This window comes from Triticum aestivum, chromosome 2A (genome assembly GCF_018294505.1).
Source record: "Triticum aestivum cultivar Chinese Spring chromosome 2A, IWGSC CS RefSeq v2.1, whole genome shotgun sequence".
Lineage (NCBI taxonomy): Eukaryota > Viridiplantae > Streptophyta > Magnoliopsida > Poales > Poaceae > Triticum > Triticum aestivum.
The window spans coordinates 298,262,645-298,334,733 of NC_057797.1; the positions used below are offsets into that span (position 1 = coordinate 298,262,645).

At 47.4% G+C, this 72,089-nt stretch overlaps 1 protein-coding gene across 1 annotated transcript; it reads right to left on the reverse strand.

Moving 5' to 3' along the window:
• Nucleotides 1-27,689: 27,689 nt before the first annotated feature.
• LOC123188567 (ADP-ribosylation factor 1) lies at nucleotides 27,690-57,716 on the reverse strand. The gene is made up of 7 exons (XM_044600726.1): nucleotides 57,589-57,716; nucleotides 57,320-57,492; nucleotides 29,589-29,659; nucleotides 29,356-29,475; nucleotides 28,857-28,975; nucleotides 28,135-28,216; nucleotides 27,690-28,034 (listed from the first exon to the last, which is right to left on the reverse strand). The coding sequence occupies exons 2-7, from the start codon at nucleotides 57,465-57,467 to the stop codon at nucleotides 28,029-28,031; spliced, it is 546 nt and encodes a 181-aa protein (XP_044456661.1). The 5' UTR covers nucleotides 57,468-57,492; nucleotides 57,589-57,716; the 3' UTR covers nucleotides 27,690-28,028.
• Nucleotides 57,717-72,089: the final 14,373 nt, after the last annotated feature.

Consider the following 72,089-nt stretch of genomic DNA (forward strand, 5'->3'; position numbering starts at 1 on the left):
TCGTTCAAGGGCAACACAACTAGCAAATATCTGTGGGCACTTCGCATTCGTCTCAATATCTGAACCCAAGAAAGTTGATGAAGCCTTCGTGGAACCTGAATGGATTCAAGCTATGCAAGAAGAGCTTCAACAGTTTGAGCTGAATAATGTATGGGAACTGGTCAAGCGTCCTGATCCTCGTAAACACAATATCATAGGCACTAAATGGATATATCGCAACAAGCAAGATGAGCATGGACAAGTTGTCAGAAACAAGGCTCGTCTCATTGCTCAAGGATACACTCAAGTTGAAGGAATTGACTTCGATGAAACATTTGCTCCCGTGGCTAGGCTTGAAGCTATACGCATACTGCTGGCCTATGCAAATCATCATAACATTCTTCTGTATCAAATGGATTGAAGATCCAAAACATCCTGACATGGTCTACAAGCTCAACAAGGCACTGTATGGCCTCAAACAAGCCCCTCGTGCTTGGTATGACACACTCAAGGACTTCCTGAAGAGCAAAGGCTTCAAACCTGGTTCCCTAAATCCCAGGCTCTTCACGAAGACATATGATGGTGACCTATTTGTGTGCCAAATATATGTGGATGACATTATCTTCGGCTGCACTAATCAGAAATATAGTGATGAGTTTGGATACATGATGCAAGAGCAATATCAGATGTCCATGATGGGAGAGCTGAAGTTCTTCCTTGGTCTTCAAATACGATAGCAACGCAACGACATCTTCATATCTCAAGAGAAATACCTCAAGGATTGCCTGAAGAAGTTTGGAATGCAAGACTGCAAAGGTTACACGACGCCAATGCCTACTGAAAGGATCAATATGGTTGACTAGAGGGGGGGGGGTGAATAGGCAACTACCAAATTTTAGCTTTTCTTTACCAAATTAAACTTTGCATCAAAGTAGGTTGTCTAGATGTGCAACTAGGTGAACAACCTATATGATGCAATACCAACAAGCATACAAGCAAGCAAGAGAAGTAACACTACAAGGCTTGCACAAGTAAAGGTAAGAGATAACCAAGAGTGGATCCGGTGAAGACGAGGATGTGTTACCGAAGTTCCTTCCTTTTGAGGGGAAGTACGTCTCCTTTAGAGCGGTGTGGAGGCACAATGCTCCCCAAGAAGCCACTAGGGCCACCGTATTCTCCTCACGCCCTCACACAATGCGAGATGCCGTGATTCCACTATTGGTGCCCTTGAAGGCGGCGACCGAACCTTTACAAACAAGGTTGGGGCAATCTCCACAACTTAATCCGAGGCTCCCAACACAACCACGAAGCTTCACCACAATGGACTATGGCTCCGCGGTGACCTCAACCGTCTAGGGTGCTCAAACACCCAAGAGTAACAAGATCCGCTAGGGATGAGTGGGGGAATCGAAAATCCCTTGGTGGAAGTTTAGATCGGGGCCTTCTCAACCACTCCCGAGCAAATCAACAAGTTTGATTGGCTAGAGAGATAGATCGGGTGAAAATGGAGCTTGAGCAATAAATGGAGCTTGGGGAAGGAAGAGGTAGGTCAAAGAGAAGAAGGGGACTCCCTTTTATAGTGGGGGCAACAATCCAACCGTTGCCCCCACCAACCAGCCCCGCACAGGGCGGTACTACCGCTGAGAGGAGGCGGTACTACCGCCAGGACAGCGGTACTGCTGCGCCAGCCAGCGGCACTGCCGCGCTGAGGAGACTAGTAGGAAAGGACCCAACCGCGGTACTACCGCGGTGGTAGGGGCGGTACTACCGCTTCTACAACCGCGACTAGTGCCGCAAAACCCGACACGAGAAAAAGACCTCTCGAATCGAGGCGGTAGGTGCCATACTGCCCAGTGGTACTACGGCAGCGGGGTCATGGGCGGTACTACCGCTGTGGAGCGGTACTGCCGCTTGTGACCCTTCGGCCGTACTACCGCTGGTAGTGCGGTACTACCGCTGGGGCGCAAGAGAGAGAGAGAATCTCTCCAAAGATGCTGAGGACGAGGCGGAGGTGCCAGGCACCCCAGCGGTACTACTGCTGTGGAGCCACGGGCGGTACTATCGCTGTGGAGCGGTACTGCCGCTTGTGGCTCCTCAGCGGTACTACTGCTGGGTTGCGCGGTACTACCGCTTGGACCCAGACAGGACAAGGAAGAGAGGAGAGAACTCTACAATGGAATGGAAAAGCTCGGAGGGTGAGAAGCTGATGTGTACGTGATGATTCCACCCATGCAATACCCCAGCGGACCCCCTCTTGATAGTACGGTGCCCTCTACGCAACTAGTGCACCGAGAAAGAGACGAAAGAGCTACACCGTCTTGAAATACACTCCGAGGGGAAGAAAGCGTCTCGTGCGAGGGGAGAATCTATGAATTATTCAAAGCACAAGATTAGTCCGCAAACATGTTGTCATCAATCACCAAAACTACCTTGAGAGAGATATGCCGTAACAATCTCCCCCTTTTTGGTGGATTGATGACAACTAGGGATTTGCGCAAGGAAAAGAAATAAAACGAATAAAACTAAGAACTACAAAATATAGACGGGCTCCCCCAGAATGTGTGCACCTAGATATGGCAAGACACACACATTCGGATCAACACTCCCCCTATATTTTATAGTCCAACAATACTAAGCACAAGATATATGAGAGAAGAGAATAAACAGGACAAGCATGCATCTCATAATAAACTACAGTACTCTGAATAGACATAAGTAAAAAGGTAGCGATAGGGAGCATATGTCTCACACCATATGTCTAGAACTTAGGTCACACCAAACCAAACCAAATAAAGACACCGAGAGAACACATAAGAAACCACAAGACAACTCAAAGCACGGCAACAACACAAATCCCTACACTCTCTCCCCCTTTGGCAGCGAGACACCAAAAAGGGCAAAGAGTGACGCTACGACTCCAGGTGATGGGAAGAAGAAGATCTCGAACATCACATCTCTGCATCTTCATCTTGGGTCGAAAACTGCTCGGCATCGGAGTCGGTCCAAGGGCAGTGCTGATGAATCCACTCCTCCTCTTAAGTGATTTGTCCCTCAGAACCACTGGCAACTGTCGCTCCCAACTGACGCATGAGCTCCTTGTGGCGCATCCTGGCATGCTTCTCCGCCACATGAGTCATGTACTGACCATGAGACTCCATGCAGAAAAGCTTCTTCAACTTGTTTTTAAGCTTCTTCGCCCATGAGGGTTCAGCACTAGAGGGGCCAATATCCTCCTCGTGATCATCAGTGGCTGCCCCACCCTTGGTATCCATGGCAGCAGCAGTAGCAGACGGATCTCCCATGGCACCAGCAGCAGACGGACCCCCTGTGGCAGCAACAGCATACGGGGTGGACCAATTGTCCTTCTTCCTCAGGCGCTTGATCTCATGAGAAACCAAGTCTCCAGTTTCTAGCAACACTCTGGGATAAGTCTGTGCCCAGGCCCTTTCAATGAGCCTCATGATGAAAGGGCCATATATAGGGCACTTGCGCTCAGACACGGCAGAGAGAAGTTCAGACCACATGACATGAGAAATATCCATGCTCTGTCCAGTGCTTGCTTCCTTCTCATGCTGACAGAAAAGGAGCATGTCCACGAGGTAAGAGTGGACCATATCCAGATTCCCGATCCGAGGGAAGAGAGTCTCACGGAAGATGCGATGAAGAATGTCCAGATATGGAGACAGCTCATAGGTCTTCTTCTCAGTTACCAGGTGAACTTTCAAAGTGCAGTAGGGCCAAAGGGCTTGCTTGTGGGTGGACGTAGCATTGCGGTGAGGGCGGAAACCGACAGGAGTCTCAAGCCCGGTATCCACCACATCAAGTAACTCCATGAAAGCCTTCCATTTGACGGAAAGCATCTTGCCATTGGTCATCCATGTCAGAGTCCTGTCGCCATTCGTCCCAAGATGGACAGTGGCATAGAATTGAGCCACCAAATCCGCATCAAAATCCTTGTTGAATTGCATGATCCTGAGAATGTTCAGCTGAGTGCACATCTGAAGGGCTTCGCCAAAATACTCCGGGTCCTTCTCCATAGCATCAGTGTCAATGGAGCAAACATCAACAAACAGATTCTTCTTGGCCTTGATCACATCAAAGTAGATGGAAAACTGAAAACGGTTCCAGAACGGGCGGTTGACCAAAGTGGGTTCTTGGTCCACCGCATAGGGGTTGCGGCGACGCTTCTCCGAAAACTCCTTGTTGGTCATCTCAGTCACAGTCTTCCCTTTTGGCTTGTTGGCGTATCGCTTCGATTGCTGAGGAGGTGGAGGAACACTTGCAGATGCACTTGCTGGAGGCGGTTGGGTGCTCGAGGGACCACCGGCTGGCTCTGAGGTGCGGTAGCATTTTGATGAAGCACGCCCGGGGTTGATACGGTGACCTTGCTGCTCGGACTGGTCATCACCTGGAACCAAACACAAGAACACGCAAAACAACCAGAAAGAACGAGCATAAGCCAACAAACACAACAAAAAGATCAAGGTAAGGCAGGAATATGATGGAATCTGGCATGCAGTGGTAGTACCGTGGCATGCCCGCTGTAGTACCGCCCCAAGGAGAGCGGTAGTACCGCTCGAGGTCAAGCGGTAGTACCACTACTGCTCGAGGTGGAGAAACAGCAGTTTCCTACAGCACGAGACGGAGAAACAGCGGTTTCCTACTATCGTGGTCAGATCCGGCACTACCGGCCTGCCAAATTCAAAAATATTCCTACCAAACTCTAATCGAGATAGTCTAGTTGCCTTCTCCAACCAACTCAAGCCTAGATTTAGCCAAAAATCTAGAGATGCAACCACCATTGACCCTAAGAAACAAGATCTGAAAACGAGACAAAAGGAAAGAAGGAACGGGGGCAATACCGGCATCCATGGCAAGAGAACGGGGTGGGGATCGACTCCAGCAAAGGAAATGGAGAGGGACGCCCCGGAGACGGTGATCCGCCGGAGCCCTCCCGCGGCGAGTGGAGGCTGGGGAGAGGAAGAGGAAAGAGGAAAGAGGGGGCGAAGTGAATGGGTAAGGGGAGAAGAAACCTCCCCCTGCCCCTGACTTATCCCCCTGGTCCCGTCCCTCAGCGGTAGTACCGTGCTAGGGGGCGGTAGTACCGCTCATGAGCGGTAGTACCGTGCTAGGGGGTGGTAGTACCGCTCATGAGCGGTAGTATTGCGCACCACCAGCGGTAGTACCGCCCAGCACGCCATGGCAACCAAACCAACACGGCTTTTGCTCGAAGGAACGACAAAAACGGCAAGAAAAAGAGCATGCCAGCAAGACGAACAAGACACACCTCTTCAAAAGAGGGCGGTGGCCAAGGCCACCTATGTTTGAGTCAAAAGGTATGGCGCCGCGAAGATTTTAACCTTGGGCCCATGACCAAAACTCGTCTTTGAAGCACAAGTACCATCAACAATGGCTAAAGTGAAAGACTTGATCAATTTATGCATAATGAGGGGAGGGAGAGTTCATTGAGAGAACAACACTCCCCCTATGTCCATGCCTACACCTAAACTAGACAACAAAATGAGCATGGTGGGGTGTGCAAGGGTTCAAGCCACATTGCTCGAATCAATGATATTTAGCTCATGCCTTAACTCGCGAAATCTTGCTTCATCCAAGGGCTTTGTGAAAATATCTGCAAGGTTGTCATGAGTATTGACATAGTTGAGCTCGATCTCTCCTCGTCTAATGTGATCCCGGATGAAGTGATACCGAATCTCAATATGCTTCGTCTTGAAGTGTTGCACCGGGTTGAGAGAGATCTGGATGGCACTTTCATTGTCACACCAAAGAGGCACTTTGTCACAAGTGACACCGTAATCCTTTAAAGTTTGCCTCATCCATAGGAGTTGAGCACAACAACTGCCGGCGGCAACATACTCCGCCTCAGTGGACGAGAGAGACACACAACTTTGCTTTTTGGAAGACCAACTTACCAAAGAGCAACCAAGGAATTGGCACCCTCCAGAAGTGGACTTCCTATCCACTTTGTCTCCCACCCAATCGGAATCCGAGTACCCTACAAGCTTGAAGTTTGATCCTCTTGGGTACCACAAGCCAAAGTTTGGGGTATGAGCCAAATATCAAAAGATTCGCTTGACCGCCACATAGTGACTCTCCTTAGGTGCGGCTTGAAACCGTGCACAAATTCCCACACTCAACATGATGTCCGATCTAGATGCACAAAGGTAAAGCAAGGATCCAATCATGGAACGATATACCTTTTGATCCACCACTTTACCATTGGGATCTAAGTCAAGTTGGCACTTGGTGGGCATTGGAGTGTAAGCCGGCTTGACGTCACCCAGCTTGAATCTCTTGAGCATGTCTTGAGTGTATTTGGATTGATTGATGAAGGTTCCTTCTCTTCTTTTCTTCACTTCAAACCCTAGAAAGAACTTCAACTCTCCCATGGAGGACATCTTGAACTTTGAGGTCATGAGAGCGGCAAATTCCTCATTGAAAGCTTTGTTAGGAGAACCAAAGATAATATCATCAACATATAATTGGCACACAAACAACTCCCCTTTGACCTTCTTAGTAAAAAGAGTGGGGTCGATTAGCCCAACTTCAAAACCACGGTCTTGTAACAACTCGGTAAGGTGGTCATACCACGCACGTGGGGCTTGTTTAAGGCCATAGAGTGCCTTATCGAGTTGATACACATGGTCAAGAAAGTAGGGATCCTCGAACCCGGGGGGTTGCTTGACGTAAACCAATTCATTAATAGGACCATTAAGAAAAGCACTCTTCACATCCATTTGTTGTAACTTAAAGTTATGATGAGAAGCATATGCAATCAACATGCGAATGGATTCAAGACGAGCAACGGGAGCAAAGGTTTCACCGTAGTCGATACCCTCGACTTGGGAGTAGCCTTGTGCTACCAAACGAGCCTTGTTGCGAATGATAATCCCATGGGCATCTTGCTTGTTCTTGAATATCCACTTGGTTCCTATGACATTGTGATTCCCGGTTGGTCTTGGCACTAATCTCCACACTTTGTTGCGCTCGAAGTTGTTGAGTTCTTCATGCATGGCGTTGAGCCAATCCGGATCTTCTAGCGCTTCATAGACCTTGTGGGGTTCCACACAAGAGACAAACGCGTGATGCTCACAATAATTTGCTAATTGTCTACGAGTGCTTACCCCCTTTCTTAAGCTTCCAAGCACATTCGTCATGATATGATCCTTGGTGGAGAGCTTGGAAGCAACCTTGGCGGCACGACACTCTAATTCCTCCTCGGAGGTGAGACGAGGAGTGGTCACTTGATCATCTTGAGCGTCGTCTTGGGCTTGTTCTTGTTCTTGAACTTGCTCGGAGGAGAGAACTTGACCTTGGGCATCACTTGGAGTGTCAACACCGTCTTGAGCGTGATCTTGCCCTTGGTCATGTTCTTGAGGATGAGGGCCTTCATGTTGTTCTTCGGAAGCGTGTGGGCCTTGGGTTGGTGATGGCTCCATTTGAGTGGAGCATTGTCCTTCTCCTTTGGCCACAAGGGGTTCCTCAATGGGTAGGATAAAGCCAACACCCATTCTTCTTATGGCTTGGGGAGGAATTTCATCACCTACATCACAAGTGCCACTTTGCTCCACTTGGGAGCCGTTATTCTCATCAAACTCCACGTTACACGTCTCCTCAATAAGTCCCGTGGATTTATTGAGGACACAGTAAGCATGAGAGTTTGTAGCATAGCCAACAAATATGCCTTCATAAGCTCTAGCCTCAAATTTAGACAACCGAACACCTTTCTTGAGAATGAAACACTTACACTCGAATACCCGGAAGTACTTGAGGTTGGGCTTGTTACCGGTGAGTATCTCGTATGGAGTCTTGTTCAAGCCCTTGCGGAAGTAGAGCCGATTGGATGCATGACACGCGGTGTTGATGGCTTCGGCCCAAAAGTTGTACAGAGACTTGAACTCCGCCATCATGGTCCTTGCCGGATCCATCAACGTCCGGTTCTTCCTCTCCACAACACCGTTTTGTTGAGGGGTGTAGGGTGCGGAATATTGATGCTTGATTCCCTCATCACTAAGAAATTCATCCAAGGTGTAGTTCTTGAACTTGGTGCCATTGTCACTTCTTATTGTCAAGATCTTTGCATTGTGTTGACGTTGAGCTTCATTTGCAAAGTCAATGACGGTTTGTTGGGTCTCGCTCTTCCTCTTGAAGAAATACACCCACGTGTACCTTGAGTAGTCGTCCACAATCACCAAGCAATACTTCCTACCTCCAAGACTATCGAAGGATGGAGGCCCAAAGAGATCCATGTGAAGGAGCTCCAAGGGCTTCTTTGAATAAATGATAGTCGTGGGAGGGTGAGCCTTCTCATGTAGCTTTCCTTCGATACAGGCACTGCAAGCACGATCTTTAGCAAAACTAACATTCGTTAGTCCATGGACATGGTCCCCCTTGAGGAGACTTTGCAAAGATCTCATATTGACATGGGCTAAACGGCGATGCCAAAGCCATCCCACATCAACTTTAGCCATTAGGCATGTCGCGGTCTTAGTGGGTCGCTCCGAAAAGTTAATCACATATAGACCGTTCTCGACATGCCCAACAAAAGCTACTTTAAGAGTCTTGCTCCACAAGAGGGCCACGGTATCGATATCAAAGAAAGTGGCAAAGCCCATGATTGCAAGTTGATGAAGGGAAAGTAAATTGTATGCAAGGGACTCAACAAGCATGACCTTCTCGACCGTGAGATCATGAGAGATGACCACCTTGCCAAGTCCCAATACCTTAGAAGATGAGGTGTCACCCCACTCGACATTGGTGGGCATAGATGGAACTTTGTGCACGTCCACCACCAAGTCCTTGCTTCCGGTCATATGATTTGTAGCTCCGCTATCGAGCAACCATGATCCACCACCGGAAGCAAACACCTACAAGAGATCAATGTTTGGTTTTAGGTACCCATTTTGTGATGGGTCCTTTGATGTTAGTAACAAGGGTCTTTGGAACCCAAATAGACCATTCAATGTACTCATGAAGAGAACCAACAAATTTGGCATAAACATGCCCATCACTAGCACGACATAACACATAAGAAGGATTAAAATCGCCGGCTTTGTTGGGAGGAGTGACATTGCCCTTCTTGACATTGTTCTTCTTCTTCTCCTCAGAGGCACTCTCTCCCTCCCACACAAAGGTTTGCATGAGAGGAGGAGGTCGTTTGGTCTTGTCATTCTTCTTCTTGTTCTTGGAGTCGGGCACATACCCAACCCCTTCCTTGGCCACAACTCCCGTTTGGTTGATCAAGAGATCGTTGAGGTTCTTCTTGGCTTGTATGCAAGTTGCAAGACCTCTCTCAAGTTGCCCCTTTAGCTTAGCGTTCTCCTCAACGAGATGCACATGCTCACAACACGGGTTAGTAGCATTTGCATTATCAATTAACATCATGCAAGGGAAAGTGGCTTTTTCCTTGGTTAGCTCTACTTGAAGTTGATCATGAGACTCTTTGAGGCTAGCATGAGTACCCTTCAAGACCTTGTGAGCCTTGTCAAGTAGATCAAACTCCTCTTTGAGTCTAGCAAGATCAACCTCAAGTTCGGCCTTCTCGGAGTTTAGCACATGAGAAACTATGAGGACATGATCATAATCTTTCTTTAACTTAGCATGATCAACGTTGTGTGACTCCTCAAGAGACAAACGAAGACCACGCTCTTCCTCAAGAGCATTGGAAAGATCCGAAATCTCATCTGCATAGTCATGACTATGCCCTTCCATCTTAGTGATGGTGTCTTCGTGAGCCTCGATCATGTCATTGGCTTCACCAAGTTGTTCCAAGAGAGCAACAAAGTGCTTCTTGGATTTTCCCTTGAGTTTGCCCATAAAGGCCTAAAACTCGTTAGCCTCCACATTAGCTCCCTCAAGTTCATTAATGCTATCCGTCGGAGAAGGATGATTAATGATGGTAGTTTTGATGTTGGAGGTTACCTTGTTGGTGGCTTTAGCCATGAGGCACTTGGCGGTGATGCTCTCATTGGGTGAGTCAAAGAGAGACACCCATGAAGTCATTGCAATGGCAACGAAGGCCATGGCAACCGACTCATCATCTCCATCATCGTCATCATCCTCATTGTACTCTTCTTGTACAACCAATGCCTTGGGAGGAGTCTTCTTGGTGAAGTTGTTCTTGTTGGGGAACGACTTGGCCTTGTCCTTTCGGATGAGCTTGCCACCATTGTCTTCCCTCTTCTCATACGGGCATTCCGCAACAAAATGACTCACGTTGCCGCAATTGTAGCAAGTCCTTACACGTTGCTTGCCCCTCGTGCCACTCGAGTTGTTTTTGCTAAAGTTTGGCCTCGAGTTTTTCTTACTCCAAAATTGCCTTGAAGCAAGTGCCATGTATTCATGATAAGCATACTTCGTATCTTTGGGGTTGCTCTCCTCTTCTTCCTCTTCTTATTCTTCAATGGTGAGCTTGGCCTTCAATGCAAGGTTAGGCTTCTTTGCCCGTTGAGAACGGAGCACCGCATTGTCGGCGGTCTTGTCCAAAATGTTCATGGCCACAAACTCATCCAACACTTCGCTAGAGGTCAAAGTGTGGAAGTCCGGTCTTTGACGAATGACGGAGGACATGGCCTTGTGATAGGGCATCATTGCCTTGAGGAATTTGCGCTTGATCCAATTGTCATCCGTGTCCTTGCTCCCGTGTTCTCGTAGTGAGACCGCGAGTTTGGTTACTCTCCGATAAAGCTCACGAGGTTCTTCATCTTCTTTCATTGCAAACTCATCGGCCTCATCTTGTACCACTTCATAGTTGGAGCGTTGAATGCTTGCGCTTCCCTAGTAGAGAGAGACGACACAATGCCAAGCATCTTTGGCCAAGGCGAAGGGACGAAGATGAGGTAGGTCTTCGGGTGGAATTGCATCTTGAATGATGAAGGGAGCACTCTCATTGAATTGATTGTCCGCGGCTTCTCGAGGAGTGAAGTTGCTTGGATCATGTGGATAGTAACCTTCTTCAATGATTCTCCAAAGGTTAGTGTTCACATGATTTAAATGATGTTTAAAGCGATAGACCCAAGAATCAAAATCCTCATTTTTCACAATCTTAGGGGAGGATCGGCATGATTCAAATGAGTGGAAGGAACCGGTCCACCATAACCAAGTGGTGGTTCCACATGGGCAAAGATGTCGGTGCCATTCTTACCACTAGAAGAAGGAGCCTTTTCACTACTAGCTTCCGCCTTGTCGGGGATAGCATCCGTCACCTTGTTGGCGGGATCACCCACTTTCAACGGTGCGGTGGATCGTTTAAGCCCCTCAAGAAATTTAGTAAACATGCTTTCAACTTCGGTCGTCATGGAGGTTTTCAATGTCTCCAAGGCCACATTGAACTCCTCACGTGAGACCGAGATTCCCCCATCATCCGTAGACGAGATAGGATTCACACCGGAGTGTTCCTCCACACCGTCTACGGTATCAACCATACTCTTTGGACGGTAAAGTCCTTAATAAAGAGACGAGGCTCTGATACCAATTGAAAGGATCGCTATGGTTTACTAGAGGGGGGGTGAATAGGCAACTACCAATTTTTAGCTTTTCTTTACCAAATTAAACTTTGCATCAAAGTAGGTTGTCTAGATGTGCAACTAGGTGAACAACCTATATGATGCAATACCAACAAGCATACAAGCAAGCAAGAGAAGTAACACTACAAGGCTTGCACAAGTAAAGGTAAGAGATAACCAAGAGTGGATCCGGTGAAGACGAGGATGTGTTACCGAAGTTCCTTCCTTTTGAGGGGAAGTACGTCTCCTTTAGAGCGGTGTGGAGGCACAATGCTCCCCAAGAAGCCACTAGGGCCACCGTATTCTCCTCACGCCCTCACACAATGCGAGATGCCGTGATTCCACTATTGGTGCCCTTGAAGGCGGCGACCGAACCTTTACAAACAAGGTTGGGGCAATCTCCACAACTTAATCCGAGGCTCCCAACACAACCACGAAGCTTCACCACAATGGACTATGGCTCCGCGGTGACCTCAACCGTCTAGGGTGCTCAAACACCCAAGAGTAACAAGATCCGCTAGGGATGAGTGGGGGAATCGAAAATCCCTTGGTGGAAGTTTAGATCGGGGCCTTCTCAACCACTCCCGAGCAAATCAACAAGTTTGATTGGCTAGAGAGATAGATCGGGCGAAAATGGAGCTTGAGCAATAAATGGAGCTTGGGGGAGGAAGAGGTAGGTCAAAGAGAAGAAGGGGACTCCCTTTTATAGTGGGGGCAACAATCCAACCGTTGCCCCCCACCAACCAGCCCCGCACAGGGCGGTACTACCGCTGAGAGGGGGCGGTACTACCGCCAGGATAGCGGTACTGCCGCGCCAGCCAGCGGCACTGCCGCGCAGAGGAGACTAGTAGGAAAGGACCCAACCGCGGTACTACCGCGGTGGTAGGGGCGGTACTACCGCCTCTACAACCGCGACTAGTGCCGCAAAACCCGACACGAGAAAAAGACCTCTCGAATCGAGGTGGTAGGAGCCAGACTGCCCAGCGGTACTACGGCAGCGGGGTCACGGGCGGTACTACCGCTGTGGAGCAGTACTGCCGCTTGTGACCCTTCGACCGTACTACCGCTGGCAGTGCGGTACTACCGCTGAGGCGCAAGAGAGAGAGAGAATCTCTCCAAAGATGCTGAGGACGAGGCGGAGGTGCCAGGCACCCCAGCGGTACTACTGTGGTGGAGCCACGGGCGGTACTACCGCTGTGGAGCGGTACTGCCGCTTGTGGCTCCTTAGCGGTACTACCGCTGGGTTGTGCGGTACTACCGCTTGGACCCAGACAGGACAAGGAAGAGAGGAGAGAACTCTACAATGGAATGGAAAAGCTCGGAGGGTGAGAAGCTGATGTGTACGTGATGATTCCACCCATGCAATACCCCAGCGGACCCCCTCTTGATAGTACGGTGCCCTCTACGCAACTAGTCCACCGAGAAAGAGACGAAAGAGCTACACCGTCTTGAAATACACTCCGAGGGGAAGAAAGCGTCTCGTGCGAGGGGAGAATCTATGAATTATTCAAAGCACAAGATTAGTCCGCAAACATGTTGTCATCAATCACCAAAACTACCTTGAGAGAGATATGCCGTAACACCTACCAAGAGTCATCTAGATTCTGACGCCAATGATAAAGAGTTCGATCAAAAGGTATACCGCTCCATGATTTGTTCCTTGCTTTACTTATGTGCATCTAGGCCAGATATCATGCTTAGTGTTTGCATATGTGCCCGATTCCAAGCGGCACCAAAGGAATCGCATCACTTAGCTGTGAAGCGAATTCTTTGATATTTGGCTCACACCCCAACGCTAGGATTATGGTATCCAAAGGGCTCAGAGTTTGATCTAGTTGGATTCTCGGATGCTGATTATGCTGGTGACAAGGTGGATCGCAAGTCTACATCAGGCACATGTAACTTTCTGGGACGATCACTTGTATGTTGGTCTTCAAAGAAGCAGAACTGTGTATCTCTCTCCACTGCTGAATCTGAATACATTGCTGCTGGATCTTGCTGCGCTCAGCTTCTATGGATGAAGCAAACACTCAAAGACTATGGCATTCATCTGAAGCAAGTGCCACTCTACTGCGACAATGAAAGCGCCATCAAGATCGCCAACAACCCAGTTCAGCACTCGAAGACAAAGCATATTCAGATTCGTCATCACTTTCTCAGAGATCATGTCATGAAGGAAGATATTGATATCATTCACGTCAGCACTGAAGAGCAACTGGCAGATATCTTCACAAAGCCATTGGATGAGAAAAGGTTTTGCAAGTTGCGGTGTGAGCTAAATATCTTGGAATCCTCAAATGGCATGTGATCATGCACACATCCTAACACTTATGCAAGTTGGTGACTTAGATGTGCAAACACACGAAGTAACGTATATCTTCAACTAATGAAGACTTACACTCTAAGTGTGAATGCATTAACGCGGAATTTGACTTCGGAGCGCCACGATAATTGTGCGTTGTGTCTGGGTCTAATACTTCCTATACGGTGGGTAACGCCACCACCAAACTTGTGTTTGGAATAATTTCTGTTGGCGTTACATTTGCAAAGTCTTCGCATTTGGTTTGTCTTCATTGTTAACATGGCTTCATGTTTATCTTCAATGTACTAATTTGGTTTTTGTCCTCTACAACATTCACTTATAGCTATGTCTTCTAGTTGAATCTTTTGAACTAAGTGAATGTGATCGGACCCTGACCTTTCTATGCTCCCGTCTTAAGTCTATCAATCCAAATCATATGCATTCTATTGAAACTGTCGAATGTCTTCGTTGCGTCTTTGTCAGCAGAAGATACAGAGACAAATATTAAATCTGTTTTAAATGTTCAATCCTTTTTACCTGAAACCCAGAGAAGCGGGAACGACCACCCGACAATCCAGGCGTGTGTGGGAATGTGGAACAACCTCCTATGTGTTGCATGATCGCCACGTGTCCTTCAGATGTGAACCGCCAGGGGCACCTGTGTAATAATATTGTGCCGTCCCTGTCCCTATAAATACACGTCTCACCCCAGTCATTATCTCTTCTTCCACTCTCGCACAAACCCTAGCGCCACCGCTAGCCCTCGACGACACCGGCGATGAAGCGCTTAGCTACCGCGACCTCACCGACGCCGTCATCACGCTGGCCGCGGACATCTTCTTCTCCGTCGTCACCGTAGGTGTCCTCCGTCGCCAAGTTAGGGCACGGAAGATCGAACTGCTCAGCCTCCTCTCCCACTCCATCTAGCAGTTCCTCGTGTGGTAAATAAAACCTCTTTTTACAGTCTTTTTGATCCGATAGATTCATCCTTTCCAACCACAAGTGGTTTCTGTTGCTACAAAATTGGATCTATCATGTTCTGCATCTCATAGCATGCCTAGTATGTTCACTTATGTTTCACAAAGTAGTTAGATTCCTCACTTGTACTTATTCGTGGATTCGTGCAAATCTGGAACCAACTCACTACATATGAGTGAATGTCTTCACACTATGAGGTCAATGTCTTCTAAACTGATTTATCTTCAAAATCTTCTAAGAATGCATATGACCTCTTCCCCTTCCCTCGCATCTCTAATACTGTCACAGGTACATGTCCGTGGGAGAACCCCTTGGTTCTCATAGTTTGCGTTCATTTGCAAAGTTCTTACAGCGTCACACAAATTCTCCTGAAACCAGTTCCTGTCTGACTAGTAGATGGAAGACTTCGACAGTGTTGAAGCCTTTCAGTCTAAACTTCATGACAACTCAAAAATCAGTCAGGAAGGGCGGCAGACAACGCCGTGGAAACACTACTAAGGACCTGCGACCGGATCTCTATGAGTTATACAAGTCAGATCCAGAAGAAACCTATAGAGAACGCAAGAACCGAATCCAATGGATTCGAAGACATTGGGCAGAGGAATGGTTCAAGTACAGATTCGTCACCAAGGAGTATGCTGAGAAGAATGCCTTAAAGGGCCCCTGGGGAGACATAATTTACAAAGGTCTTCAGCCCAAGTCGAAGTCCGAAGCTATTGCTCAAGGCTTCTACCCCTGCATGATTCGTGGACCTCAGCCTGCTAATGCCGACCCATCCTCTCTGTTATGGTGTCGTGAAGATAATCTGTTCAAGCGCAACTATCAGGCTGCAAAGAACTCGGCCAAGGAAAACAAGAAGTCTTTGGGATTAGACTTCAACCCAGGCCCCTCTGCACCACGAGCTGACGGCACACGCGAATCTGAACCCAATCTTGTTGGGACCTTCTACAACTTAGAAGGTCTCATCACTCACATTCAGGTTCAAGGGGCAGTCGTGGACCACTCTGCGGATGACACTGATTCTGACAAAGCACCTGCACCACCGAAGCCTATGAAGCAAAAGAAACCAAAGGCTTCAAAGCCCTCTTCTGCACCAAAGGTCTCACAGGCGAAGCCTCTGGCCACTGCACCTCCTGAAGTCAGTGTGCAATCTGAAGATCTCTCACGCATCTCCAAGTCTGACAAGATGAAAAAGCCCATGCAACCCACTGGTCAAGCACTGACTCCTGCTGCTGTTTTGAGAAACGAGAATGACGCCATTGATATGTCCAGCGACGATGATCTTGGCGATGACGCTCTAGAGCAATTGATAAAGAGCAAGCAAGAGGCGGAAATGTTCAATGATCTTCCTCTCTTTGATGTGGAGATTCTGTACAAGTTTATTGATGAGTGGTTTGACAGCCCAGACCTCAGTTTTGATGATCTTCAGCTCCCAATTGTCCTCAATGTCTGCTTCCACGGAGCCATTGCTCCTGAGCTAGCTCTTGCACAGAAGATTGTTGAGCTGAAGCACAAGATTGATTATGAAAAGGCTCAGTTCAAGAAGCACATGGCCAAGCTCAATGTTGAAGCCATTCAAAATTTCAAGGTCATGATGCATGAGCTCAAGGAGGCATTCCACAAGAAACGAGAAGAAGCAAAAGGTTCTCATGAGCACATGAAGAATCTTGCTGCCAAATGTGTTCAAGGCTACAATGAAGCTGAAAAGCGCAAGGATTTGGGGCGACCAGGCATCGACCCCAGAATGGCTGCCAAGAAGAAGAAGAAACCAGCTGTGGTCGAACCAGAAGCATCAAGGCAGGAAGAACCTCGCATTGTCTTCCCGGCCAGTATGACAGGCTCGAAGCCTAAGGTCCCCATAGTGGCTTCGAAGTTCAAGAAAACTAGAGCAGCTAAAGCCGAAGCCAGAAAGCGCAAGACCAAAGCCACCACTAATGATGCTGTCGGGGAACGCAGTAATTCCAAAAAAAATCCTACGCACACGCAAGATCATGGTGATGCATAGCAACGAGAGGGGAGAGTGTTTTCTACGTACCCTCGTAGACCGGCAATGGAAGTGTTGACACAACATAGAGGAAGTAGTCGTACGTCTTCCCGATCCGACCGATCCAAGTACCGAATGTACGGCACCTCCGAGTTCTGCACACGTTCAACTCGGTGACGTCCCTCGAGTTCTGATCCAGCAAAACGGTGAGGGAGAGTTTTGTCAGCACGATGGTGTGATGACGGTGATGATGTTCTACCGACGCAGGGCTTCACCTAAGCACCGCTACGATATGACCGAGGTGGAATATGGTGGAAGGGGGCACCGCACACGGCTAAGGAACGATCACGAGGATCAACTTGTGTGTCATGGGGTGCCCCCTTGCCTCAGTATATAAAGGAGGGAGAGGGGGAGGTGTGGCCGGCCCTATGGGTGCGCCTGGAGGAGTCCTACTCCAACCGGGAGTAGGACTCCCCCCTCTTGCCTCGTTGGAAAAGGAAGGAGGAAGGGAGAAAGAGGAAAGGGGGGCGCCGATTTGGGTTCGAGCTTATCAGGTTGAAGCTTTTTCACATAAGCATCGCAGCCCCAAACTTTCAGAAACGACAACTTTGGTTTCTTGCCAAACCACAGTTCATAAGGCGTCGTCTCAACGGATTTCAATGGTGTCCTATTTAACGTGAATGCAGCCGTCTCTAAAGCATAACCCCAAAACGATGTTCCGGGGGCATTCCGGGTGGCGTGAGTTGCGAAACTATTCCGCATTGTTTCAAAATGTAGACCAAACTCGTAACTCAAATATTCACCTCCACGATTAGATCGTAGAAACTTTATTTTCTTGTTACGATGATTTTCAACTTCACTCTGAAATTCTTTGAACTTTTCAAATGTTTCAGACTTATGTTTCATTAAGTAGATATACCCATATCTGCTTAAATCATCTGTGAAGGTGAGAAAATAATGATATCTGCCACGAGCCTCAACATTCATTGGACCACATACATCTATATGTATGATTTCCAACAAATCCGTTGCTCTCTCCATAGTACCGGAGAACGGCGTTTTGGTCATCTTACCCATGAGGCACGGTTCGCAAGTACCAAGTGATTCATAATCAAGTAGTTCCAAAAGTCCATCAGTATGGAGTTTCTTCATGCGCTTTACACCAATATGACCTAAACGGCAGTGCCACAAATAAGTTGCACTATCATTATCAACTCTGCATCTTTTGATTTCAACATTATGAATATGTGTATCACTACTATCGAGATTCATCAAAAATAGACCACTCTTCAAGGGTGCATGACCATAAAAGATATTACTCATATAAATAGAACAACCATTATTCTATGATTTAAATGAATAACCGTCTCGCATTAAACAAGATCCAGATATAATGTTCATGCTCAACGCTGGCACCAAATAACAATTATTTAGGTCTAATACTAATCCCGAAGGTAGATGTAGAGGTAGCGTGCCGACCGCGATCACATCGACTTTGGAACCATTTCCCACACGCATCGTCACCTTGTCCTTAGCCAATCTTCGCTTAATCCGTAGCCCCTGTTTCGAGTTGCAAATGTTAGCAACAGAACCAGTATCAAATACCCAGGTACTACTGCGAGCATTAGTAAGGTACACATCAATAACATATATATCACATATACCATTGTTCACTTTGCCATCCTTCTTATCCGCCAAATACTTGGGGCAGTTCCGCTTCCAGTGACCAGTTTGCTTGCAGTAGAAGCACTCAGTCTCAGGCTTAGGTCCAGACTTGGGTTTCTTCTCCTGAGCAGCAACTTGTTTGCTGTTCTTCTTGAAGTTCCCTTTCTTCTTCCCTTTGCCCTTTTTCTTGAAACTGGTGGTCTTATTGACCATCAACACTTGATGCTCCTTCTTGATTTCTACCTCCGCGGCTTTTAGCATCGCGAAGAGTTCAAGAATAGTTTTATTCATCCCTTGCATATTATAGTTCATCACAAAGCTTTTGTAGCTTGGTGGCAGTGATTGAAGAACTCTGTCAATGACACTATCAATAGGAAGATTAACCCCCAGTTGAGTCAAGTGATTATGATACCCAGACATTTTGAGTATATGTTCACTGACAGAACTATTCTCCTCCATCTTGCAGCTATAGAACTTATTGGAGACTTCATATCTCTCAATCCGGGCATTTGCTTGAAATATTAACTTCAACTCCTGGAACATCTCATATGCTCCATGACGTTCAAAACGTCATTGAAGACCCGGTTCTAAGCCGTAAAGCATGGCACACTGAACTATCGAGTAGTCATCAGCTTTGCTCTGCCAGACGTTCATAACATATGGTGTCGCTCCTGCAGTAGGCTTGGCACTTAGCGGTGCTTCCAGGACGTAATTCTTATGTGCAGCAATGAGGATAATCCTCAAGTTACGGACCCAGTCCGTTTAATTGCTACCATCATCTTTCAACTTTGCTTTCTCAAGGAACGCATTAAAATTCAACGGAACAACAGCACGAGCCATCTATCTACAATCAAACATGGACAAGCAAGATACTATCAGGTACTAAGTTCATGATAAATTTAATTTCAATTAATCATATTACTTAAGAACTCCCACTTAGAAAGATATCCCTCTAATCCTCTAAGTGATCACGTGATCCAAATCAACTAAACCATGTCCGATCATCACATGAGATGGGGTAGTATCAATGGTGAACATCAATATGTTGATCATATCTACTATATGATTCACGCTCGACCTTTCGGTCTCCGTGTTTCGAGGCCATATCTGTTATATGCTAGGCTCGTCAAGTTAAACCTGAGTATTCCGCATGTGCAACTGTTTTGCACCTGTTGTATTTGAACGTAGAGCCTATCACACCCGATCATCACGTGGTGTCTCAGCACGAAGAACTTTCGCAACGGTGCATACTCAGGGAGAACACTTATACTTTGATAATTTAGTGGGGATCATCTTATAATGCTACCGTCAATCAAAGCAAGATAAGATGCATAAAAGATAAAGATCACATGCAATCAATATAAGTGATATGATATGGCCATCATCATCTTGTGCTTGTGATCTCCATCTCCGAAGCATCTTCGGCGCGACACCTTGATCACCATCGTAGCATCGTTGTCGTCTCGCCAATCTTATGCTTCCACGACTATCGCTACCGCTTAGTGATAAAGTAAAGCATTACAGCGCAATTGCATTGCATACAATAAAGCGACAACCATATGGCTCCTGCCAGTTGCCGATAACTCGGTTACAAAACATGATCATCTCATACAATAAAATTTAGCATCATGTCTTGACCATATCACATCACAACATGCCCTGCAAAAACAAGTTAGACGTCCTCTACTTTGTTGTTGCAAGTTTTACGTGGCTGCTACGGGCTTAGCAAGAACCGTTCTTACCTACGCATCAAAACCAAAACGATAGTTTGTCAAGTTGGTGCTGTTTTAACCTTCGCAAGGACCGGGCGTAGCCACACTTGGTTCAACTAAAGTTGGAGAAACTGACACCCGCCAGCCACCTGTGTGCAAAGCACGTCGGTAGAACCAGTCTCGCGTAAGCGTACGCGTAATGTCGGTCCGGGCCGCTTCATCCAACAATACCGCCGAACCAAAGTATGACATGCTGGTAAGCAGTATGACTTATATCGCCCACAACTCACTTGTGTTCTACTCGTGCACAACATCAACGCATAAAACCTAGGCTCGGATGCCACTGTCGGGGAACGCAGTAATTTCAAAAAAATTCCTACGCACACGCAAGATCATGGTGATGCATAGCAACAAGAGGGGAGAGTGTTGTCTACGTACCCTCGTAGACCGGCAACAGAAGTGTTGACACAATGTATAGGAAGTAGTCGTACGTCTTCCCGATCCGACCGATCCAAGTAGCGAACGTACGGCACCTCCGACTTCTGCACACGTTCAACTCGGTGACGTCCCTCGAGTTCTGATCCAGCAAAACGTTGAGGGAGAGTTTCGTCAGCACGACTGTCTGATGACGGTGATGATGTTCTACCGACGCAGGGCTTGGCCTAAGCACCGCTATGATATGACGGAGGTGGAATATGGTGGAAGGGGGCACCGCACACGGCTAAGGAACGATCACGAGGATCAACTTGTGTGTCATGGGGTGCCCCCTTGCCTCAGTATATAAAGGAGGGAGAGGGGGAGGTGCGGCCGGCCCTATGGGTGCGCCTGGAGGAGTCCTACTCCAACCAGGAGTAGGACTCCCCCCTCTTGCCTTGTTGGAAAAGGAAGGAGGAAGGGAGAAAGAGGAAAGGGGGGCGCCCCTCCCCCCTTCCTTGTCCTATTCGGACTAGGGGGAAGGGGGCGCGCGGCCTGCCCTGGCCGGCCCTCCTCTTCTCCCTTATGGCCCATGTAGGCCCAATAACCCCCCGGGTGGTTCCGGTAACCCCCCATTACTCCGGTAAAATCCCGATTTCACCCGGAACGTTTCCGATATCCAAATATAGGCTTCCAATATATCAATCTTTATGTCTCGACCATTTCGAGACTCCTCGTCATGTCCGTGATCACATCCGGGACTCCGAACAACCTTCGGTGCATCAAAACACAAAAACCCTAATTACGATCGTCATCGAACTTTAAGCGTGCGGACCCTACGGGTTCGAGAACTATGTAGACATGACCGAGACACATCTCCGGTCAATAACCAATAGCGGAACCTGGATGCTCATATTGACTCCTACATATTCTACGAAGATCTTTATCGGTCAGACCACATAACAACATACGTTGTTCCCTTTGTCATCGGTATGTTACTTGCCCGAGATTCGATCGTCGGTATCTCAATACCTAGTTCAATCTCGTTACCGGCAAGTCTCTTTACTCGTTCCGTAATACATCATCATGCAACTAACTTATTAGTTGCAATGCTTGCAAGGCTTGAGTGATGTGCATTACCGAGAGGGCCCAGAGATACCTCTCCGCCAATCGGAGTGACAAATCCTAATCTCGAAATACGCCAACCCAACAAGTATCTTTGGAGACACCTGTAGAGCACCTTTGTAATCACCCAGTTACGTTGTGACGTTTGGTAGCACACAAAGTGTTCCTCCGGTAAACAGGAGTTGCATAATCTCATAGTCATAGGAACATGTATAAGTTATGAAGAAAGCAATAGCAACAAACTAAACGATCAAGTGCTAAGCTAACGGAATGGGTCAAGTCAATCACATCATTCTCCTAATGATGTGATCCCGTTAATCAAATGACAACTCATGTCTATGGTTAGGAAACATAACCATCTTTGATTAACGAGCTAGTCAAGTAGAGGCATACTAGTGACTCTCTGTTTTTGTCTATGTATTCACACATGTATTATGTTTCCGGTTAATACAATTCTAGCATGAATAATAAACATTTATCATGATATAAGGAAATAAATAATAACTTTATTATTGCCTCTAGGGCATATTTCCTTCAGATGCTCCACCAACCAAGGAAAGAAAAACAAAGAAGAGAGATCGGGCTGCTTCCATAGAGCCCCTTGTTGTCGAGCCAATTTATGTTGCTCATCCTGCGTCTGAACATCGTGAACGTCGTCTGGTAGTTCATGAGCCTGCTTCCACAGAGGCTCCTGAATCTAAAGAGAATCCAGCTGTTGACCCCACCATAGCTGAAGACATTGGTCCTCACAACAATATTGAAGATGATGAAGTCCTTCCTCAGATCGAGCACAATTTGGTATCATCGCCTGTTCTCACGAACAACGAACTCATCAGCATTGGTCATCCATTGACGCCAATTGCTCAGGATGACTCATGGGTTGATCACCCTCAAGAATCCCCTCGTGCTGAAGAAACACCAGTCACTCCCCCACCACAGGTCACCACTCCGGTGATTGACAGTGAAGACTTTGAGGCCCAACCAACTCCATCTCCACAGGCGTCGCCAGCATTTCGCAGGCTTCACAAAGGACCAAGGCCACAGGTCACATTGTAAGTGTTCCAGAAGGAGAAGAGCGCCAATCCGTTTCACGCGAAGTCTTTCCTGAAGCCTCTCCTACTGTGAACATCCCTGAATCTGAAGCCAAAGCGGCTGAAGATATTTCGGCTACATCAGCCGATGAAGAAGAAGAACCACGTGATGAAGAAAGAGTTGCTACAGCCCCATCCAACCCTGAAGTTGTTCTCGAGGAGAACGTGTCCGACCCTCCAGCTCCTGAAGTGGAGGTTACCAATACTGAGGCGGCCACTAACATCAACACTGAAGCCAATGATGTTGTCATGGCTGAAGCTAATGTGGCGCCTGAAGCTAATGTGGTGCCAGAAGTGAATGCACCTGAAGCCAATGCAGCACCAGAAGCAAATCCGCTGCCTGAAGCCAATGCCTCTGCTCTTGTACCTCCTTCAAGGCCACACACCATCGAGCAAGCATATGATCGTGGACAGCTTGTTACCGTCCGCTGGCCAATCCTGGTTCCTCCGCCTGCTCCCGGACCTTAGTTTGCCTATCATGTGGAGCACAGGCCTCAGGTCCAGAAGCCAAAGCCAAGGCTACCACGATTTCCAGGTACTGCAACTTCACCAGGATCCATTTAATCTAAATGGATTCAAGGCACACAACACATTCTTCGATAGTGACAAGAACCCCTACACAAGGCCAAGAATCTCTTCGGACCGATTCTGGAGTTATCAGCAGCGAAGCTATTATTCATGCATCTTGTACAATGAGGGACGCATCTTCCCTCATATGCATCTTGATTGTGAAGCCATTGCTGGACTGCCATGCCTTGAAGAAGCCCTTGACTGCTTCCGTGATGCGGGTCTGCTCAACTTTGTGACTGCAAAGGAACACTGGAATGAAGAACTTCTACTTCAATTCTATGCTACCCTCCACATTCGTGGATACAACAGGGATCCGAAGACTTGGATCCTTGAGTGGATGACAGGCGATCTTCATCATGAAGCTAAAGCCCAAGACATCATTGAGCTCACAGCCCTGCCCACTCCTGGCGAATATTATGAACCAGGTTGTCAACAACACCAGAATGCTTTGGAGAGCATTTTACAGAAGCCAGAACCCAACATGAGCCAAATGCTGAGCATGATGAAGCCTTTGCCTCACGATGTTGAATACCCAACCAAATTCTTTGTTGAAGACCTAGAGTATCTGCCCCGCACCATTTACCACATCATCAGAAAAACTCTATGGCATGTCAAAGGACATTCATCTGCAACGAAGCTTGAAGGAGCAATGAAGACTTTGGTTTTCTATATCTTCAATGGCATAAGCTTCAATGCTCAAGACTTCTTCATCAGGCAGTTGGCTGCAGCTGGCTCCGACATTTTTGGTCTAAAATTCTATGCTCCATGGGTCATGCGCCTTATCAAGCTTCACTCCGCCTTCAACTATCAGCCCTCTGCGCACAATCATCTTGTATTCTTGCCAGAGGTTGATCTATCTGTTGAAGCTATTTACCCAGAGCCTGCTAAGGATCCAATCTATCTTCACAATGTTGATCGTCAAAGCTTCACCCAGCCCATTGAAGGAGTTCAGGCAGTCTCTCGTGTTTATCCCTTGGCTGGTAACACATGTGCCCCTCGCGCCCAAACTGACGCAACTGGAAGCACCATTACCCAAAGGCCTCGGAAGTGATCTCGTGTTCTTAATGACCGAGAGCTTCTCGTCGCGCTACATCAGAAACAGGATAAGCATCATGACTGGCTTAAGCGTCAGATGCAAAGCCTCTTGGTGGACGTCAATCGCATTCGCAATCTTGCCACCAAGAATGCCTTTGTTACACATGAAACCTGTCGGAGGTCTTGGAAGAGTTTGACTTTGCTCACTGCTGAACAAGATCTTCACGACGATGGCTTCACAGAAAGATTCAAGTTTGACTCCACTCCTCCAAGGAATGCTCACTTGCGTCGGACTCCCTCCCTTGAAGACTCTGAATATTCTTCCTGAGCTGCAACGGTGAATGCCAGAGTTATCGATGATCAAGATGATGCCACTTCACCACCTCCACCTTCAGCGCGTCTCGACACTACACCAAGTTCTTCTGCACCACCGGACCTCAACGACGACCCTGCTGCTTCGCCTACTCCTCATGGGAACAAGTAGAAGCTCTATGTCTTCAAACCTTTTTGGTCATTACTAACAAAAGAGGGACAAGCATATGAGTTGATAGTCTTCAAGCGGGTCCATATGGGTGGTTGCTTTACTTTTTGCTACTTTTGCCAAGTGCTTACAACTCTCGCTTTTGAAACATTTGGTTCGTTTTGAGTTGTAACACTTAAACTTGATGGTCGTCTGCTACCTTTTTCGACACTATGTGATGCGATGATAAATTCCGCATGTGCGACGATAAATTCCGCACGAAGTCATTTGGCAGACGTCCATTTTCCATTATGCATGTCATTATCTTCGGTATAACCTTTCATGCATGATGAATTGTCTTCATAAGTAAAAGAGGAGCTCCGCAAGTACAACCTGCCATGTGCATTTGCATTCAAAAGCAAATACTTACATGCACATCTTCAGGGGGAGCCTTTTCCTGCTACTTACGAAGACAATACTTAAATCCTTTACAAGTTCACATACTTTTATCCCCGTTGAAAACTTCAACTAGTTTGTCATCAATCACCAAAAAGGGGGAGATTGTAAGTGCATCTAGTGCCACCCCTTGTTGGTTTTGGAGTATTGACGACAAACCTGGTTGAGGGACTAATGTGTTTGTGAGAATTGCAGGATAACACAGGTAGAAGTCCCTCATTGATTCGGTTTTGCTATCGGAGATAACCCCTAAAAATGAATGAAGACATTGAAGTCAAAGGTGGTATGTGAAGACATTCACATTGAAGACTATGACAAGAGAAGACATCGCGTGAAGACTATGGAGCGCGAAGACTTAGTTGTTTCGTCGTTCTTTTTCTTCTTTGTTGAGTCATAGGAACCACCGTACTATTAAGTGGGGTCCAAGTGAACCAGTCAGAATGACTGAAGTGATGCTTAACCAAAATCCTATGTCTTCGAACGAAGACAATGAGAGCAAATCTTATCCAGAGTTGGATAAGTCAGCTTTGCTCGTAGCTCAAGTAAAGTTGCCGTGTATGTTTGAAATCTGACTGTTGGAACACGTGTCAGTTCCTTAGTGACCCAGGGTCATTTCAGACAAATCAGGTCGGGTTGCCTAGTGGCTATAAATAGCCCACCCCTACACCATAAATTGGTTGGCTGCTCAGAGTTAGTGCACGGCTTTTGTCGTTTGAGAGCAACCCACCTCGAAGCCTTTGAGAGAGAAATCCTTGCGAGGACAAAGCCCTAAACACCCAGAGCCAAAGAGTGTTAGGCATCACTGAAGTCTTCCTGTCTGTGTGATCTGAAGACTTATTACACTTGAGGACTGTGAATCCTCCAGCCGGTTAGGCGTCGCGTTCTGCGCATCCAAGAGTCATTGTGGATCGCCGGTGAACGAAGTCTGTGAAGGTTTGGAAGTCTACCTTGAAGACTTACCAGAGTAATTGGGCGAGGACTGGGTGTCCTTAGCTCAAGGGAAATAAGGTGAAGATGCAGTCTTCTGAGTTGAATCTCAGCCTCCCTAACCAGACGTACAGTTGTCACAGCAACTGGAACTGGTCCAACAAATCATTGTCTTCAACGAGCCACTGGTTCTATCCTTCCCATCTCTTTATTTGCAGATTAGTCATTGTGAAGTCATTGCCTATTTGCATTATCTATTTGTCTTCACTGTGTGACTGTTTGTTCTGATTGGCTTCATACTATCTTCCATCCCGATCCATACTGCCTAGCTGCTATTAGTCTTTGTGCTTTCACTTCATTGAATACTTGACTATGGCTTACCTAGTGTAGTCTACCTTCCGCTGCATGTTAATAGGTTCATTTCTATCGTCTGTCTTCGAAACTTCCATGTTTTGAAGACTTTCGTAAAAATCGCCTATTCACCCCCCTCTAGTCGATCACTAGCAATCTGTACCATCCATGATTGATTTGATGGCCCAGATAAATTTTTCTATTTTTGCATCACAATGCTAGATTCTATTGTAGTTTCTCCCGGATCAAGGGTTTGCTTCATACCATTTAAGTGGCGTTGATTTGTTCGTCAAGTAGCCAACCCCGTTAGCTGGGATGAGGGTTTTCTTCACGTGGCGTATTCATTCATCAAGCAAATCCTCTATTAGGCCTTGTTCAGTTGCTGTGGTTAGATTCCATGAGTGGTTTCTAACCTCCTAGGAATTAGGTGATCCCCTACTTGTCACCCAACCCCTGCTGTTCCTCATCCACATGAATCCCTATGACCATAACTTGTTCGGTTACTCCCTTCCTATATTCTCTTGGCGGCACATCAGGTCAGATCGGGAGGAGGAGATGGGAAAGAAGAGTGGGAGAGGAGAAGAAGGAGAAGAGGCTTACCGGATGGGAGAGAAGGGAGGGGTGGGGAAGTATGCCACCATCGTCGCCTCTGGATGCCTACATCGCCGCTGCCACTGCCGCCGCCACCGAATCTCAGGACTCGGGAAGAAAGGGCTTGAACCTTTTCTTCTCGCGTAGCGTTTCGTCCGTCGCAGGAGGGATTGGTTCCACGAGTAGAGGGGCAAGGATTATATCCCAGGTAGTTCCACCTGGTTTGGGAGGGATTGGGCAGGGGTGTAGCCCCGACCGGGTTTAACCGAACACACTTATAAAGCAGGCCGAGGTCTAATCCCGGTCGGGCCGAAACCACGGGGTTCGGCGGGGATTGGGCCCCAATCCCGGCAGGGGAGGTGCTAACCGAACAAGGCCTTAAGAAGATTGGGAGGTTAGATTGGGCAACCACATATAAGTGCATGTCCATATAATTCAGAGCCTCAGCCACATTTTTTATTTTGCGCACCACAAATAACGACGTGTGAAAGGTCCTACCAATCATCCAGGCTACCAGTGTTAAATGACATGAAAAGGAGTGAAAGGATTCAAGTCACGGATGTCAAAAAACAAAGGGGTAGAAGTCACCCGTATTTTCCAAGAAACCAAGCCTAACGTCAATACAATAAATTGCTGCTCATCATATCAAAGAAATAATATTTTGGCCTTATTTATATAACTAAGTGGACATGATAACTAGTCCAAAACGTATGATATTTGAAATCATTGTGCAAAGTATCAACAAGTAGAAAGAGCATCCAGGAGGCATTTAACTGGGACATCATTACAAAAACACTGAGCTTGCGAAAGGCACATAACAGATCCACAGCTAATAGCCAGCTCCGCAGTCAAAATTCCAAGCCTCAAGCCTACAGGCACCAAAACACATGTCAATCAAATCAGGGTGTGAACTACAATTTTGTAGCAGAACGAAGAGATTTGTAGAACTGAGTATAGAGTGATAAATACCTTGCTGGCAATGTTACTGGATAGCCAGTCCAGGCCCTCATACAGACCCTCACCGGATGTAGCACATGTGCTCTGGATGTACCTGTTGAAATGAAGAGCATGAGTGGCTTAGAGCATCTCTAGCAGATCCTGTAAAAGCGGTCAAACCTTTGTTTTTACAGTACAAGCTGAAAAAAACGTAAAATAGCATATCACGTAAAAAAAATTGCAGGCTCCCGTATATTCGAGCTCCTATCCGTCATATATGGAGGATTTCAGCCATTTTTGGAGGATCCTGTAAAGCCGGTCAACGCCGGAGCTGGGGCCTCGCGACACCATGCATGAGCAGCGAGCAGGCGGAGGAGCTCGTCGGCAGCCGGCCGAAGCATTACCGGAACACGCGGCGCACCGGAACGTCGCCGGAGCGTGCAAGAGCAGGCAGCAGGCCACATCAGGCGGCAGGCCGGATCAGCGCCGTTCTGGCCGGCCGGAGTTCGAGTTTGTGCATGCTTCCGTCCTGGGGAAGAAGCGCGAGGAGAAAAAACAAAAAAAATAAACGTTTATGGTACGGGTTTACAGGATCTGTTCCACCCGATGCCTCGCGGTACCGTAAATTTGTTTTAGGGGCCTGTATACTGTTTTCTACAGATGGTGCTTTACAGGATCTGGTACGGATGTGGGTGGATTCCAAAACTTATTCCACTGCAAAAGATAAGCAAGAAAAACAAGTAGGCTTTGCTTACCAGTGACGTTGACGAAGGGAATGTAATCCAAGCTTATCAGTAATTTCAGCAGCATTCATAGCATTTGGAAGATCTTGCTTGTTGGCAAAGACAAGCAACACAGCATCGCGCAACTCATCCTGTCATCAATAATGACTATCATATAATGCAGTTGAACAAAATATCGCTTCCCAACTACACAAATTAAAAGTTACTTAGATGTATGTATGCTAGAACAGGTGCAGCAAAACCATATACTATAGTAACTCTGTACTAGCTAATAGACAACAAAAACTGCATTAACAGGCCACTTCCTAGAGATAATTTTTCCCAAAAAAGGGGTTAAACGTAATAAACAGTAAGTGGTCTCATATGAACGTCCTGTCAAAATAATTGCTTCTTCTCACATTAGTGTGTTATAAATTATGATAGTTCAAACAATGATTATGTTAATCAAGCTCACCAATTGGTTGCTATATTGAATGGATAGCATGATAAGAGTAATCCAGCACAAATGTACCTCATTCAGCATCCTGTGGAGCTCATCTCTGGCTTCAACAACACGGTCCCTATCATTGCTGTCCACAACAAAGATAAGACCCTGCGTGTTCTGGAAGTAATGCCTCCAGAGAGGTCTGATCTGTTCTTACAAGCACAAAGCATCAGCTTAAATGAAATGTAACAATTTGCAGGAAGATTAAGGTAAGGAAAACACTGAATTTACAATACACAGAACACTGCAGCAGGTCATACCTTGTCCTGACCCCCAACATCCCAAACAGTGAAGCTAATGTTCTTGTACTCGACAGTTTCAACATTGAACCCTGCATTTTAAAGGAAACATTGTTACCATGTCATGGTTCAAGCTTAAGTAGAGGCTGTTCAATAAGAACCAAGTGTTCAAAGCATTTTGTCCACTTTTTGTTGATATCAGCCTGTGTAGCTATATGTTCTGTCAGTTATATCATTGCAGAGGCCACAAGTAATGACGGCTTCAGGGCCCATTATAGGCAATCTTTTCCTACATCCTACTCCCTCCTTTCCGGTTTATAAGGCTTATTTCAACCTTTTTGTTTTTCCAATTTAGAGGGCTCATCTCCATCTCATTTTTAGTTTCCAATGCGCATTAAATCTTTGCATGCAAGAATTAAAGAGGAATGGCCAAGCATGCATGCACTGCAATTAATCCAAATTAATGCATGAGTTTAATTGGGGTAGTTTTGTAAAGTACGAGATACATTCCTCCACTCACAAAATGCCTTGGTTGATGAGATTTGAGACTTGAGCCTTATAAACCGGAAAGGAGGGAGTATTATTCAAGCAAGCATTTAATGATTTTGCTTTCTAAATTAACTTCCATTACATAAACTGCCATAGTTATCAAGAGACAACACATACCACTGAATTCATCAACCGCATCAAGACTTGAAGAAGAGGCAACAATTCTGATGGGCATAACAATAGTTCAAGCAGGAAGAATACAGACGAAGTACTACGAGTTTGCAACTTCGTTATCAATTAAGAATTTGAGATTGAGATGTACTCCCTCCTTCCCAAAATAAGTGCCATGGCTTTAGTTCAAATTTGTTATAACTTGAACTAATGCCAGGACACTTATTTTGGGACGGAGGGAGTAACTTTTATAGCATGCGCTTGAAGTAGAGCAGCGATAGGCTGTTCCAACAATTGGCCACCTCAATCGTACAACCTTTTCAGGTAGGGATGCCTCAAAAAACAGTTACATATTTTTAAACATCAAGTAAAATAGGCTCTACCGCTTAGAATTCAGGTTTCCACACTACTGATCCATCAGATCCTCATAGTTCAACTAATAACCTTCTATATACAATGAAAAAAAAACAAATATGTTCAGTTAAGAATGAAGTGTATATGCCCACCTAAACTGTCACAAATTTCGGCTGCATCACCCCCTCCGAATATAAAACCGTTATATAATCCCTCAAGTTCCCAATATCAAAGTATCAAACAGAACACCGCCTAGACCAAAATAAGCTGTTTTGGAAGCCGGTTTTGCTGATGTGGACAGACTGCACATGATCATTGATGCCAACAAGCTTTCCACCAAGTGCGCCATGCCAATATTAGAGCATCTCTAGCCCATTCCCCAAGAGTTATATATGGGCAGAAACTTCCATTTTGGGGAATTAACAGCCATCTTGCCCATCCCCGATTTCCTTTAGCTCCCCAAGAATTAGCTTTTCATCCCCAAAAGATTTCCCTCTAGCCCATTTTTGCTATGAGAAGAGCACTTCTCATTAAAAATGGGGAGGCCACTCCACTCTTGCATTCATGGCATGGCGGCCAATAGCACGACACCAATTAATGAACCGCCTCGATCTCCCCACGCCGCCTCCCAAGTGTTGCCAACGTCCCTCGATCTGCCGGTGCCATCCCGAGCCGTCTTCCCAATCGCCGAGCCCCCGCACAGCTTGCCGATTCCTACCTCGTTCTCCTATCCCTGTCTCAGGCCTTCTTCCCTGTCGCAGCAGCTGCCACCAAAGGACCGCGTCATTAGGCTCCAGATGTAGGGCAAGTGGGTGACGGAGATCCATACCATGGTCACGGCAACGCTGGTGTGGCCTGGCATGCGCCTACGACGCCTTCGTGCTCCAGTTATTCAAGAGCCGCGTGAAGCTTAACTTCCTCGATAACGCCATGGCCACCATCACACCTCCTGTTAGGTACACCTCTTGGGCCAAGGAGCACCACGCTACCTAGCATGTTGATGCCGCCTTGGTGGCCACACTACTCAAGGACCCACGAATCGTCGATGAGAATCATGTGTTCTTTGTGTCCGTGGAAACCACATGCACGATCGAGCACGAGTGTCGCGAGATCACCCGCCTCGCCAACGAAGACGACTATATGTGGTGGAGTCAGCCCACTGCCAGCGACCACGGGGCCAACCACTGCGACGGGGGGAGGGGATGATCCCTATCTACTCTAAGTCCGACTTCTTGGAATTCTCCGAGTAGAGCTCGGGGATGATCCCTATCTACTCTAAGTCCGACTTCTTGGAATTCTCCGAGTAGAGCTCCTCTTTATATATCTAGTATCTAGTTCTATTTAGTTTACGTTATATCTATATCTATATCTATTTACCTACTAATAAAGCAAGGTGATATGCTTAGTTTCGTCCCGTTTAGGTGATTTTATATTTAATCTATATATGCGAGGTGGTACTAATTTGAGGACCTATTTTTGGCTTCTTCCGCTCAGTTGGGCTGAGTCCGCCTATGTACATAGCTCGATTGGGCCTCAACCTAGGCCTGCACTCACGCTCCAGAAGGTAGACGTATTTCAACTTTTTTTTCACTCGGTCGTTTGCGTTTCATGTAAGCAAACAAATAAAATCGTTTCGTGCCTGCCCAGATTCGAACTCATGTCGACAGAAAAAAGAGCCCAACAAAGCTTGACCGGCTAGCCAACTTAACCATGCCTTGTTCATGCCAAAGTGAAAAACGCAATATTTATTTAATCATTGCACGGGGCTTGCATAGCCTGGACCGCCGCCCATGCATGCAGCCAGGGCCTTGCATTCCTGATTCAGCTGAGTCCGAACGTGCGTACACATTCAATAAATCAGTTAAAGTCCTTGGTACAAAATATGATAAATCAGCCAAAAAGTCTCATCTTGCCTCATTACATCAAATTCTTGTAATTTATATACGCTTGGTTGAGCAGATAATAAGGAAGGTACGCGAGAATCAATGGCAAATAAATCGGTGAAACAAGGAAGGAGGCGCCAGCGATAGAGGAAGGGAAGGAGAGGAGGCGAGGCTGAGGGGCGCCGGAGGCAGCGGCCGATGGCGCATGTCGCCGGATCTGGAGGCGCGTCGCCCTGGCAAAAGGGGATGAAGAAGATGCCTGGCCTTTTGTGCAAATGGGCCGGCCTGCTGGTGGCCCTCTCTTCCTCTGTTATTCTCTTCTTTTTCCATTTGACAAAACAAACAGAAAAGCACAAAGGGCTTGCACAGAATATTTTAAGTGTGCATATTTTCGTGGACTCATTTAAATATGTTTGATCCAGAAAAAATGCAAAGAGACATGTTGATGGGTTTTGAATAAATCGGCAGGACTTGGGCTAATTATTAAAAGGTTATAATCGGTGGCCTCTCTACACCCACATACAGAAATATTCAAAGAAGGGCACCTGGGCTAATTATTAAACATATGTGTTACCATAATTAAATTGAAAACATCGGCATATCTTGTGCATTTCATTGGACGTGAGGGCGTGTTAGCTCGTAGAAACACTCGCCAAGTGCAGAAGCCTTCCTCGCACATGCCCGGAAGAGAACTAATCACCAAATGTGGTTAAGGTATTATTTTTTTTTGAAACGGAGGCAAAAGCTTTGCCTCATCCATTAAATAAGAGAGAATAGAGTTAGTTACAAACAACCCAAATATACGGCATGCGGATTACTCGCGCAATAACAAAGACCCTAGTTTTTTAGCACCGGCGATGATCCAAAGGTTAGCCTCGGTGGCGATGGAGGAAAGCAGCACTGTCGGAGGGGCACACTTATGCCTGAAAACTCGCGCGTTTCGTTCATTCCAAATTGTCCATGAAACAAGCATGGTGAGGGATGCCTTGGCTTGTCTGTGCGGATAGCCGTCGTCGCAAGTACTTGCCCACCAAGATTGGACCGAGTCGAATAGGGGCCAGGTGGAAATGACGAAGTCGGGGACGTGGTACTTGTCAATGACCAAGGACCAAAGCCTTCTAGAGAAGCGGCATTTGAAGAATAGGTGACTCCCACTCTCTTGTTCCCTCTTGCAAAGGGGGCAAAGATCACAGTTCGGCCACCCACGCTTTGCCAATCTATCCGCGGTCCAAATCCTGTCTTGGAGAGCCAACCAAGCAAAGAACTTGACTTTTGGGGGAGCCCAAACTTTCCAAACCATCTTGTCCATGGGGGAGAGAACCAATCCTAAAAATTGTGCCTTATATGCGGAGGCCGCCGAGTAATGCCCCGAGACCGAGTGCTTCCAAAGGATGTCATCCTCGAAGAGTTCGTCAAGATGGACCTCATGAAGGAGCATCCAAAGCGTGAAGAATTGTGTGACATGCTCGGCGGAGATAGAGGTGGGTGGATTGATCTTGAGGATCCATGCGTTGTGCTTGAGGGCCTCCCGCACCTTCCAATTCTTACGCATGGAAGCTTCATGGATGAGCGGGGCAATATCCTTAGGCTTGCGCCCAAGGAGCCAAGGGGAGTCCCAAAAGGGGGTCTTCGCGCCGTTACCAATGGAGATGATGGTGGAAGCATAGAAAAAGTTAAGGTCCTGCTCGTCACAAGGGTTTCCCAATCCAACCCACATCTTGGTAGGATCCTTCCATTCGTACCAAGGCCACCGCAGCCGGAGGGCGCGTGTAAACTTGTTGGTGTTGAGGACCCCAAGTCCCCCATATTCGAGTGGCCGACAAACAATCTCCCAGTTTACTTTGCATTTCGCCCCTGTCGTTTTGTCTGTTCCAGACCATAGGAAGGCTCTCTCAAGTTTGTTGACGGTGTGTAGGATGGAGGGCGGTATGACCAACGGAGTGGCGGGGTAGACTAGTTGGGAGGTGATCACAGACTTGACAAGAGTCGTACGCCCGATGGTGGTGATGTTCTGACCCTCGTATGTTGTTAGCTTGCTCGCCACCTTGTCCACGAGGAATTGCAAGTCCACCAACTTCAGCTGCCATACGGAGAGGGGGAGTCCTAGGTACCGCAGAGGGAAAGAAGCTCTTGCTGCTGGCAGGCTTTGGGTCAAACAACCCAGATCGAGGTGGTTGCAATGGATGGGCACCATTGAGCTCTTGAGGAAGTTGGTGCAGAGGCCCGTGACCTCACCAAAGCCTCTCAAGATGCATGCAAGATTTTCCACATCTCTTTTGATCGGGGCCAAGAAAACCACCGCGTCATCCGCATAAAGAGAAGTCCTCAGCATTGCCCCCCTTCCCCTGAGCTTGTGCAGGAGCCCCTTCCTCGTGGCCACATCTAGGATTCTTTGGAGCGGGTCAATGGCGATGACGAATAGGAGTGGGGAGATGGGGTCACCCTGCCGGAGGCCTTTGCCATGCTTAATTGGATGTGACGCCCCCGATTTAATCGTACACTAATCATACACGCAAATGTGTACGATCAAGATCAGGGACTCACGGGAAGATATCACAACACAACTCTACAAATAAAATAAGTCATACAAGCATCATAATACAAGCCAGGGGCCTCGAGGGCTCGAATACAAGTGCTCGATCATAGACGAGTCAGCGGAAGCAACAATATCTGAGTACAGACATAAGTTAAACAAGTTTGCCTTAAGAAGGCTAGCACAAACTGGGGGTACAGATCGAAAGAGGCGCAGGCCTCCTGCCTGGGATCCTCCTAACTACTACTGGTCGTTGTCAGCGGGCTGCACGTAGTAGTAGGCACCTCCGGTGTAGTAGTCGTCGTCGACGGTGGCGTCTGGCTCCAGGGCTCCAGCAACTGGTTGCGACAACCAGAAAGAAAGGAAAGGGGGAAAAAGGGGGGAGAAAGCAACCGTGAGTACTCATCCAAAGTACTCACAAGCAAGGAACTACACTACATATGCATGGGTATATGTGTAGGGAGGCCATATCAGTGGACTGAACTGCAGAATGCCAGAATAAGAGGGGGATAGCTAATCCTGTCGAAGACTACGCTTCTGGCATCCTCCGTCTTGCAGCATGTAGAAGAGAGTAGATGGAAGTCCTCCAAGTAGCATCTCCAAGTAACATCTCCAAGTAGCATCTCGAGTAGCATAATCCTACCCGGCGATCCTCTCCTCGTCGCCCTGCGGAAAAGCGATCACCGGGTTGTATCTGGCACTTGGAAGGGTGTGTTTTATTAAGTATCCGGTTCTAGTTGTCATAAGGTCAAGGTACAACTCCAAGTCGTCCTGTTACCGAAGATCACGGCTATTCGAATAGATTAACTTCCCTGCAGGGGTGCACCACATAGCCCAACACGCTTGATCCCATTTGGCCGGACACACTTTCCTGGGTCATGCCCGGCCTCGGAAGATCAACACGTCGCAGCCCCACCTAGGCAAAACAGAGAGGCCAGCACGCCGGTCTAAACCTAAGCGCACAGGGGTCTGGGCCCATCGCCCATAGCACACCTGCACGTTGCGAGGGCGGCCGAAAGCAGACCTAGCCTAGTGGCGTTCCAGTCCAATTCGGCGCGCGCCGCTCCGTCGCTGACGTCTGAAGTGCTTCGGCTGATACCACGACGTCGGGATACCCATAACTACTCCCACGTAGATGGTTAGTGCGTATAGGCTCGTAGCCAGACTCAGATCAAATACCAAGATCTCGTTAAGCGTGTTAAGTATCCGCGAACGCCGAACAGGGCCAGGCCCACCTCTCTCCTAGGCGGTCTCAACCTGCCCTGTCGCTCCGCCACAAAGATCCACACAGAGGGCCGTCGGGACAAAGGTCCTTTCAGCCCCCAATCCGTGAATCACTCGCGGGTACTCTTCGAGCTGACCCGGCTTTAGTCACCATCTGTATAGTATGTATGTATGTATAGTATATACCCGTGATCACCTCCCGAGTGATCACGGCCCAATAGTATAGCAAGGCAGACTGACAAGAATGTAGGGCCAATGATGATAAACTAGCATCCTATACTAAACATTTAGGATTGCAGGTAAGGTATCAACAGGTGTAGCAACAATGTCAGGCTATGCATCAGAATAGGATCAACAGAAAGCAGTAACATGCTACACTACTCTAATGCAAGCAGTATAGAGAAGAATAGGCGATATCTGGTGATCAAGGGGGGGGGGGGCTTGCCTGGTTGCTCAGACAAGGAGGGGAGTCGTCAGCTCCGTAGTCGAACTGGTCAACAGCAGTGTCGGTCTCGTAGTCTACCGGAGAGAAGAGGGGGAAGAAATAATGAATACAGAGCAAACAAAGCATCACAAAATATAACAAGGCAATACGCGGTGTTCGGTGTGCCCTAACGCGGTAGTAGGTGATACCGGTGAAGGGGGGAAAACATCCGGGAAAGTATTCCCGGTGTTTCGTGTTTTCGGGCAGAGGAGCCGGAGGGGGAAAGTTGCGGGTTCGATAGGTTAGAGGGGGTGTGGCGGACGAACGGACTGCGTATCCGGAATCGTCTCGTCGTTCTGAGCAACTTTCATGTTGAAAATATTTTAATCCGAGTTACAGATTAAAAGATATGATTTTCTAAAGATTTTATTAATTTCTGGAATTTAATTAATTAATTAATTAATTCGGAAAATGAATTTATGACGTCAGCATGATGTCATGCTGACGTCAGCAGTCAACAGGGTTGACTTGGTCAACCTGACGGTGGGTCCCGCATGTCATTGACTGATAACTAACTAACTAAATTAATTAATCTAATTAGTAGATTAGTCAGGTTAATTAAATGATTAATTAGTCTAACCAGGTTTAATTAAGTTAATTAATTCTTTAATTAAATAATTAATATTTTAATTATTTTAATTATTTATTTATTTATTTTTTATTATTATTTTTTTTTAAATCCTTTTTTTTTGTTCTAGGGCGCGGGCCCCGTTTGTCATGGGCCCAGAGGGGCCTTAGCGGTTACGGGTGTGCGGGCGCGCGCCCGAGTGGGTGCAGCGGGCGTGGCCGACAGGGGCGCACCCGACTGGGGCGAGCCCAGGCGCGGGGATCGGGCGAGGCCATCGGCGCGGCCGCCGGCTCCCACGGCGCCGGTCAGGGGAAGCGGCGGAGGGGAGGAACTGGAGCGGGAGGCCGGCGCAGATGGCCGCGGTGGCCAGCGGGGTCGTCGCGGGCGGTCTCGAGTAGAGACAGCGAGCGGGGCGATGGTGGTTGCGTCGGAGGCAGCAGGGGGCTGCGGTGGTGCGGGACGGCGAGGTCCGGCTGGTGAGCAGGGCAGCGAGCGCGGGGTCATGCACGCGCGGGCAGTGAACGGTGCCGGCGACACAGATCGGAGGGGGGGGAGAGGCCGAGGGCCTCACCAGCGTTGAAGAGAAGCGGGGCGGCGAGGCTCGGGGGCGACCCGTGGGGAGGAGATGAGGAGGCCACGACGAGGTCGACCCGGCACAGGGCGGCGGCGGTGGGGCCGCGCCAGCGAGGAGGAGACGAGGAGGCGACAACGGAGATGGGCGGCGACGACGTCGGGGGCGCCAGAGGCGCGACCCAGATCCGGTCGAGGAGGTGGAGGCGTTGAGGAAGAAGCGGTCCGGTGCGGGCGGTCTAGGACGGGGAGGTCGAGGTGGAGAGCGACGATGGCGGCTCCGGCGACGCGGTCTCGGGCGGCGGCGGCGGCGAACGCCCCGATCCTGAAGAGGGGGAGTGGAACGAGCGGGCCGATTGGGGGAGGGGGTGGTTAGCCCCGATCTAGAAATCGGGGGAAGTGGGGGAGCGAGCGAGAGTGGGGGGGTCGGGGTAGTGGGGAAGAGGGGCTAGGGTTTCTGGCTCCCGGTGGGGAGTAGTAGCGGGCGCGGTTGGGCCGGCCTGGCGGCCCAGTAGCCTGCTGGGCCAAGGCCCAGCGGGGGGGGGGGTTGCTCTTTTCCTTTTTTTTTGTTAGTTTTGTTTTCTGTTTTTTTTATACTTTGCTTTCTTTTAGTTTCCTATTATTTTAGTTTTAGTAAATTACCAAAGTGGCACCTAAATAGCATTTTACAAATTATGCCACTGCCACAATAGTTTAATACTTATATCAATTTAGTTTTGAAAATGTTTATTATTTTTAAAGCATTAAACTAATTGTTTTTGCTACCTTTTATTCATTTAACAGTATTTAAACATTTTATAAAAGTGTGGTTTCTCCACCATAATTATCTATGCAATATTTGGTTCACTCCGACATTTTAGTTTTAATATTTGAAAACTTTTATTGTTTGCCTATTTTTGAATTTGAATTTTGAATCGGTTTCGAACTAACTCGAGATTCAACTAGAAACGAGGTGACGTGGCATCATTAGCAAAGGATCACTGTAGCTTAATTTCCCGGGCGTTACAAATCTCCTCCACTACAAGAAATCTCGTCCCGAGATTTAAGCGGTGGAGTAAGGGGGGGAAAGGTGTTGGTAGCGAAAAACCTAACGAGTCTTCTCGGTCTTGGCTTCCCTTTCGAAGAGGTTGATCCCTTTCGTTGATGTCTTCATTTCTTTGCTTCAGGTCATCATGGTGAAGTCGGCATCCTTTTCTTTGGGAACTCCAACGTACTTATGAATAGGTCGCGGGGTAGATCGGAAACGACAGAATGCTATAAGGGTAATAACCTGGGATTAACCCATGAATGAGCATATGAGTACCTCTCGAGTTGAATAAATAGAACACATCGAGAGTAAAGTTGGAAGGTCCAACAAGAAGTTTTTGGCAGCCAGGCGATCGTTCAATGCCTAGTCAGAAGGTGAAAGGGGTTTCAAGCAACAGAATAATTATTGTTTCCGATGCCAGAATTGATGATCTCATCGGAAGGTGGCTCATGAATTACATACGAGTCCACGCGGGAGGAATAACTTTGGGAACAGGGGGTGTACAGGAGAGTCAGGTTTCGATCCTGTGGTACTGTGGGTTATGGGTCCACCATGTGGTTGAAAGTAGGAAGGGGGCCGACATCTTGCACGGTCATGATAGTAAGGCGTGTCAGAGGGTAGCCTGTCAGTTATGTCGGCAACAACATCGATACCAAGGGCGAGGGACGAAGAGAACCATTTTCCTGCTCGTTGAACGAGGCGGGCCAATAGGCAAAGTTCCCATCCGTCGGTGGCTACCGAAATGTCATCCACAGTAGGAACAGGGTCTTACTGGCACGGTTGTACACTAACGTGTTTTACATAAGCAGAAGATTACTACTGCTTATATAATATAGATCACAAGAAGGGTTAAGCAAACCAAAGGAAAGGAAAGGTGATTACCAGGTTAAACAGAACAATGGAAAGGAAAAATGTGTTTAAACACATTTCGGGGGCATATCCTTCCCAAGGACAAGCAGAGCAAGATATCCATGACAGGATATAGAGTGGATAACCATTTAGGTAAGGGGAGAGGAATTTGATGACCATACCCATACAGCGGTGTTTGGATAATCGAGCATGAAACATTTAGCATTGGGCTTCAAATGTTTTTGTTGAAAATCAGAGTACCATTGACATGCTTCGAGATAGCATTGACATGGTCTTCAGGTGAAGATCAGACTTTGGGTAACACGAAGGATCCATCAGGAATAACTTGTAGAATAAGTCTTACAATTTCCCCATGGATGAACGGATAACCTTGCTGAAAAGGAATCTATAATGATAGGTCCTCCAGCCAGGGGGGGTGCTAGGCATGACATCATGTTACCGGGTCATCAAAGGACAAACAACATAACTCGTGGAAAGTTGTCCCAACCATCATATCTGACCGAGATTCAGATCCGATTGGTGTCAGGATACCTGAGACTCAGGATGTCCGAGAAGAAAAGGCGCAACACAAATCGTTGAAATGGCATTGCAAGCTTCTCGGGAAATGAACTATGGGAGCGGGTTTCTGAAGCAATAGTTCACCATTAAACCAAGGAGAGGACAAGGAGGTGTCTGGTGAACTGAACTCAACGGCAATTCACCGAGATTCCCAAAAGATGGATTTCCACCATTAAGTGAACAAGGAGATAACAATTGCCAAATCAAATGATATGAGGAAGTATGCTCGAGGAAAACATACACAAATAAACATTGGTTGAAATGTGCGCCCGAAATATGGGTTGGGTTGCACGACCAATGTCAGAATGGTGATTCAATTAACGAAGGACTTAGAATGAACTATCGCCCATTCACTTCAAAGCAATAGGGTTGCTAGAAGTTTTGAATTCACACGTCATAGCTCCATTGTCGGTATTCCGGTTGAAAACAATACGGGGACCAAGGAATGAACGAAGATGGCAAGAAGTATTATGATATCAAGAATTATTAAGAGGTGGTGAAATTCTCACCACATTCTTGACAAAAGGAGATGGTAATACTTCCGAGGTAAGGAAGATCAACTGCTGGGTAGCAGTGATCTCAAGGTTTACACAAAACGCGAACAAGTTGTGTTGAACGGAAGGCAATAAAGTGGTCGATGAGAACAGGAATCATCGAGGGGCAAGGATGGTATTACCCATCATGAATTCAATTGAATTCCTGGAAGAGCTCATAAGGTTGATGATGATCACGACACAATTGTCGAGAGATTTCATGCAGATGTAGTCAACCAGCGACGACATCACGTCAAAGGAATGATGAAGCAAGAGGTCATTGGAACCATAGTTACGACACAAACTCGAACCCAATCTTGTTGTTTAAGGTGAAAGGGTATGACGAGGAAAATCGACGTAAGGTTAGTTCATCGTCGAAAATTGGTGCTCCGAGAATAAGGACCAGGTAGCACCGTTAGAATCGTCACGACAATGATATAGCCAAACAGGCTAGGAATGGCGTGATCGGGTACAAACTCATACTTATCGAAGCATTACTGAAGAGTTGTTGAACCGTAGAGCGGACTCGGTTCAGTTATCGGTGTCTTTGAGTGTTTAGTAACACAGAGCCCGCGAAAAAATTGGAATCAGTGGGAAGGTAGCACTTGATGAAGAACTCATAAAAAGTTATGCGGTTCCATGATAATCTCGAGATACCAGGGGGTAATACTCAACACAAGATCAAAGTAAAGGTTGGACTGGTGTACCGATCCATAGAAGACAAATGTTTTAACTTGTCCGAGAAATGGAATCAAAGAAGAACAATCATGGTCGGAACCACGGTTGCAAGGGATCAATTCACAGATACCATATGTTAGCTATCAAGGAAATAGTTATTATTACAAGAAGCTTCCATGATAGGATATACATCGCGTCCATGGGCATGAACACAAAGTTCAAGGTCGACTCCCACTTCCTCAATGCATAATCTTCCATTCACCTCTCGTATTTCGAAGATGACATTAGTTGTTGAAAGTTTTACCTGGTGCAATACCAGATAAGTATGACTCGTGAAAACTTTCGGGTTCACACGGTTTAGAGAAGGCATATGTTCAACCCATAGGGGCTTCTTAGAAACATATACCACAAGTTTCCAGAGTAAATAACACAAGCCCGAAAGCAGAGCATGGTTGGCCAAGCAGAGGATACAACTTAACAAGGGCATCATGTATAAGGGGAAGAACTCACAAAGGGTTCAAATGTGAAGGACACTGTCGGATAACAATCCAACAAAGGACTTGATAGTCCACAAAGGACCTGATATGAGTATCGGTACTCAACCAGAAGAGGAAGGAATGCAAATGCAACAGGTTATGGAATCATCTGAATAATTCAAAGCTTAAATAAAAAGGAATTATGATTTCCACAACAAAGGATCAGAAGCAGATGTTCTGATCAAGGATGGGTCAATTGAATATACCAGAGGCACAATCGACGACAGATAGTTTGGTCGAGAACCAGCTCATGTTTGAAAGACGTCTGAGCTGGAGAGATAATTTAAAAGGATCATCTGATGATTACTTGCATTCGCCACATATTGAGTCAACAGACTCAAAATGATAATGACAAGGAATGTCAATAAGATTTCTATACTTATGGGATTATTCATAATGAAAGCAAACAAGAAATTCCAGAGCAATAGGTTGCTGAGGATTTTTGGAATATCGGGTGGTATTTCAAAGACTTTTGTGTAACACATAAACAACTGGGGGATGAGCGGATATTCTATAAATGCGAGAATTAACCGTAGGGGTATTCAAGTGACAAGAACAGCAAGGCAGTAAGCTCAAGGGATTATCGAAACCACGACGAGTTTTTCAGGGTATCTTGTAATAACAAGACCAACTGGGGATGATATAAGAATAACAACTGTAAGTAGTTACCCATAAGGGTTGACGGTGGAAGGGGAATTGCAAACGCGATGAACACAAGTTCTCGGCCTAACAGCGGAAAGTATCTTCAGGGTCTTCACGTGCAGCAGACGATCATCAATAATAAGGGGCTCTCCGGGTGAAAATGATAACGAGATCCTAATGTTAGATTTAGTAAGATTCATTTAACCCGAATAGAAGAGATGTCAGAGTCCCAGAGTATAGGTCGAGGAATAAAAGATCCTACTACCACCCGATGGCGACGTGGGCCCATGGGCCACACAGCCATGTTAGTAAAAGTTTTTCAACGACTAGACTCGACTTCGGCCAAGGAGTTGGAAAGGGGGATTCCTACAGGCAGTCGGCTCTGATACCAACTTGTGACGCCCCCGATTTAATCGTACACTAATCATACACGCAAATGTGTACGATCAAGATCAGGGACTCACGGGAAGATATCACAACACAACTCTACAAATAAAATAAGTCATACAAGCATCATAATACAAGCCAGGGGCCTCGAGGGCTCGAATACAAGTGCTCGATCATAGACGAGTCAGCGGAAGCAACAATATCTGAGTACAGACATAAGTTAAACAAGTTTGCCTTAAGAAGGCTAGCACAAACTGGGGGTACAGATCGAAAGAGGCGCAGGCCTCCTGCCTGGGATCCTCCTAACTACTACTGGTCGTCGTCAGCGGGCTGCACGTAGTAGTAGGCACCTCCGGTGTAGTAGTCGTCGTCGACGGTGGCGTCTGGCTCCAGGGCTCCAGCAACTGGTTGCGACAACCAGAAAGAAAGGAAAGGGGGAAAAAGGGGGGAGAAAGCAACCGTGAGTACTCATCCAAAGTACTCACAAGCAAGGAACTACACTACATATGCATGGGTATATGTGTAGGGAGGCCATATCAGTGGACTGAACTGCAGAATGCCAGAATAAGAGGGGGATAGCTAATCCTGTCGAAGACTACGCTTCTGGCATCCTCCGTCTTGCAGCATGTAGAAGAGAGTAGATGGAAGTCCTCCAAGTAGCATCTCCAAGTAACATCTCCAAGTAGCATCTCGAGTAGCATAATCCTACCCGGCGATCCTCTCCTCGTCGCCCTGCGGAAAAGCGATCACCGGGTTGTATCTGGCACTTGGAAGGGTGTGTTTTATTAAGTATCCGGTTCTAGTTGTCATAAGGTCAAGGTACAACTCCAAGTCGTCCTGTTACCGAAGATCACGGCTATTCGAATAGATTAACTTCCCTGCAGGGGTGCACCACATAGCCCAACACGCTTGATCCCATTTGGCCGGACACACTTTCCTGGGTCATGCCCGGCCTCGGAAGATCAACACGTCGCAGCCCCACCTAGGCAAAACAGAGAGGCCAGCACGCCGGTCTAAACCTAAGCGCACAGGGGTCTGGGCCCATCGCCCATAGCACACCTGCACGTTGCGAGGGCGGCCGAAAGCAGACCTAGCCTAGTGGCGTTCCAGTCCAATTCGGCGCGCGCCGCTCCGTCGCTGACGTCTGAAGTGCTTCGGCTGATACCACGACGTCGGGATACCCATAACTACTCCCACGTAGATGGTTAGTGCGTATAGGCTCGTAGCCAGACTCAGATCAAATACCAAGATCTCGTTAAGCGTGTTAAGTATCCGCGAACGCCGAACAGGGCCAGGCCCACCTCTCTCCTAGGCGGTCTCAACCTGCCCTGTCGCTCCGCCACAAAGATCCACACAGAGGGCCGTCGGGACAAAGGTCCTTTCAGCCCCCAATCCGTGAATCACTCGCGGGTACTCTTCGAGCTGACCCGGCTTTAGTCACCATCTGTATAGTATGTATGTATGTATAGTATATACCCGTGATCACCTCCCGAGTGATCACAGCCCAATAGTATAGCAAGGCAGACTGACAAGAATGTAGGGCCAATGATGATAAACTAGCATCCTATACTAAACATTTAGGATTGCAGGTAAGGTATCAACAGGTGTAGCAACAATGTCAGGCTATGCATCAGAATAGGATCAACAGAAAGCAGTAACATGCTACACTACTCTAATGCAAGCAGTATAGAGAAGAATAGGCGATATCTGGTGATCAAGGGGGGGGCTTGCCTGGTTGCTCAGACAAGGAGGGGAGTCGTCAGCTCCGTAGTCGAACTGGTCAACAGCAGCGTCGGTCTCGTAGTCTACCGGAGAGAAGAGGGGGAAGAAATAATGAATACAGAGCAAACAAAGCATCACAAAATATAACAAGGCAATACGCGGTGTTTGGTGTGCCCTAACGCGGTAGTAGGTGATACCGGTGAAGGGGGGAAAACATCCGGGAAAGTATTCCCGGTGTTTCGTGTTTTCGGGCAGAGGAGCCGGAGGGGGAAAGTTGCGGGTTCGATAGGTTAGAGGGGGTGTGGCGGACGAACGGACTGCGTATCCGGAATCGTCTCGTCGTTCTGAGCAACTTTCATGTTGAAAATATTTTAATCCGAGTTACAGATTAAAAGATATGATTTTCTAAAGATTTTATTAATTTCTGGAATTTAATTAATTAATTAATTAATTCGGAAAATGAATTTATGACGTCAGCATGATGTCATGCTGACGTCAGCAGTCAACAGGGTTGACTTGGTCAACCTGACGGTGGGTCCCGCATGTCATTGACTGATAACTAACTAACTAAATTAATTAATCTAATTAGTAGATTAGTCAGGTTAATTAAATGATTAATTAGTCTAACCAGGTTTAATTAAGTTAATTAATTCTTTAATTAAATAATTAATATTTTAATTATTTTATTTATTTATTTATTTATTTATTTATTTAAATCCTTTTTTTTGTTCTAGGGCGCGGGCCCCGTTTGTCATGGGCCCAGAGGGGCCTTAGCGGTTACGGGTGTGCGGGCGCGCGCCCGAGTGGGCGCAGCGGGCGTGGCCGACAGGGGCGCACCCGACTGGGGCGAGCCCAGGCGCGGGGATCGGGCGAGGCCATCGGCGCGGCCGCCGGCTCCCACGGCGCCGGTCAGGGGAAGCGGCGGAGGGGAGGAACTGGAGCGGGAGGCCGGCGCAGATGGCCGCGGTGGCCAGCGGGGTCGTCGCGGGCGGTCTCGAGTAGAGACAGCGAGCGGGGCGATGGTGGTTGCGTCGGAGGCAGCAGGGGGCTGCGGTGGTGCGGGACGGCGAGGTCCGGCTGGTGAGCAGGGCAGCGAGCGCGGGGTCATGCGCGCGCGGGCAGTGAACGGTGCCGGCGACACAGATCGGAGGGGGGGGAGAGGCCGAGGGCCTCACCAGCGTTGAAGAGAAGCGGGGCGGCGAGGCTCGGGGGCGACCCGTGGGGAGGAGATGAGGAGGCCACGGCGAGGTCGACCCGGCACAGGGCGGCGGCGGTGGGGCCGCGCCAACGAGGAGGAGACGAGGAGGCGACAGCGGAGATGGGCGGCGACGACGTCGGGGGCGCCAGAGGCGCGACCCAGATCCGGTCGAGGATGTGGAGGCGTTGAGGAAGAAGCGGTCCGGTGCGGGCGGTCTAGGACGGGGAGGTCGAGGTGGAGAGCGACGATGGCGGCTCCGGCGACGCGGTCTCGGGCGGCGGCGGCGGCGAACGCCCCGATCCTGAAGAGGGGGAGTGGAACGAGCGGGCCGATTGGGGGAGGGGGTGGTTAGCCCCGATCTAGAAATCGGGGGAAGTGGGGGAGCGAGCGAGAGTGGGGGGGTCGGGGTAGTGGGGAAGAGGGGCTAGGGTTTCTGGCTCCCGGTGGGGAGTAGTAGCGGGCGCGGTTGGGCCGGCCTGGCGGCCCAGTAGCCTGCTGGGCCAAGGCCCAGCGGGGGGGGGGGGGGTTGCTCTTTTCCTTTTTTTTTGTTAGTTTTGTTTTCTGTTTTTTTTATACTTTGCTTTATTTTAGTTTCCTATTATTTTAGTTTTAGTAAATTACCAAAGTGGCACCTAAATAGCATTTTACAAATTATGCCACTGCCACAATAGTTTAATACTTATATCAATTTAGTTTTGAAAATGTTTATTATTTTTAAAGCATTAAACTAATTGTTTTTGCTACCTTTTATTCATTTAACAGTATTTAAACATTTTATAAAAGTGTGGTTTCTCCACCATAATTATCTATGCAATATTTGGTTCACTCCGAACATTTTAGTTTTAATATTTGAAAACTTTTATTGTTTGCCTATTTTTGAATTTGAATTTTGAATCGGTTTCGAACTAACTCGAGATTCAACTAGAAACGAGGTGACGTGGCATCATTAGCAAAGGATCACTGTAGCTTAATTTCCCGGGCGTTACATTGGACCACCGGCAATACCATTGAGGATGATCCTCGAAGATGAAGAGCAAAGGAGGGCAGCGATCCAATCCCTGAATTTGGGAGGGAACCCTCGCCGTTGGAGAAGATCAAGCAAATACTCCCACTTGACGGTGTCAAAGGCCTTGCGAATATCAAGCTTGAAAAGAAGGGACGGGGTCTTGCTCTTGTGCAAGCGCCGAGCGCGATTGCGAACATACAAGAAGTTGTCATGGATGCTTCTTGTTTTAATGAAGGCGCTTTGGGCGTTGGAGACGAGGCTTGTCATGTGGGGGCCCAGCCGAGTGGAGAGCACCTTCGCAATAATTTTCGCGACCGCGTGGATGAGGCTAATGGGCCTATAGTCGGCGATCCCCTCCGCCCCTTCCTTTTTAGGCAGGAGCACCACATTCGCGGAGTTGAGCCACTGTAGATTCGCGGTGTGAAGGGAGTCAAAATGATTCATGACCCGCATGAGGTCCGGCTTAACGATATCCCAACACTTCTTGAAAAAGAGGCCCGTGAAGCCATCTGGACCCGGAGCCTTGTCACTGGGTAGGTCATTGATTGCTTCGAGGACCTCACTCTCGACTATCGGGGAGTCAAGGTTGTGCAAATCAAGAGGTTCCAGGTTTAGCTCGTCCCAGTTGAAATCTTTGCGGCTCAGGGGGCCTCTCTTTAGGACATTGGAGAAGTGGTCTTGGATTAGTTTCTCTTTGGCACCGTGCTCGGTGACCCAACCATGATCATTCTTGATCCTGTGAATATGGTTTTTTCTCCTCCTAGCGGTGACTCGGCGATGGAAGAATTTTGTATTGGCGTCCCCTTCTTTAAGATTTGAAATTCTTGCACATTGTTTCTTGCGCGATCTTTCTAGCACAGCCAAGGCGATGACCCTTCTCTTAAGCCTGGCCCGAAGGTCGAGCTCCTCGGTGGAGAGGAGCCTGTCCTCTTGGGCGATGTCGAGGCGAAGGATCACCAGAAGAGCGGCATGGTGGTGAATTTTTGCCTTTGAGAAAAGTCTCCTACTCCATTCTGCGAGGCGGAGAGCCGTCTTCTTGAGCTTGTAGTATAGGATTTGATATGGTTCAGTGTGATCCACCCTCTCGTTCCACGCCCTTTGGACCAACTCATGGAACCCGGGTATGGATGCCCAGAAGTTTTCGAATTTAAAGACCCGAGGCTTCCTTGGTCCCTTATCATCGGCAAGTAGTAGCGGACAATGGTCGGAGAGGGAAGAGGAGAGAGCATGAAGGACGTGGGTGTTGAAGGATGCGTCCCACTCGGCGTTGCAAAAGAACGAGTCTAACTTGCACAAAGTTGGGTTTTCCCTCTCATTGCTCCAAGTGAAACGCCGATTTTGGAGGTGTATTTCTTTGAGCTCACAGCTTTGTAGTGTTGCTCTAAAACGGTTGATCCTGCTTCGGTTGACATTTCTTTTGTTTTTGTCTCTGGCCCGGTAGATTTGGTTGAAATCACCAGTGGCGAGCCATGCCACCCCAGTCGTAGGCTTCTGGCTGAGTAGCTCGGCGAAGAAAGCGTCTTTACAGGAGGGGTCTGTGGGGCCGTAGACGGATGTGATCTTGAAGCGTAAACCGGTCCCTCGCACACTGATCATGGCGGAAAGACAGTATGCTGTGTACGTGATGCAGGAAACCTCAACAAGACGATCATCCCAGAGCAGCAAGATTCCTCCCCTAGTGCCGTTTGCCGGTCTTTGCGCAAAACTACGTAGCCTCTGGCCACCCAGAGAAGCTGCGGTGAATCGGTCGATGTTGCCGAGTTTTGTCTCTTGTAGGCACACCACATGGCACGACGAGGAGGCGATCGTGGCGTTCACCGTAGAGCGTCGATCCGGGCAGTTCAAGCCCCTAACGTTCCAGCTCAGAAAGTTGATGGGTTGTTCAAACATTATGGAAACTGACGCACCCTGGAGCTTTGAGGAACAGCAGAAATAAAAGTGCATGGAGCCACTTGATGTTCAGATACATCCAACCAACTTGCAGAAGCAAAGAGGCAGAGCAAATACATGGCCTGAGGCCGATGGAAAGCATGCTCGAAACAGACGGAGCAGCCTTAAGCATGAACATAATCCAAGCACCTAAAAGTTCAGTAGGTTGTGCTGACATAATTAAAAGTGAGGACCCCAGGTGGGCAGAGACGGCCGGTGCTCAGGTGGCCGCCTGCAGAGTCGCAGCGCCGACGTCGTTCGAATCCAGGTCGAGGGAGCCGACCCCTCCATGCGCAATGAGAGCTTCCTCGACTCCTATCGCATTGCCATCATCTAGCTTGAATAGCCCACGCATCGCAACAATCACTTCAGGCGACAGTTGCTCTTTGAAGCGCTCCGCGAAGGCCTCCAGCGCGGCTGCCGTGATGTCTTCTCCGTCCTTGACAATGCCAAGGCTCCGGCAGACGAGAATCTCCGCAGCCCTTGCAACTGGAGCTGCCTTGGGGCGTGCTGCAGAACGCGACTTGGCGATGGAGAAGCCGCCACCGGTCTTGGAGATAGTGATCCCGGCCATCGTCTTCCGGCGAGCAGTTGGTGCCCGAGCAGGGGTTGTAGCAGGGGAGTCCAGGATGGCCTCTTGGCGTTCGGCAAAAAGAGGTGCGAGGCACTGCAGGCCCACAGCACCACCAGCACCAACGGCGCCCCTACGCAGCCTAACTGGCTCAGGCGTGCGCTGCAGCGGCCCTGTAGAGAGTAGGGGAGGCGTCGGTGAAGCTTCGAAGCCCGGCGGCTTCGTGGGCGATGGCAGCGGCGCTTGGAGTGTGTCCGGCGAGCAGAGACGAAGCAGAGTCTGGCTCGGTGGTGCCTGCGAGAGTGGTGACGGCCGGTCGTCGCTTCGCCTGGAGCGCGGCACTGGTGGGAGCACAGTTGTTGGTGACAGAGGCGGGGACGCTGGCGGCGTGAGGGCATCCTGGGAGCGACGGCGGGCGGAGCGTGGCGAGAGCTGACGTGCCGGGCTGCGGCCACGCCCGGCGGCCAGAGGCGGGGCTTGCACAGGCAGAGACTCGAGGGCTCGGACTGCATCCACGCTGGCAGAGCCGGAGCCCAAAAGAACCACGTCTGGCACGGAAGGCTCGGCGGAGCGACGACGGCCTCCCCCATCGCGGCGGCCGTCACGACCGTCCTCACGACGGTTGTCGCGCGACGCATCTCTTGGATGGCGGGAGAGGCTGCGCCGGATGCGGTCACCCCAGCCCTCCCTGCTTCGCGAGTAGTCACGGCCACGGCGCTCCCTGTCATCCCGCCCACGACCCGGGTCGTCGTCGTGGTCTCTTCGATGGCGCTCGACAGGGCGAGAGATGCGCTCGCGGGGATCGCGTGCCTGCCGCTCACCGTCGATGACCCCCTTCTGGTAGGTGTACCCCTTTGACACTATCCTTGGGCCCTGAGTGGGATCTTCATGAATGGAAAGGTGGATGATCACCCTTCGCTCCAGACCGCGACGACCGACGATCGGCTGACCTCCCGCGCGCGCCGGCAGGGTCACCCAGTTCACCCGCGGCACATTTGCAGGCGACGCCGTCCATGCCCACACCCCCAGGACCTCAGTATTCGTCTTGAGCTTGGACGCCGTCTCGATGTAGTCGATGGAGCAGCCCGGACCGATGGCCTGCGCGACGGCGAAATCATCCCACGCTTGGAGAGGCAGCCCGTCCAGGCAGAGACGGACGTGGTGGACGAGGTCCACGTGTTCCGAGTGCGCCTCGAGGCGCCAAGGACGCATCTGCAGCCTGGTGTCCCTGAACTTCAGGTCTCTACGCCCGGCCGCGTCCGCACAGTGGTGCTGATGGAAGAAACGGACGAGGAAGGCCTCAGGGAAGTGCTTGACGACGCAGACGTCCTCCGCCAGCATGCCCAGCTCGAGGACGATGGCATCGGCGATTTCTTGCGTGGTGGCCTTGAGGTCGCGGTCGAGCCAGGCGACCACGGCGTTGGAGCCGAGGAGCGCCGCCTCCTGGTGCATGGCCGGCGTCGCGTGGATCACCGTGAAGACCTCAGCCGGCCGCAATGAGTGGTCGCCATTCCAAGCCATGGCGCGGGGTGGACCTTGCGGACGACGGAGAGCAGCCGGTGGTGGAGGTGACGAGGGGCCTGCAGCCACAGAAGGCGTCGTGCGCACTTGGGGAGGACGGTTGGGACGCACGCCGGAGGCGCCTGGACGGAGGTGAGGAGCAGGCTTGTTGTAGCAGCGCCGCGCACGGTGGCCGGATTGGAAGCAGCGGCGGCAAGTGATGGGGTTGCAGCACGCAGTCTGTCGGTGGTGAGGGGAGAGGCAGCGGAAACAAAGTCCTTTAATCCACTCCGGGACTGGCTGGCGCGTCTTCAATGGAGCAGCAGAGAAAGCCGGCCGGCGCGGCCGACGGGACGCGACGGTGACCCAGCCATCCTCCGCCTCGAGCTCCGCAGCGGCCGTCCGCGTTGAATGCGCTTCCAGCGCGCCCGCATTCGCGCCGCGCACGCGGTCCGCCCAGCTGGTGGAGTAATTGCGCGCCCCTCGCCCAGCCGCAGCAGCATTGAAGGCTGGCGCGCGGCCAGCTGCAGCAGGGCTAGACGCGGTATGGAGCTGCTCGGAGGGGGGGGGGTCTCAGGCACACAAGATACATCCCGCGGGTCGCGAGGCGGCCTGCCTGGCAGCGGGGGAGGAGGGGTGGCGAGCAGCCGATCCAGATCCAAATCTGGCGCGGCGTGGCAGCAACGTCCAACAGACACCGGGGACGGGAAGGCCCAGAGCAGGGTGGGAGCTGCGATAGCATGGGGATGGTGCTGGGCAGCGCTTGGGTGGGTGGCCAGCGGCGCCGGAGCGGCGACCGCCAGGAAGGGCTGGTGGGTTGCTGGGTTGGGGCGGCGACCGTCGCGAGAGCGAGAGCGTGGACGAGGCATTGAATACGAAGCGGTTAAGGTATTATGGGCTAGAGGCATATGAAGATTTATCACCCGTTGCAACCCACAGGCACTTTTGCTAGTGTGTGTGTGTACATATGCATATATATACATATATATATATAGGGAAAATACATCCTACCCCCACATGTCTTATATACTACCATGTGGTATTATATATACTACTTTATCAAGTATGTTCATATATTATATACAACATATTTCAAAGTGAGTTACATGAAAAAATTGTAAGTTGGCTCATAGTTTTATTATATTTGTGAAATACGTATATATTTGTACGTAAAAAGGAGCATACTCAAAATACAATGCATACTACCTAAAAAGTAGTATATCTATATCTATACCTACTAATAAAGCAAGGTGCGTTTCTCCAATTTTTTCATCCGTTCACCATCGAAAAGTTTTTTCTATTCGAGGTGGTACTAATTTTTTGTTCGTTCTCTATTAGAAAAGGAAAAACGCCCGAATTTCATACATGGGCCGCCAATAGTGTGGCCCAGCAAAGCCAGCCCATTTATTTTCGTGCCCACGTAAGTAGCAAAACTCTATTTATTGCAGTGAGCGTCAAATAGCAGCAAATTCGCACATGGCCACCAAGCTGGGCTGACCCGTTTTCTTTTCCTTTGTTATATTGCAGTGAGCATCAAATAGCAGCAAACTCTATTAATTTTGTGCCCATGCAACTAGAAAACTCCTATTAATCGCACTGAGCGTCAAATATTTACAAATTCGCACAGGGCCCCCTAGCTGGGCTGAACTGTTTTTTCTGGTTCCGTGTTATGTTTCTATTTTTCTTTTTCCATTTCTTTCTTTTTTTTCTTTCCCGTTTCTTTTGTCTTATTTCCTTTCAAGTTTATTTTTCTTTCTCCCTTTTTCATAAATTCAAAATAAAATCGAAACAGTTCATATTATTAGAAAAACTTGGTTTTTTAAAAAGATCCAAAGTTTCAAAATATTTTTTTTGAAAATGTTCAGAATATTAAAATTTTGTTCTCATTCCAAAATTGGTACAGATGTTTTTTAAATGTTCCATTTTTCTTTGTCTTTCCAAAGTTTTTCGGGTTTTCCAAAAAAAAGCATTTAAAAAATGTTCCAAATATGAACAATATTCTCTTTTTGGTGAAATATTCGCAAATTCAGGATAATGTCCGAGGTTAAAGAAAAACATTTTAAAAAATTGTTCTGAGTGTTCAAAATGTTTTTCCTTTTTCAAAAGCAATCACAAATTCGAAAAATGTTCTTGTTATTTTAAAAGGTTCATGTTTTTAAATTAAATTGTGAATTTCGAACGATTCAAATTTTGTTGTATATATTTAAAAACTTTTTTCCATTTCTATATCTTTTTCTTTCCTGTTTCTTTTCTCTTTCTTTCTTTCAAGCTTATTTTTCTTTCTCACTTTTTTTGTAAATATAAAATTTTCAAAAAAGTTCATAATACCAAAAAAATTCGAATTTTGAAATATATTCCGATTTGAAAATTTTGAAAAAATTTCGGAACATTAAATCTTTGCTCTCATTCTAAAATAGTCACAAATCCGCATAGGGCGCCCAAGCTTGCGTGAACCGTTTTCTTCCTTTTGGTCTGTGTTATGTTTGTATTTTTCTTGTTTTTCCCGTTTCTTTTGTCTTTTTCCTTTCAAATTTATTTTTCTTTCTCCTTTTCTCATAAATTCAAAATTTTCAAAAAAGTTAAGATTATTAGGAAAATTGGAATTTTTTTAAAAATGTCAAAAATTTGAAAATATATTATGTTTTGAAAAATGTTTGAAATACAAAAAATGTTCTCATTCCAAAATTGGTATATATTTTTATACACGTTCCATTTTTTTCTTGTGTTTTCCAAAGTTATTTGAGATTTTCCAAAAAAATCATTTTAAAAATGTTTGAAATATGAAAAATATTCTTGTTTTGGTGCAATGTTCGCAAATTCAGAATAATGACCGAGTTTAAAGAAACACATTTAAAAAAATCTGAATGTTCAAAATGGGTTTCCTTTTTAAAAACCAATCACAAATTCAAAAAGTTTTCAAGTTATTTTAAAAGGTTCATGTTTTCACATAGAAGGGACATTGGTGTCTGGTGATGTGCTAAATATGCTAATGAAACATGATTTATGCGCTACAATTAGTAATTCATCCTGTTACGCAATCATAAGAGAGAATGGTCGAAACTACCGTGCCCCGAAGGTCGCCGCGTAGCTACCAAATGAGGAGGTAGACACAACCCCGACACAGAGGCGGACCCGGGGAAAAAAAGGCACAAGTTAGATGGTTGCCGGCACACCGACTAATCCCACCACTATCAAGATCTCACAGGACAAACATGACCCGCGAGAAGTCCACAACACCTCTCTCTATCACATCGCTATGCTGATCGTTTTTCTTTGACATGTTATGGTGATCTTTTTGGTGGACACATCAATTATCTCTCCCATTGCTTCCGGCAAAGAAATATCTCTCCCGTTGCAACGCATGGGCATATGTGCTAGTATACTACCTAAATATTCTTATATACTACATACTACGCGTACATACTCTCCGATTTGATAAATACTACTTAGAACTCAAGTGGTGGTAATTACCACCGGTGGTAGATAAAATTAGATATATATATATATATATATGTGCGCTAAAGTGAGCCCGAGCGCATTGTGCTTATTCTACGCTCCGACCCATGGAGCGCACCTTGTCTGCTAATCAGTTACGTCATTCTTTAATTAGCGCAGCCACATGCATGCATATGGTAAATAACTTAATTCATTTACTATGTTTGGCCGGCATTTTACTAGCATGCGAGTCGAGGATGCCAGACGGAGTACATTGCAGGTTGGCTGTAATTCATTTAATCCTGTTACTATATTTAGCATGGTTTTTTACTAGCATGGGAAACAAGAATAAAGGACGGGACCAATGCATGCGGATGATAACTGTTTTAATTCGGTTACCATTCCTACCATGCTTTTTACTACCATGTGAAACAAGAGTCCATAAGATGTAGGATGCAGACATGCAGTAACCCAATTTGTTCTATTACCAAGTTTTTCATGAACGATTACTAAGTTACTATAATTCTCATGGTTGATTACTATATGCCATTCCAAGCAGGCATATAGAAAGAAAAAATGGTGATGGGACCATGCACCTGCATGTCCAGCCAGTAACCAAATTAAATATGTTACTACTTTTTTCATGGTTGATTATTGTGTATCATTATGAGCATGGATGTAAAAAAGACAAATGGTGGCAGTGCGTGAACTAGTGGGTGCAGATAGTAACTGAATTTATTGGGTTACTATATTTCTTATGGTTGTTTACGATGTGTTGTTACAGCCATGCATATAAAAAAAGAAATGGTGGCGGGACCGATGCATGCAGATGGTAACCGAATTAATTCTATTACTATATGTTCCACAGATTTTACTAGCAGGTGGAAGAATAATGCCGATTAAGCCGAACGGTGCGTGCGACACAGGCGGAGCGCAGAATAAGCGTTTTACGCTCCCACTTAGTTTAGCGCCACCGTTAGTTAGTTAGTTAGTTAGTTGGTTGGTTAGTTTGATGTCAACGTAGTGGTGTAGTGGGTAATGACTGTTTAACTATGCTATGTATGATGTTGATGTGGTACTGTTGTTTAACTATGCAATGAAGTAGTTCAAATTTGTGTTTGAAAAATTCGCATGCATTTGCGGGGTCAAGTCTTGAGGGTGGGGCTAGACAGACAAAAGTTCAATTCCCTAAAAAATGAGGAATTAAAGGATGGGGAATTAAAAAGTAGGGGATTGTCTAGAGATGCTCTTGTCGATCTTGGTGTCACACCACCATCGTGCTGCACCATGACCTTGCTGACCATAGCATAGCATCCACCACGGTCGAGGCGCACCCACCGCGCCATCAGCACTAACAAAGCTCCGCTGAAGCTCTTTACGTACATTGAGGCGAACGGCGACGTGGGGCCATCGCAGTGGTACACAAAGCCCTTGGCGAACTGCAACATTTGGTGGACATGGCACTGGCTCAGGTATGGCAGGAGCAGAATGTGCCCTGCTGCCGACAATGACTCCTTATGCATCCTTGCATTGAGAAACAACGCAACCGACTTCTTATGCATACTTGCGACGAGAAACAACATTGGGTGGACGTGGCACTGGCTCGGGTATGGCAAGAGCATCATGGCCCCCAATGTCAGTGTTGGCTTCTTATGCGTCCTCACGATGAGAAGCCATGGCTACTTAGCTAAGCTAGTTATGTGTCACAATACTAGCGGCCAACGTTGCTAACCAAACATATGAAGAGGAGGCAAGAGGCCCTTCAGCATCGCTCACTGCCAAGACAAACCACTACATCTTGACACTGCCGAGACATTTCCCTTCATCACACAGCCGCCAGCCACCGCGCTCGGCAAAACCCAGTACCCCAACTCCCATATCAGCTGACACCCTATCAAGCTGAATAATGTCAACGAAGCACACAAGTGAGAGGAGCCACCAGCACACACACTCAAATCATTGTACCAGTCTAGGTAAGTCAAATCACGCTGGCACCAAAACAACGCGGGAGAAGGGGTTTGAGTCGACGAAGGACAAGCCGGTGCTACGAGTAGCGGTGTCGTGGTCCGCAGGAGGTGAGCCCTTTGTAGTGGTGTCGTTGTCTGCAAGAGATCTTAGCGCAGCATAGCTTGCTCCGATGCAAGCAGGTAGGTGCACAATTGCAAACAAGGACAACAAGAAGTGGGTGCACACCAACAGAATGATGAAGAGCAAACGGGTCACACTAGTGCTGACGTACGCGTTCTTCGAGTGGATCATCTCATAACGCTCCTCCCCTGCATAGCATCTTCTCCTCCTTATAGCACAGACTGCTCCTACTCAACAACCGAGATCCTCTTCCCAACAGCATGGTGTGGGTGCCAGCTTTAGCGTCTAGACTACACCGCAGAGATGTTGCGCCTGACATGTGCTGGGACTGCGAGGCAGCTTTTCCAGGAAGGCACTGCTATAATGGATGAGGCAGAGCAAGCTCCATATAGTTCCCAGGATGATGTGCCAATATAAGTTAAACAATAAATCCTAGTCCGCATGCTATGCGGGTCAAACCATAAAACTTCCACACACAAAAAAGCATCTTCAAAACGAACTTGGAGGTCTGCGATCAGGTGTGTTGCCCGGTTTTGGAAACTTGAGGTGATTATATAACCAATTTTAGAGTTAAGGTGGTGATGCAATCAAAGCGTGAAAGTTTAGGGGGTACATCAACTCTTTTCTTTGGTTGGTTGATTAATTACATGGCATGCCCTAACATATTTTCGTTTTTTCCCAGCTATTGGTTAGCCAAAATATTGGCTAGAGATACCTTGACCTTATTGGCCAAAATTTTGCACCAAAAATAGTTCTGAAAGATTAGCATGTAAACAAGACGAGAAGCACATCTTACCTATGGTTGGGATAGTGGTAACGATCTCGCCGAGCTTCAGCTTGTAGAGGATGGTGGTCTTTCCGGCAGCATCAAGACCGACCATGAGGATCCGCATCTCCTTCTTGGCGAAAAGCCGGCTGAAGAGCTTCCCGAACGCGAGCCCCATCTCGCCCTACCCCTCTTCCGAACGCCTGCAATTCGCGACCATTACTCGCTCAGATCTCCATTACGGGATCCAGCCCAAAAAAACAAACGGCTCAATACACATCCTCATGCACAAATCTAACCCCACGAATCGGATATATCACACGAAAGTCGTATGGATAGTAGAATCACAAACTACACGCGCCCAAATAAATTCGAGATCCGCGAATGGGGTGGGTTAGTGGGACGAGACTTGCCTGCTCCCCCTTCGTGTCCCATGCTTCCCTCTACGTGTCTTGATTTGATTCAAACAAAATAAGACCCAGCCCCACCCTCTTAAAATCAGAGGGAAGATGATTAGATTAGAAAGAAAAAAGAAAAAAAAACAGCTGTAGGATGAAGTTTTTTTTTGAGAAATAGCCGTAGGATGAAGTGGGAGCACGGATGAAAACACAAGGAGGGAGCAGGCAAGCCGGATCCGGATTAGTTGGATGATTAGAGGGACTGTGGTATCCTCGGTTCATCAGGGTTCAAATCCTGATGCTCGTATTTATTTTGGGATTTATTTCAGGATTTCTGGCGATGCGCATTCAGTGGGAGAAGACGTTCCCGTCGATGATGAGATGCCTTCGATAACTTCGTAAATTTTAAAAAAATATGTCGGTTCAGTCTTTTGAAGATGCTCATAGGGGTAGGGGATGCGTGTGTGCGTTCATATGTATAAGTGTATGCGCGTGTATATGAGTGTTTGTGTCTGTACTGATGTTCAAAAAATATATGTGCATTGCCACGGACGATAAAAACGATACGATATTATTAGAATATTAGGTAAATTCATGATTAATTTCAGTAAATAATTTATAACTAGAACAAAAACTAACATGCAAGAAGCATATTAGATGAACAGAAAAATATGCACAGCGGCATCATGCATGTAACAACAATTATAAATAGAGAATGAACAGATCAGGAAGGACGTAATATTCGTTGAGAGCGATGTTGTTGATGACGATCTGCTATTGACGGGGTTAAAGACAATGAGTAGCGTTGTTGACGGGGTACTCGAAATCAGGTACTCTAATCCTCAGTAAATGTTAATTAGTATGTAGTGCTATTAAGTCGCTCGTGTCGCCCCACCCCGCAGGCGATCCGGGCGAAACCTAGCCGCCGCACCAGCCTCCTCCAGATCCGCCCACCTCCCCTCGCCGCCGCCGGCAAGCGCCGTCGGGCAAAACTCGTGCGACGTCGGTGGCGGGGGGGCCTTCCTTTTCTTCCCTCTCGCGAGGCTATGGCGGTGCGGGGCCGCTCGGCCAAGGAGAGGCGCGGGGGCGTGGCGCACGCGAGGAGCAGGTGTGGTCGGCGCGGCGCGCGCGGCGAGCGGGCGTCGGGACGCTAGGCAGGCGCGGCGAGCAGACTGCGATGCGCGCGGCGGGCGTGGAGTGCAGGCGGCGGCGGGCGGGCGCCGCCCGCTCGGGCGCCATGGGGGTGCGGGGGCGTTGCGGTCGGCTTTGGCCAGATCTGGCTTCTGGCAACCTGTGGCTGGAGGGCTGGCTCGAGGAGGCACCAGGCGTCGTTGGAGAGTGGCTGCATTTCGCGCCTAGTTCGGCGACGTGTGGTGGCTGCAGCGGTGGTGTTGGGAATAGCTGGTGGTTGTCTCTCCTTCAAGCGCGTCCACGTCCGGCTCCTGGAGCTGTGGCGCCATTCAGTTTGTCTTGTGCTACAGAAGGTTCGGGCAGGCCAGATCTAGCATGGATAGTCCTGTTCTTGCGCGCGGCGGTGCGAGCCACACAGTCTGGCCTGGATCCTGCCAAGTCCTGCGCGCGGTGGTGCGGATCGGCTATGTTTGGTTTCTCCCTCGACCTTTCCTGTGCGCTGCGGTGCGGAGGATCGCCTAGGTCTGCGCACGGAGGTAGAGGATGGCCAGATCTGGCTTGGATCGCCGAGGGCCTGCGAGCGGCGGTGCGGATCGGTCGGGTTGGCGTGTGCTCGCCGAGTTCCTGCGTGCGGCTTGACCAATTCGTCTCTAGTAGTGTTTGCTTTGGGCTCATGTTGCACTGTGGCGCTGGTGGCCTCGGATCCTTGGATTGTTGGTGGAAGACTCGGCTCCGGATGAAAATCATGCATCGACTCTGTCGTTGCCGACGGTAATGGCGTGTACGGATGTCGTCTTCCTCCTTGGAGGTATCGTTGTGGAGCCGTTCCCTTCCTTCCCAATAACGTGAGATCTCCGGGTGAAAACCTAAGATCAGGCAGTGCCAGATCGGGTGACGATGGAGTCCTCAGCTTCGTTTTCCTCTTTGGAGGTGTCACCTTGGTGATCCCGCCGAGGGGTTCTGATGGTGTTCGCGTTTGATGGTAGAGCTTGGGTTTGTGGTGCTGCCGACGGGTCCTTTTCTTTCTTTTCTTTTTGCGCTGCCTTTGCGGTGCTTTCCTCCTCTAAGGAATCTTGTTACACCTTCTTCTGATCAATGAATTTGGCAGTTCTCCTGTCAACATTAAAAAAAATCCTCAGTAAATGGGTCTCGTTGGAAATACCTTATCAGCCTAAAACTTGAAAAAGATTTATTTACCACTAACTGCAGTTTGACACACCGAGATACACACAGATACATGGCTACCACGACCACATAGGCCACAAGAAATCACCAAGGAGGCAGATCCGCAGATGACGCCAGCCAGCGGTGATGAAATCAGGGGTTGGAGTCCTAAGCATCCAGGACACACGTCACAAGGGCGGGCGGCCCTTGCGGAGCACTCCATTGACAGGGCATTTAATATCTTGTCAGACTATCCGACCAAACCCGGCGCAAACCAATGACGAGAGGCCATCTTCACGATGATCGAGGGGATGGGCGATGTGACCAGACCCTGCCACGACCCCGAGACCGAAGAAGAGTGGTGTTGTGACACCTCCGTTTATAATCATGCACTAATCATACATGTATCAAGCACGATCACGAACGGTGACTCACGTTAATATCACAACACAACTCTACGACACAAAGGATAAACATAAAACTTTATATTACAAGCCAGGGTCTCGATGACCCAAAAACATAAGTGATAACCCACAAGTATAGGTGATCGCAACAGTTTTCGAGGGTAGAGTATTCAACCCAAATTTATTGATTCGACACAAGGGGAATTATTCGACACAAGGGAAGCCAAAGAATATTCTCAAGTATTAACAGTTGAGTTGTCAATTCAACCGCACTTGAAAAACTTAATATCTGCAGCAAAGTATTTAGTAGCAAAGTAATATGGAAGTAACGGTAACGGTGGCAAAAGTAACAGTAGTAGTTTTGTAGTGATTGTAACAGTGGCAACGGAAAAGTAACTAAGCAAAGATCAATACGTGAAAAGCTCGTAGGCATTGGATCAGTGATGAATAATTATGTCGGATGTGATTCCTCATGCAACAGTTATAACATAAGGTGACACAGAACTAGCTCCAGATCATCAATATAATGTAGGCATGTATTCCGAATATAGTCATACGTGCTTATGGAAAAGAATTTGCATGACATCTTTTGTCCTACCCTCCCGTGGCAGCGGGGTCCTATTGGAAACTAAGAGATATTAAGGCCTCCTTTTAATAGAGTACCGGACCAAAGCATTAACACTTAGTGAATACATGAACTCCTCAAACTACGGTCATCACCGAGAGTGATCCTGATTATTGTCACTTCGGGGTTGTCGGATCATAACACATAGTAGGTGACTATTAACTTTGCAAGATATGATCAAGAACTCACATATATTCATGAAAACATAATAGGTTCAGATCTGAAATCATGGCACTCGGGCCCTAGTGATAAGCGTTAAGCATAGCAAAGTCATAGCAACATCAATCTCAGAACATAATGGATACTAGAGATCAAACCCTAACAAAACTAACTCGATTACATGATAAATCTCATCCAACCCATCATCGTCCAGCAAGCCTATGATGGAATTACTCACGCACGGCGGTGAGCATCATGAAATTGGTGATGGAGAAAGGTTGATGATGACGATGGCGACAGATTCCCCTCTCCGAAACCCCGAACGGACTCCAGATCAGTCCTCCCGAGAGAGATTAGGGCTTGGCGGCGACTCTGTATCTAAAACGCGATGAATCCTTCTCTCTGATTTTTTTTCTCCCCGAACATGAATATATAGAGTTGGAGTTGAGGTCGGTGGAGCCTCAGGGGGCCCACGAGACAGGGGGCGCGCCCCCACCCTCGTGGACAGGGTGTGGGCCCCCTGGTGTTGATTCTTTCGCCAGTATTTTTTATAAATTTCAAAAATATTCTCCATTAAGTTTCAGATCATTCCGAGAACTTTTATTTCTGCACAAAAATAACATCATGGCAATTCTGCTGAAAACATCGTTAGTCCGGGTTAGTTCCATTCAAATCATGCAAGTTAGAGTCCAAAACAAGGTCGAAAGTGTTTGGAAAAGTAGATACGATGGAGACATATCAACTCCCCCAAGTTTAAACCTTTGCTTGTCCTCAAGCAATTAAGTTGACAAACTGAAAGTGATAAAGAAAAAAATTTACAAACTCTGTTTGATCTTGTTGTTGTAAATATGTAAAGCCAGCATTCAAGTTTTCAGCAAAGATTATGAACTAGCCATATTCACAATAACATTTAGGTCTCATGTTTACTCATATAAATGGCATAATCAACTAGCGAGCAATAATAATAAATCTCGGATGACAACACTTTCTCAAAACAATCATAATATGATATCACAAGATGGTACCTCGCTAGCCCTTTCTGAGACCGCAAAACATAAATGCAGAGCACCTCTGAAGATCAATGACTGACTAGACATTGTAATTCATGGTAAAAGAGATCCAATCACAGTCATACTCAATGTGAATTAATAGTAATGCATGCAAATGACAGCAGTGCTCTCCAACTGGTGCTTTTTAATAAGAGGATGATGACTCAATATAAAAGTAAATAGATAGGCCCTTCGCAGAGGGAAGCAGGGATTTGTAGAGGTGCCAGATCTCGATTTTTTAAATAGAGATAAATAATATTTTGAGTGGAATACTTTCATTGTCAACATAACAACTGAGAGATCTCGATATCTTCCATGCTACATACATTATAGGCGGTTCCCAAACAGAATGATAAAGTTTATACTCCCCCACCACCAACAAACATCAATCCATGGCTTGTCCAAAACAACGGGTGCCTCCAACTAACAACAATCCTGGGGGAGTTTTGTTTGCAATTATCTAATTTAAGCATGGGACTGGGCATCCCGGTTACCAGCCATTTTCTCGTGAATGAGGAACGGAGTCCACTCCTCATGAGAATAACCCACCTAGCATGGAAGATATAGACAACCCTAGTTGATACATGAGCTATTCGAGCATACAAAACAGAATTTCATTTGAAGGTTTAGAGTTTGGCACATACAAATTTACTTAAAACGGCAGGTAGATACCGCATATAGGAAGGTATGGTGGACTCATATAGAATAACTTTTAGGGTTTATGGAAGTGGATGCACAAGCAATATTCCCGCTTAGTACAAGTGAAGGCTAGAAAGAGACTGGGAAGCGACCAACTAGAGAGCGACAGCAGTCATGAACATGCATTAAAATTAATTAACACTGAGTGCAAGCATGAGTAGGATATAATTTACCATGACTCGTCGAGGCTATGTTGATTTTGTTTCAACTACATGCATGAACATGTGCCAAGTCAAGCCACTCGAATCATTCAAAGGAGGATACCACCCTATCATACCACATCACAACCATTTTAATAGCATGTTGGCACACAAGGTAAACCATTATAAACTCCCAGCTAATTAAGCATTGTATGAGCAACTATAATCTCTAATTGTCATTGCAAACATATTTCATTCATAATAGGCTGAATCAGGAATGATGAACTAATCATATTTACAAAAACAAAGATAGATCGAGTTCATACCAGCTTCTCTCATCTCAATCAGTCCATCATATATCGTCATTATTGCCTTTCACTTGCACGACCGAACGGCGTGGATAATAATAATAGTGCACGTGCATTGGACTAAGCTGGAATCTGCAAGAATTTAATACAAGGGAGAAGACAAGGTAATATGGGCTCTTGGTTAGATCAACAATAATTCATATGAGAGCCACTCAACATTTTCATCATGGTCTTCTCCTCTCCACCCCCAAGGAAAAGAAAAAAAATAAAACTATTTACACGGGAAAGCTCCCAACAAGCAAAATAAGAATGAGAAATCTTTTTGGGTTTTCTTTTTAGTTACTACTACTACAAGCATGTGAAGTAAACTAGCTAAAAGCTACAACTAATTTTTTTTGTTTTTTCTTAAGGTTTTTCAAACACACAAGAAGAAGGCTTACAAAGAAAATAAACTAGCATGGATAGTACAATGAAAAAGTATGAGCACCGACAACTAGAATGAGCGTGTGAACATGAATGTAATGTCGGTAAGAAATACGTACTCCCCCATGAAGGAAATATGCCCTAGAGGCAATAATAAAGTTGTTATTTATATTTCCTTATATCATGATAAATGTTTATTATTCATGCTAGAATTGTATTAACCAGAAACTTAGTACATGTGTGAATACATAGACAAACAGAATGTCACTAGTATGCCTCTACTTGACTAGCTCGTTGAATCAATGATGGTTATGTTTCATAACCATAGACATGAGTTGTCATTTGATTAACGGTATCACATCATTAGAGAATGATGTGATTGACTTGACCCATCCATTAGCTTAGCACGATGATCGTTTAGTTTGTTGCTATTGCTTTCTCCATAACTTATACATGTTCCTATGACTATGAGATCATGCAACTCCCGAATACCGGAGGAACACTTAGTGTGCTATCAAATGTCACAACGTAACTGGGTGACTATAAAGATGCTCTACAGGTGTCTCCGATGGTGTTTGTTGAGTTGGCATAGATCGACATTAGGATTTGTCACTCCGAACATCGGAGAGGTATCTCTGGGCCCTCTCGGTAATGCACATCACTATAAGCCTTGCAAGCAATGTGACTAATGAGTTAGTTACGGGATGATGCATTACAGAACAAGTAAATAGACTTGCCGGTAACGAGATTGAACTAGGTATTGAGATACCAACGATCGAATCTCACGCAAGTAACATACCGATGACAAAGGGAACAACGTATATCGTTATGTGGTTTGACCGATAAAGATCTTCGTATAATATGTGGGAGCCAATATGAACATCCAGGTTCCGCTATTGTTTTTTGACCGGAGACGTGTCTCGGTCATGTCTACATAGTTCTCGAACCCGTAGGGTCCGCACGCTTAACATTCGCTGACGATTGGTATTATGAGTTTATGTGTTTTGATGTACCGAAGATAGTTCGGAGTCCCGGATGTGATCACGGACATGACGAGGAGTCTCGAAATGGTCGAGACATAAAGATTGATATTATTGGATGACTATATTCGGACATCGGATGAGTTCCGGGGGTCACCGGATAATTATCGAAGTGCCGGGGGTTATCGGAACCCCCGGGGGATCTAATGGGCCAACATGGGCCTTAGTGGAGAGTGAGGGCTGGCCAAGGCAGGGCCACGTGCCCCTCCCCCTCTAGTCTGAATTGGACTAGGGAAGGGGGTGGCGCCCCCTTTCCTTCTCTTCTCTTGCTCTCCTTCCTTTCCCCTTCCTGATCGTCCTACTCCTACTAGGAGGAGGACTCCTCCCCTCCTTGGAGCGCCACCAAGGGCCGGCCGGCCTCCCCCTTGCTCTTTTATATACATGGGCAGGGGCACCCTAGGACACACAAGTTGATCATTGATCCTGTTGTAGGGTGGAACCCTAAGTGAAGATCTTTCATGAATTGGAGGGGGAATCCCCAAGAACAAGATGAACACAAGAGGGAAAACAAGAGGAAACACTCAATTGACTAGATCCAATCACACATATGCTAGATCCAAGAACATACAATAGGTCACAATGATTCAAGAACAACAAAGGAATGATACAAGATACTAGTTCATCCCAATCCTATGAGGAGAGAGGTCTTGATGATCCTATGATGGGGATCCTTCCCACATGTGGGGTCTTGATATCCACAAGTGGATCTTCTCCCTTAGGAGGACATGATCTCCTAGAGGAGTGGGTACAAGGAGCAAAGCTCGCATAATCATCTCATATACTTTGCTATACTTCGCTATCCCTAACAAATGGTCTAGGTACAGAATATATAGGTGGTTGGAGGTGAGGGACGAGGTGGATGAAGAGGAGGCCCAAACAACAATCACAGTCGTCCATCCTGTAGGGCCCGTGCGCACGGGGTAAGTTGGGCCCATGCGCACGGGGGTCCCGTGGGCACGGTACAAGCCCGTGCGCACGGGGTGCTCCAGCGCCAGCTCCCTGTGTAGTCCGTGCGCACGGGGTCTTCGAGGCCCGTGGGCACGGTGTCGCCTGGGAGGTGCAGAGTTGATCTTGTTGCACTCCTTCTTCCTCCTTGTGGCCTTAGGATCCTTCTCCTTTGCCTCCGGGATGCTCCCCAACTGCTTGGTGGCAGTCGTCCTCGTACCTAGTGATGCACAATGATGCATGGTGAGGTAGCAACCAAGTCCTATGGATATTCATGTAAATCTTGGAGAGGAGTGGGTTCACCTTAGGTTCGTTAGGTCCACTTGGGGCTTGAGGTGCAATGAAGGTGAACATGGTGATGTCCATAGGATGCTCCGCATCATCCCCTCCCCCCTTGGGAAAGATCCAGCCTCGGATCGTAAACCATATCACCATGGGAAAGAGATGATGTCGTCGTGTATAAGTTGACGGTCACCAAGAATTCGTCCTCTTGTAGCTTGAAATGGACACTCTCCAATGTCGCACCCTCTTGAAATTCCTTCAAAAGGAGCAAAGATAACAAGCACTTGGAAAAACAAATGTGGTTGGCATTAGAGCAAAACCAAGCATTCGAGAGGTGATTCACCCAACAAGTGTTGTCATCAGGCATAGCATATGGTGTAACAAAGGATTGTGACATGGCATGAAAGCACATAAATTGAGCGAAGTCAAGGACATCATGGAAACAAGCATGTAAATGTGAGGTAGTGATGCAAATATGTGTGTCAAGAGAATAAGCATCTACCTCAAACTCATAGAAAGCATGCATAAGGCGCTCAACAAATGGTCTATGGTATGCATACGAAACATTCACAACACCAAATATAATGAGATGTCTAAACACATGGGGCAAGTGCAAGACAATCCAAGAATAATGTGCACGGGGTGTAGTGAATATAGAGTGGCACTCAACAAAATAGAAAGAGCAATTGTTCATCATGTGCGAGGCAATCATAGTGATCAAATAGTGCAAGCTAGTAGTGCAAAGATGCAACATACTAGAAGGAATCATGGCTAGCATGTCATATGTACAAATAGTGGGCATGGATAATTCACATGACATAGCACAAGCATGAAAGCAAGATATGAGCAAAACATCATCAATGTATTGGCGAGAGGGCATATGTAAATAGCAATGGGGCATAATGACTCTCCCAACACAACAAGCATCAAAAGCATTGGGCACAGAGAAATCATGGCAATAGCTACTAGGATCTCCACCAAGCATGCAAATACACAAAGAAGTAGTATAAAGATGAATCATGGGTAGATGCAAGCAAGGGTCACAATTGCATGGCAAAGGCATGGAAGGAGGCATAGCATGCAAAGTGAACACGAGAAAATGGGCATAACATAACAAGTGATATATAACCCAAAGCCGTGTGAGAGCCAAGTAGAAGAGATGCGCGTAGTCGTTGTGCGAAGGGAACGGTGGTAAGGATAGTCCACGTGATCCCAAGTCATCGTTGCTCTCAAGAGCTCGTTTCGTCAACTCTTGGGATTGAGAGGTTGACGAATATACGTTAGTACCTACACAAAACAAAGGCAAAGGAAAAATTGTGTGTGCGTGGTAGATGTACACATCATCCATCATGATGTGCACGTGCTTGTGTTGGTTAGCACAAAATATCGAATGCTCAAATAAATGAGTTGCATGATATAGAAACATGTCATCCATCATGAGAGGTTTGTTGTTATGTATAGCATAATGGAGACTCAAAGGATGTAATGCATCACTCGCAATATCTAGAGCATTGTGAGGAATGGTATGCATGTGGTGCACACAAGGGATGTAATCATGCGATACACAATAATTTTCATGGCATGGAATATGAGATGAATTGCACAAGTCATGTAAGGGAAGCATGGTAATATCATCACATGAAAAACAAAAGCCAATGACCATCATCTCGTCATCTATGCCATATGTGCAAATAGGATTTATTTTAATGGGGCATGCAATGTTACTATGTTGAGATTGAAATGATGCAATATGGGATATCTCACTCATAGCATATGACAAGTTCAATGGATTATCAAACATGATGTGACCAAAATAATTTTCACATGGTATCCTATGGAGCATAGCATCACAAGTAGGCAATTCAACATGCTCATCATCATATTCATCATACATGGGTGGCATATCGAAACAAGACATAGTATGTGATGAATCCATAGGGTGATCATCATCATGCAAGCAATCATTTGCAATATAGTCCACTAGTGGGACAAGAGAAGCACCATCACCTATGTTACCTATGGAGATCCACTCATGTGGTGTAGGTGAGGTGTCGAAGATCGAGTCGTGGTCATCTTCATCGTGATGGAACCATGTGGGGGGTGCATCGTATTCCACCATGGCCATCATCTTGTCCATAGGAAGGACGAAGTCGTCGAGGATCGACGCATCATCATAAATGGGACCTAGCACCAAATGAGAAGACACAATAGAGGTAGAGGTCAAGTCGTTAGAGTTGAAAGTGGCCTCACATGACCTATCAACTATCTCACTCTCTCTATGTGGTGGTTCACTCACTCCCTCAAGGTAGGTGCACTCAAACTCACGTATGGTGGAGTCACTCATCTCACTCAAGTGGTGGGGGTTGTGGCTCTCCTCACATGGGAGTTGTGGCAACTCGTCATATATGGGGCTAGTGGTGAAGTCACTCTTACTCTCAATATGGTGGCACAAGTCACTCAAGTCATCATATGTCGCCGTGGTCGAAGGGAAAATCCCATGCTCAACCATCTCTCTTGAGGGGCTTCTGAAGATGGAAGTGTCGCCCTCGCTCGTAGGTTATCGCCTTGGACTTGATGATGTCGAAGTAGGCGTACTTGTCGGAGGTAGGCGAAGATGCCATACGTCGAAAGGCGAAGATGCCTTGATAACCCTTGGTGAAGATGCCGAAGTGGTGGTAGTAGTCGTAGCTCCGTCTTGGTGGTGCTCGTCTCGCGGTCTTCTCTTGTACGCACGAAGGTTTTCTTGATGGTGCCACGTGGTACTTGCATCTTGTGGCCGTAACGAAGACTTGCGACTTGAGCGTCTCCGCCATGAAGATGACGAAGAGGAAGATGACTTGTAGTTGGCCCACACATGTCGGATGTCATCCAATTGTGCGTCTAACTTGGTGTCGATGTATTCCCTTGTCTGTGCTTCGCGTAGGTGAATGTCGATGGTGAGTCGCTCAATGCCTCGCATTGCTCATTGTAGTCCAAAGATGGGTGTTTTGGTGATGTAGTTGTTCGCGCCGTTGTTGTCGTGGAAGACCGGAGTGCCTATCCATCACAAGACTTGAGCAAATGTGAGTGGAAGAAAGGAAGAACTAGACCAATGTACCTTATCCAATGTTGAAGATGGATCAATGATCACTCAATAATGTAACAAGGAAATAACACAATTGGTACCGGATCTTATCAATTCTCACACCTACACAAGTAAGGCTTATGGTGGAGCTAGGTGAGGATAGTGGCACAAAAATTTGATGCAAATTGTTAGCAAGAGTCAATAATGCTGGAAAAGATTCACAAATTCGCAAGTGCAAGTAGACCAATAGCAATATGTGGCACATGATAACACACACACGGATAGATAAATGGGGTCGTCCAACCAAGGAATGAGCACAAAATGTGGAATCCACGGAAAACGCTCGTGTTGCACAACTCAAGAGAGACGCTAGCACGATTGCTCAATAGGTGGATACGACACTTGTGCACAACCTATAAGATGAAAAATGTATGAGCCTTCTATCCCAAGTATGGTATGTGTATGATGTTCCGGTGTTTCGCATACGATGATCCAAGATGATCAATATGGTAGTATGGTATGCAATGTGGCAATGCTATGGCTCTTGCTTACAAGCTTCTTTGCTCTCTTTTTGCTTAAAAGCTTATTCTCTTTTTTATGGCCACTATGAGAAATGCACAAACCAAAATAGCGATTTTGTATATGCGGGAACAATCTTGTGACACAAGAGATGATATGATGCCAAGATGATACCAATATGATATGGTATGTATGCAATGGAAGGTACGAATCACTAATGTACACAAGTAACGTTGCCAGCAATACTCAAATGGCTAGTCTTGATAGGCAAGTGACGCAAAATGGGCTAAGGGGTTAACAAAGTAATGGCAAGAATGTACAATGATGGGATACCACAATACCAAGATGATATAAAGGTTACTGTTCTTGCTTACGGTTAGGGTGTCAAAATGGTGAAGATGTCAATGTCAATGACGACCTCGTGGCGATGATGAGTGGCAGTGTTCTTGATGTAGATACCAAGATGATGTAGACCCATCCCAAAGTAGCAGAAACACCTTAGGAAACGGTAAAAACCGCAAACTCAAAATCTCATAGGAAAAGGTCAGATGGTGGAAGCGGAGATGGCAATGCGGAAGTGGTGGTGGTGGTTGATGAAGAAGCAACTGTCCCTAAGTAGCCAAAACACCTTAGGATACTCAAGTCACCACTTAAATAACCACAAATGCTATATGGATCAAAAACGGGTTAGGTTGCGGAAGGTTATGGTGGTTTTGCGGATGATATGGTGGAGGGCCAAGGCAAATATGCCAAAATGGACAAAATCAACAAAACTAGGCCAGAAAACAAAGAGGGGGACTCCAATTTCGTGATCAACCTTGCTCATGATACCAAGATGTTGTAGGGTGGAATCCTAAGTGGAGATCTTTCACGAATTGGAGGGGGAATTCCCAAGAACAAGATGAACACAAGAGGGAAAACAAGAGGAAACACTCAATTGACTAGATCCAATCACACATATGCTAGATCCAAGAACATACAAGAGGTCACAATGATTCAAGAACAACAAAGGAAAGATACGAGATACTAGTTCATCCCAATCCTATGAGGAGAGATGTCTTGATGATCCTATGATGGGGATCCTTCCCACATGTGGGGGTCTTGATATCCACAAGTGGATCTTCTCCCTTAGGAGGACATGATCTCCTAGAGGAGTGGGTACAAGGAGCAAAGCTCACATAATAATCTCATATACTTTGCTATCCCTAACAAATGGTCTAGGTACGGAATATATAGGTGGCTGGAGGTGAGGGACGAGGTGGATGAAGAGGAGGCCCAAACAGCAATCACAGCCGTCCATCCTGTAGGACCTGTGCGCACGGGGGTCCCGTGGGCACGGTACAGGCCCGTGTGCACGGGGTGCTCCAGCGCTAGCTCCCTATGTAGTCCGTGCGCACAGGGTCTTTGAGGCCCGTGGGCACGGGGTCGCCTGGGAGGTGCGGAGTTGATATTGTTGCACTCCTTCTTCCTCCTTGTGGCCTTGGGGTCCTTATCCTTGGCCTCCGGGATGCTCCCCAACTGCTTGGTGGCGGTCGTCCTCGTACCTAGTGATGCACAATGATCCATGGTGAGGTAGCAACCAAGTCCTATGGATATTCATGTAAATCTTGGAGAGGAGCGGGTTCACCTTAGGTTCATTAGGTCCACTTGGGGCTTGAGGTGCAATGAAGGTGAACATGGTGATGTCCATAGGATGCTCCGCACTAGACCCCTTAGCCGTGTGTGGTGCCTCCCTCCACCATAATCCACCTCGGTCATATCGTCGTAGTGCTTAGGCGAAGCCCTACGCCGGTAGCTTCATCATCACCGTCATCACGCCATCGTGCTGACGAAGCTCTCCCTCGACACTCAGCTGGATCGAGAGTTCGTGGGACATCACCGAGCCGAACGTGTGCAGACCGCGGAGGTGATTTACTATCGGTACTAGGATCGGTCGGATAGTGAAGACGTAATACTGTGATTGGATCTCACTTTGTTCATCGTGTTACTAATGCAGGGCTTCGCCTAAGCACCGCTACAATATGACCGAGGTGGATTATGGTGGAGGAGGGCACCACACACGGCTAAAAGATCAACTGGTCAACTTGTGTGTCTTGGGGTGCCCCCTACCCCCGTATATAAAGGAGCAAGGGGGAGGCCGGCCGACCCTAGCAGGGTGTGCCAAGAGGAGGAGTCCTCCTCCTAGTGGGAGTAGGACTCCCCTTTCCTAGTCCCACTAGGAGGGGGAAGGAAGGAGTGGGAGAGGGGAAAGGCAAGGGGGGCGCCGCCCCCCCTTCCTTGTCCTATTCGGACTCAAGGGGAGGGGGCGCGCGGCCCTGCCCTGGCCGGCCCCTCTCTCTCTCCACTAGGGCCCAACAAGGCCCATTAACCCCCGGGGGGTTCCGGTAACCCCCCGGCACTCCGATAAAATCCCGATTTCACCCGGAACCATTCCGATGTCCAAATATAGG

Coding starts and splice junctions, on each gene's coding strand:
- LOC123188567 (XM_044600726.1), bottom strand. CDS start 57,467: ATGGGGCTCGCGTTCGGGAAGCTCTTCAGCCGGCTTTTCGCCAAGAAG. Junction 28,976..29,355: donor TCCACAGGATGCTGAATGAG/GTACATTTGTGC, acceptor TATTGATGACAG/GATGAGTTGCGCGATGCTGT. Junction 28,217..28,856: donor TCCCTTCGTCAACGTCACTG/GTAAGCAAAGCC, acceptor TCATTTCAACAG/GTACATCCAGAGCACATGTG.